General features: G+C 42.6%; 3 long non-coding RNA genes and 9 other non-coding genes across 13 annotated transcripts; 5 read left to right on the plus strand and 7 right to left on the minus strand.

Moving 5' to 3' along the window:
• Positions 1-17,788: 17,788 nt before the first annotated feature.
• On the minus strand, positions 17,789-17,862 carry TRNAI-AAU (transfer RNA isoleucine (anticodon AAU)). Its single transcript has one exon. It is a non-coding gene; the product is annotated as a tRNA-Ile (tRNA).
• Positions 17,863-18,444: 582 nt separating this feature from the next.
• On the minus strand, positions 18,445-20,965 carry LOC135269289 (uncharacterized). 2 transcript variants are annotated; one of them, XR_010337610.1, is made up of 4 exons: positions 20,744-20,965; positions 20,477-20,621; positions 19,892-20,128; positions 18,445-19,058 (listed from the first exon to the last, which is right to left on the minus strand). It is a non-coding gene; the product is annotated as an uncharacterized LOC135269289 (long non-coding RNA). The 2 variants fall into 2 exon arrangements; XR_010337609.1 differs by having other exon boundaries at positions 20,477-20,965.
• Positions 20,966-24,365: 3,400 nt separating this feature from the next.
• Positions 24,366-24,438, plus strand: TRNAA-AGC (transfer RNA alanine (anticodon AGC)). Its single transcript has one exon. It is a non-coding gene; the product is annotated as a tRNA-Ala (tRNA).
• Positions 24,439-26,841: 2,403 nt separating this feature from the next.
• Positions 26,842-26,914, plus strand: TRNAA-AGC (transfer RNA alanine (anticodon AGC)). The gene has a single exon. It is a non-coding gene; the product is annotated as a tRNA-Ala (tRNA).
• Positions 26,915-29,744: 2,830 nt separating this feature from the next.
• Positions 29,745-29,817, minus strand: TRNAM-CAU (transfer RNA methionine (anticodon CAU)). Its single transcript has one exon. It is a non-coding gene; the product is annotated as a tRNA-Met (tRNA).
• A 718-nt stretch (positions 29,818-30,535) lies between these two features.
• Positions 30,536-30,608, plus strand: TRNAM-CAU (transfer RNA methionine (anticodon CAU)). The gene has a single exon. It is a non-coding gene; the product is annotated as a tRNA-Met (tRNA).
• Positions 30,609-33,437: 2,829 nt separating this feature from the next.
• TRNAA-AGC (transfer RNA alanine (anticodon AGC)) lies at positions 33,438-33,510 on the minus strand. Its single transcript has one exon. It is a non-coding gene; the product is annotated as a tRNA-Ala (tRNA).
• Positions 33,511-35,913: 2,403 nt separating this feature from the next.
• TRNAA-AGC (transfer RNA alanine (anticodon AGC)) lies at positions 35,914-35,986 on the minus strand. Its single transcript has one exon. It is a non-coding gene; the product is annotated as a tRNA-Ala (tRNA).
• Positions 35,987-39,386: 3,400 nt separating this feature from the next.
• Positions 39,387-41,923, plus strand: LOC135269290 (uncharacterized). Its single transcript, XR_010337611.1, has 4 exons — positions 39,387-39,608; positions 39,731-39,875; positions 40,224-40,460; positions 41,294-41,923. It is a non-coding gene; the product is annotated as an uncharacterized LOC135269290 (long non-coding RNA).
• Positions 41,924-42,489: 566 nt separating this feature from the next.
• Positions 42,490-42,563, plus strand: TRNAI-AAU (transfer RNA isoleucine (anticodon AAU)). Its single transcript has one exon. It is a non-coding gene; the product is annotated as a tRNA-Ile (tRNA).
• A 4,500-nt stretch (positions 42,564-47,063) lies between these two features.
• On the minus strand, positions 47,064-60,336 carry LOC135269248 (uncharacterized). The gene is made up of 4 exons (XR_010337573.1): positions 59,990-60,336; positions 57,993-58,102; positions 54,732-54,923; positions 47,064-48,539 (listed from the first exon to the last, which is right to left on the minus strand). It is a non-coding gene; the product is annotated as an uncharacterized LOC135269248 (long non-coding RNA).
• Positions 58,272-58,344, minus strand: TRNAA-AGC (transfer RNA alanine (anticodon AGC)). The gene has a single exon. It is a non-coding gene; the product is annotated as a tRNA-Ala (tRNA).
• Positions 60,337-60,948: the final 612 nt, after the last annotated feature.

A 60,948-nucleotide genomic window follows, 5' to 3' on the forward strand; every position in this document is an offset into this window, starting at 1 on the left:
CATGAAGGCCAGCAGTCTACTGAGGCCAGAGGTGGAGAGAACCCTGCCTCCCACCTCCCCCAATCGCCAAGTCTCTGGCTTCCCCAAGAGACCTGGTTACTGCCAGGAGCTCCCACCTGGGCTGCGGTGGGGCTCCGGGTCCATGCCTTATCTCCCCACCACTCGGGAGCCTGTGGCCAGGGGTGCAGAGCCTGGCGGCCGCTGTCAATCCTCCATGTGCAAGCCCAGACCCAGAAAGTCTTAAATCCTGCCTGCTTTCGCCATTATCCCTGATTTCCCAGCAGAACAAAGCGTTACCTCACCCCACCCTGCCATCTTATTATTATGATAATGTGAATATTCCTCACCCCACCCTGCCATCTTAACTTCTTTGACATGTTAACCCCACCCACCACTGTAACTGAACTTATGGTAATTTACATTTGTAGCCCCTAGCCCCACCACTGTAACTGATCTTACCCTGTAACACCCCTGCCTCCTGCCAAAAAGATTTGCCCCAACCTGTAAAACCAACTCCTATCCCACTGCCCTTTTCTGCATTAGCCCACCTGCACCCAGGTGAATAAACAGCCATGTTGCTCACACAAAACCTGTTTGTGGGGGTCTCATCACTCAAAGCGCGCATTTTTAAAAGTCACTGGTGCCTGGGGGATAGAGGATTGTCTCCCAGTCTCCAGCAAGCACTGTGCCAGGACACCCGAGTGAGCCGCAGCCCTTCCCTAACACCGCCCCACCAAGACGGGCGGCCACAAGCCAGCTGCTCCACGGAGGGCAAGTTGGCCGGGGAGGCCCTCAGCCCGCCGGGTGGGTGTCTGGTGCTGGAACCTACAGCTATGGGAGGCGTTGCCTGCTGATCACCCGCCCACTCCGAACACGGGGACCCGCGACAGCCAGGGGGTTTGGGCACCCTGGAGAAGGGAAAGGACTGATTGAAGAGGAGCGGAGAGAGGTGCGCGGGTGAGCAGGCGGCGGCACTCACCTGCAGCTGGGTCTGGGTTGCGGCCAAGTCGCCTCTGCACCGCGCGGGATGCTATCTCCGAGGCCCACAGCGAGAGGGCAGGCCGGCGCCAGACCCCTCGTCGACCCCAGGCGCGATCTGGGTGCGTGCCTCCCTGACCTTGTCCTCTACTCTCCTCTGGGGACGTGTGCTGCTCAACCCCTGCACCACGCCCTCCTCTACCCCTCCCGCTCTCGCCGGCCTTGTGGGATCAGGAACCCAGTGGCCAAGGCCTAAGGGAGTTTCACGCCCTAGAAACTCCCTTCAGCTCCCGCCTCCTTCTCATGCCCTCTCTGACCGGACCCCGGGGTCCTTGCAGCACTTCGCAGCCCCATCCCCGCTGTGCCCATGCCCGCGTTCAGAAGCTGGGCTTCTGGGCTCACCTCAGCTGCCTGTGCCCCGGCTCCTCCTATGATCGGGGAGGCCCCACCCCCACCCTTCGAGTCTCCTGTCTCCTCGGTTTCCAGCTGCGCGACCTGAGGAGCGCCTCGGTGTACACGCACTCACACTCGGGGGCGCACGCACACACGCACATGCACTGCACACACAGGTAGACACGCGAGGGGGCGAACAGGAGCTTGGCAGACGGTGCTCCTTCCTTCCCTTCCCAAGGAAGCTGCCCACGTTAACTCTGGCAAACTGCTGCTCCTTGGCACAGGACAACTCACCCGAGTGCCTGCTGCCTTCACTACTTCATCGCAGGTGCCCATACCCCAGGGCCATGATGACACATAAGTCCAGAGGGAAGGCAGGGCACCAAGGTGAACAGCCAATGGTGAAACAGTGGAGGGGGGGAGGATTCGGCGTGACCACCCCTGGCGACATCCGGGGAGGCACGGCAGCCTCGGGACATCACCCATCGTCCACAGTTCTGTCTCCACCAGAGCCTGAGAACATGTTGCGTGACCCCCATTTCTTCCAAGATCAAAAGATGGATCCGATGTGAGGGAGAGGGTGGTTGGGCATGGGTGTGAGCTACAAATTCGCAGACTGTCCACAGCCTGCCCATGTGCTGACCTCTGCTGAGTCTACACCCAGACAGACCCCTGTCTCCCCTGCCCCATGTCTCAAGGGGAACACATTTCCTTGGAGTGAGCAGTCACCTTTCCTAGTCCCCACCTGTCTTCCCCCTGGGAGCTGATGAAACACACAGTGCAAAGAAAGATTGTCTTGGCAAAAAAAAAAAAAAAGAGAAAGAATCAAAGCAGCAAGGTGGGTCTCAGGCTGTCCGGTAGACAGATTAGAAGCTGCCAGTTCCTTTCTGCTGCTCCCAAGGTGCGCCAATAAAGAAGGAACTACAAACCTGGCTGAAGCAGACTAGTCCTTCCTTTCAGCACCCTCCTTTCCCAGGTCCCCATTCTTCTCCCCTCTTGGTGGCAGAAAGACTGTCACCTGAGAACACCTGAGTCTTTTCTCAGCAGCACAGTATACAAAATCGCTACCTGTAACAATATGATCAATGAGCTGGGCGTGGTGGCTCATTCCTGGAATTTCAGCACTTTGCGAGGCTGATGCAGGCAGATTACTTGAGTTCAGGAGTTTGTGATCAGCCTGGGCAACATGGAAAAACCGTGTCTCTTCTAAAATTACAAAAAAAATAGCTGAGAATTGTGGTGTGAGCCTATAATCCCAGCTGCTGGGATTGTGGTGTGAGCCTTATAATCCCAGTGGCTGAGGCAGGAGAATCACTTGAACCAGGAGGTGGGGGTTGCAGGGAGCCAAGATCACACCACTGCACTCCAGCCTGGGTGACAGAGTGAGAGTCTATCACAAACAACAACAAAAATACAAAGAACACCTAATGACCTCATGGATCTATCTGACTAGGGCGATTTCCAAGTAGAAAAACAGAAAATGCCAGCTGGGTTTTTCGAGATGCCTATGAGAAAAGATAAGCGAGAGAAATTAATTAAAGAAGAAGCTATTCTGGGTTTTTAGTAGAATCGAGATGGAATAACAAGGAACCAGGGTTTGCTGGGTGAGAAAGTTCTACTGTTTCTCACTGTGGTGTTTCCAGGCAAAATCTTTCAAATCTAGGGCAGTAAAATCTGGTCTCTGGGAAAGATGAACTCAAGAATGGGGCTGTACAATCCTTTGTTAAGGCCTCAGACATATTTCAGGCCATGCCCAAGAGAATTTCTGCGTGTCTTTTTTTTTTTTTGAGATAAAAGTTTCACTCTTGTTGCCCAAGATGGAGTGCAGTAGCATGATCTCAGCCCACTGCAACCTCTACCTTCTGGGTTCAAGGGATTCCACTGACTCAGCCTCACCTGTCTCAGCCTCCCAAAGTGCTGGGATGACAGGTGTGAGCCACCAGGCCCGGCCCCTCAGATCAGTTTTTAAATGTTTTCTATAGACAGGGTCTCATCACTTCATTGCAATCCTCCTGACCGGGCATCTCAAAATTTTGGAATGATGAATGGGCTGAAACCACACTGTGCCTGGCCTCCAGGGACTGATTCCTGACCACAACTGACATGCTAATAGTTTTTTCTTTTTTTCATTCTTCTCTTTTTGAGATGGATTCTCGCTCTGTGTCAGGTGAAGTGAGGCACGTGGCTTTGGAAGCAGCACAGCACCGCCTTCTAGAGCCCCATTCAAATGCAGAAAGCCCTGTTTCCCTTCTGGAGTTGGAGGTGATGGCTCCCATAGCCTTGGGCTCCTCTCCATTCAGTCCGAAGCTTTTGCAGGCACCGCCTCACAAGAAGGCTGGCTGCGGATGGGGGTTCGGGGATGCGGTGGGGCTGGAAGAGTCTCCTTTTCTCCTGCTTCAGCCTTCAGTAGCTGGAATGACAGGCGCGCACCCCAACGCCCGGCTACTTTTCCTGCTTTCAGTAGGGATGGGGTTTCACCATGTTGGTCAGGCTGGCCTCGAACTCCTGACTGCTAGTGATTCTCCCTCCTGGGTCTCCTAAAGTGTCGGGATGACAGGTGTGAGCCACCAGGATTTCACCCTTGAAGAACAAGCATGTGGGCCAGGTGTGGTGGGCTGGTTCCCGCCTGTCATCCTAGCACTTTGGGAGGCCCAGGAGGGAGCATCGTGAGGTCAGGAATACGATATCAGCCTGGCCAACATGATGAAACCCCATCTCTAGTAAACATACAAACAATTAGGCAGGCATGGTGGCAGACACCTGTGGTCACAGCAACTCAGGAGGCAGAGGCAGGCAGAAGAATTGCTTGAACCTGGGAGGTGGAGGTTGCACTGAGCAGAGATCACACCGTTACACTCCAGCCTGGGTGATGGGGGTGAGACTCTGTCTCGGGGGGAAAAGAAAAAAGAGCAGGCTCACACCCTGCCGCCTTTCACTGCAGCTGGCCCTTCCTTAGGCTCTGAATGACATGTCATTTCTGCCATAGGTTGACTCCATCGATCCCCTCTCCCCATTAGTGACTCAGTTAAGTAACTTGGACTTTGTGTCACCCCATCCCAAAGACGGACATGTGGAATCCCACTGGGAGGGAGGGGAGAAACGCATCGGATCTGGGTATCTGGTTGAAGAGGGAGACCCAGGCTTCTCAGATCAACTTCCCCTTTGACTATCAAGCTGCATTTCAATAGAAGAAAAGGTTGACTGACTGGCGCCTCCTGTTTTACTTTCCTGTAGGTGACAGGCTAGGCCTTGGGGAAAACTCTCCAGAAGGCACTATTTTTACTTAAAACAAGATCAAACCAGAAACCTTTTCACATGTGAGTCCTAAAACTGTAAACTGGAACCCTTTCATATGTGATTCCTGAAACTGTAAACCAAAACTTTTTCACATGTGAGTCCTAAAACTATGAACCTAAGAATCTTCCACGTGTAACATCTAAAGTATAAGCCTATATAGAGGCTGAACCTCCCTTCATTAAACGAGCTTGTCTGTTAGACAACTATGCCACCTTGCTCCCAGCTGAACAAATTCCTTCCTCCGGTATTCGGTATCTGAGAGATCTGTTTCCCACGGCCGCTCCTGCTACATTTTTGGTGCGTTGGCCGGGAAGCGAGTCTCAGAGAGCGGAAGGCGGAAAAAGGTCTCTTAGGTGGTTTGCCTAGCCCTGTGAAGCATCCCTGCAGAGGGGCTCCTGCTCTCTGGGGTGATGTGTCCTGAGAGAGCTTCTGGGCAGGTATTTGCATGGTGGTAAAGCCTCACCGGAGCAGAGCAAGGAGGCCCTGCAGTGTCGATCCACCCAGTGGCTGAACACCAAGGAGGAACAAACATTTGGGGAAGTCTGGACATTGAATTTGGTAAGATTGACCCTGGGAAAGTAGCCCACCCCATTTTGGGTGGAAGCATGGCCTGATCACCCATGGGTGCCAGATCAGCAATTTTGAAGGTAGCTCTCTCTGCAACCTTGGAAGATTTTGTTTATGGTTTTAAATTGGAAGGAGAGCGATTGGAAGTGTGTCTGTGTGCATGGATGTGTCTGTGTCATCGAGCAATTTGTAAGAGAAGATTGAACCCCGGGAAATTAGCCCACCCCATCTTGGGTGGAAGCATGGCCTGATCACCCATGGGTGCCAGATTGGCACTTTTGAAGGTAGCTCTCTCTCCAACCTTGGAAGCTTTTGCTTATGGTTTTGAATTGGAAAGGGAGCGATTGGATATGTGTCTGTGTGTGTAGATGTGTCCGACCGGACTGATCAGTCGTAAAACGTATTGGGCCCATTAGAAAGGTCCTCATGCATTCAGCAATTTATAGGAATTAGAGACAGCCACAGAGGCTTGAGTGAAGAAGCTTCTGGGTGATTGTAAAAGGATTGAAGTGAATGTAAATCGGAGAGTGCTCCATGCTGTGTCTTGCTAGGTGGGAACGGGAACTGCTGTGAGTGAACTAACACTCTCCTAACTGTGGGAATTACTTTGAAGTGTTAATATGGGTCACTCCCATAGCAAGCCCACCCCTATAGAAACCATGCTGGAAAATTTCCAGAAGGGATTTAGTGGTAATTATAAAGTAACTATGACAACAGAAAAATTAAGGGTTTTATGTAGGGAAGATTGGCCAGCACTTAGTGTAGGTTGGCCCCCAGAGTGGACCCTAGACAGGTCCCTTGTCTTCAAAGTAAGGCATGAGGTTATATACGGTGAGCTAGAACACCTCAATCAATTTCCATACATAGACTCGTGGTTGCAGTTAGTGTTAAACCCTCTGAAGTGGCTAAGAGAGCAGGCGGCGACTGTTTTAGTAGCCAAGGGACAGACTGCTAGAAACCACCATCCCCCTTGCTGACACAAAATGCAGAATCTCAAGGTCTGGGAAGATTCAGTGGCAGAGACAACTCCCAAGGTTTCAGTTAACCCAGCGGTAGAAGAGTTTATGTCAATAATGCCTCCTCACCAACCCCGGCAGCTCGTCTGCAACCCAAGGCCGGGGTGCAGTTGCCTTCGAGAGAGCAGAGGTACATGGGAGTGGACAAGGATGGCCACATGGTAGAAAGGCATGTTTTCACATACCTGCCGTTCGCCTCAGCTGATCTTATCAACTGGAAAAATAACAATGCATCTTATACCGAGAAACCCCAAGCTCTCATTGATCTACCGCAAACTATTATTCAGCATCATAACCCCATTTGGGCTGATTGCCACCAGCTGCTTATGCATCTTTTTAACACGGACTTTCTTGTACTTGATGAACTGCCCCTGTCCCCTTCTATGGCAAAACCTGTTTGCAAATCAAGGGCCACTATCCCATTCAACAAAGGGGACTATCTGCAGCTAAAACTGCCTCAGTTGGGGGTCATCCGGGCTCTCACTGTCCCTTGGGAAGGAGGGTGGAGACTTCCTAGCCAGAAGCAGAGGACTGATATTATAGCCCAGGCCCATGAAGGGCTTGCATGGCTTTGCACCCCAACTTATTTTTTTACTTTTTTTTTGAGATGGAGTTTTGCTCTTGTTACCCAGGCTGGAGTGTGTGCTATAGGTGGCCTGGAGCCAGAACCTGAGCGATGCCATTTTAAAAGACAAAGCTGAATCTCCAAAAATGAGTTGTAATAACTGCCCCATTCTCTTTGCAGTAACTGCTGACTTGGGTTCTGTAAATAAGACTGCTAGTCTGCTCTGGATAATGTCCACCAGGTGAAGTTGTTTCCCTTTCTCATCAGTAACCAACAGAATTGCTGTCCTTTGCTGTTACCTTTCTCATCAGTAACTGATAGAATTGCCAGCCTTTGCTTATCGGAATGCGCAGCCCAAGCTAATCTTATCTTGGCCCCTGTGAACTAAGATCTGTAATTTCCACTGGTACCCAAACCATGTGTAAACTAACGTTTATCTTGACTTTTGTTGGTACACAAACAATGTGTAAACCAACGTTTGTCCTGACTTTTGAAAATCATTTATGTAACAATTAGAATGACAATAGGACCCCAAGCCCTCGGAATGACCGGAGGCCCCCACACCCGTCCCTGCCAAGGAGATGATTTACAGAATCCACCAGCCCTCAGAATGTCTGAAGCCCATTCATCCTCCTCCCAGCTCCTCAACCCCACTCCCAAGGTGGTCTTTTGGGTATAAAAAGCCTTGACACTTTTCCCTCGGGGCGGTGGGTTAGAGAGACTTGAGTCCTCCGCCGTTGCCGGCAATAAACACCCTGCAATTTCGCATACTTTTGCCTTGGTGAATTATTTTAATCTCGCATCCCAATACTACAGGTCAACAGAGTGAAACCCCTGTCTCCACTGAGAATACAAAAGAGTTAGCGGCCCATGTTGGCTTGTGCCTGTAGTGTAGTCCCAGCTGCTGACTCACCCGGGAGGCTGAGGTAGGAGAATCGCTTGAACCCAGGAGACTGAGGTAGCACTGAGCCTGGGCGACAGAGCCAGACTGCTTCTATAAAACATTAGAATGAGGCCGGAGGCGGTGGCTCAGGCCTGTAATCCTAGAACTTTGGGAGGCCGAGGTGGGTGGATCACCTGAGGTCCGGAGTTCAAGACCAGCCTCTGGCCATCACGGAGAAACCCCATCTTAAGAAAAAAAAAAATATATATATATATATATATTAGAATGGAATACAATAGAACAGAACGGAACAGAATAAAACAGGACTGAACTATTGAATGTAGAGAGATTTTTTGGGCAGAGAGGAAGAAAAAGAAACCCACAGTGACACAAAGCTACACTTCCGGGCCAAGCAGGGTGGCTCACACCTGCCCGAGAGGTCGCGGCGGGTCGTTCAGAAGTCAGGAGTTCGAGACCGGGCTGAAGTCAGGAGTTCCAGACGGGCCTGGTCAACATAGTGAAACCCCTGCCTCCACTGAGAATACAAAAAAGTTAGCGGCCCGTGGTGGCGTGTGCTTGTAGTGTAGTCCCAGCAGCTGACTCACCTGGGAGGCTGAGGTAGGAGAATTGCTTGAACCCAGGGGATGGAGTTTGCACTTAGCCTGGGCGACAGAGCAAGACTGCTTCCCAAAAATATTAGAATGAGGCCGGACAGGGTGGCTCAGGCCTGTAATCCTAGTACTTTGGGAGGCCGAGGTGGGTGGATCTCTTTAGGTCGGGAGTTCAAGACCAGCCTCTGGCCATCACGGAGAAACCCCATCTTAAAAAAAAAAAAATTAGAATGGAATACAATGGAACAGGATGGAACAGAATAAAACAGGACTGTACTAATGAATGCATGAGTGATTTTTCGGGAAGAAAGGAAAAAAAAGAAACCCACAGTGACACAAAGCTACGCTTCTGGGCCGAGTGGGGTGGCTCAGGCGTGTAATCCTAGCACTTTGGGAGGCCGAGATGGGTGGATCACCTGAGGTTGGGAGTTCAAGACCAGCCTCTGGCCAACACGGAGAAACCGCACTTAAAAAAAAAAAAAAAATTAGAATGGAATACAATAGAACAAAACAGAACAGAATAAAACAGGACTGAACTAATGAATGTATCAGTGATTTTTAGGGAAGAAAGGAAAAAAAAGAAACCCACAGTGACACAAAGCTTCGCTTCCGGGCCGGCCGGGGGGGCTCACGCCTGCCCAAGACGTCGCGGCGGGTCATTCAGAATTCAGGAGTTGGAGAACGGCCTGAAGTCAGGAGTTCGAGACTGGCCTGGTCAACATAGTGAAACCCCTGCCTCCACTGAGAATACAAAAAAGTTACCGGCCCGTGGTGGCGCATGCCTGTAGTGTAGTCCCAGCTGCTGACTCACCCGGGAGGCTGAGGTAGGAGAATCGCTTGAAGCCAGGGGACGGAGGTTGCACCGAGCCTGGGCGACAGAGCAAGACAGCTTCTCAAAAACATTAGAATGAGGTCGGACGGGGTGGCTCAGGCCTGTAATCCTAGCATTTTGGGAGGCCGAGGTGCATGGGCCACCTGAGGTTGGGAGTTCAAGACCAGCCTCTGGCCCTCACGGTGAAACCCCATCTTAAAAAAAAAATTCCATCACAATATATTATGATGTCATAATGTATATGCATTATAACATCACAATATATTATGAGATCATAATTGCATGTATTATGAAAACTTTCTCTTGCATAATTTGTGTAATATATACTTTAATGTCATAATACTATGTATATTGACATCACAATATACTATGACGTCATAAATAGCATGCATTATTGCATCACAATGTATTATGACGTCATAATGTATATGCATTATGACATAACAATATATTATGAGAGCATAATTTGCATGTATTATGATAAATTTCTCTTACATAATTTGTATAATATATACTATAATATCATAATGGTGTGTATTATGACATCACAATATATTATGACATCATAATTAGCATGCACTATTGCACCACAATGCATTATGACGCCATAATGTATATGCATTATGACACCACAATATATTATGAGAGCATAATTTGCATGTATTATGATAAATTTCTATTACATAATTTGTATAATATGTACTAGAATATCATGAGTATGTATTATGACATCACAATATATTATGACATCATAATTAGCATACACTGTTGCATCACAATGTATTATGATGTCATAATGTTTATGCATTATAATATCACAATATATTATGAGAGCATAATTGGCATGTAATATGATAAATTACTCTTACATAATTTGTATAATATATACCATAATGTTAATAGTATGTATTATGACAACATAATATATTATGACATCATAATTAGTATGCACTATTAGATCACAATGTATTATGACGTCATAATGTATATGCATTATAACATCACAATACATTATGAGAGCATAATTTGCATGTATTATGATAAGCATCTCTTACATAATTTGTATAATATATACTATATTATATATATATATAATATTATACTATACTAGACTATATATATACTATATAATATATATATACTTATATATATATTATATACTATAATGTCCTAATAGAATGTATTATGACATCACATTATATTATGACATCATAATTAGTATGCACTATTGCATCACAATGTATTATGATGTCATAATGTTTATGCATTATAACATCACAATATATTATGTGAGCATAATTTACATGTAATATGATAAATTTCTCTTACATAATTTGTACAATATATACTATAATGATAATAGTATGTATTATGACATCACAATATATTATAACTTCGTAATTAGTATGCACTATTGCATCACAATGTATTATGACGTCATAACATATATGCATTATAACATCACAATATATTATGAGAGCATAATTTGCATGTAGTATAAGTTTCTCTTACATAATTTGTATAATACGTACTATAATGTTAATAGTATGTATTATGACATCACAATATATTATGACATCATAATTAGTATGCACTATTGTATCAGAATGTATTATAACGTTGTAAGGTATATGCATTATGACATCACAATATATTATGAGAGCATAAGTTGCATGTAGTATGATAAATTTCTCTTACATAATTTTTATAATATATACTATAATGTCATAATACTATGTACTATGACATCACAATATATTGTGACATCATAATTAGTATGCATTATTGCATCACAATGTATTATGTCATCATAATGTATATCCATATAAAATCACAAGATATTATGAGAGCATAATTTTCATGTATTATGATAAATTTCTCTTACATAATTTGTACAAAATATATTATAATATCATAATAGCATGTATTATGCCATCACAATATATAATGACATAATAATTACTATGCACTATTTCATCACAATATATGATGAGAGCATAATTTGCATGTATTATGATAAATTACTCTTACATAATTTGTATAATATATACTATAATGTCATAATATGTACTATGACATCAAAATATATTATGACATTATAAGTAGTATGCACTATTGCATCACAAAGTATTATGATGTCATAATGTATACGTATTATATCATCACCATATATTATGACATCATAATTCCTATGCACTATTGCATCACAATTTATTATGACGTTTTAATGTATATGCATTATGACATCACAATACATTATGAGAGCATAATTTGCATGTATTATGACAAATTTCTCTTACACAATTTGTATAATATATGCTATACTATCATAACAGAATGTATTATGACATCACACTATATTATGACATCATAATTACTATGCACTGTTGCATCACAATGTATTATGATGTCATAATATATATGCATTATGATATCACAATATATTATGAGATCATAATTTGCATGTATTATGATAAATTTCTCTTACGTAATTTGTATAATACATACTATAATATGATAATAGCATGCATTATGACATCACAATATATTATGGCATCATACTTAGCATGCACTATTGCATAACAATATATTATGACATCATAATGTATATGCATTATATCATCACAATACGTTGTGAGATCATAATTTGCATGTATTATGATAAATTTCTCTTACAAAATTTGTATAATATATACTATAATGTCATAATATTATGTACTATGACATCACAATATATTATGACATCATAATTAGTATGCACTATTACATTACAATGTATTATGACGTCATAATGCATATGCATTATGACATCACGAATATTATGAGAGCATGAATTGCATGTATTATGATAAATTTCTCTTAGATAATTTGTATAATATATACTATAATGTCATAATATTATGTACTATGATATCAAAATATGACATTATAAGTAGTATGCACTATTGCATCACAATGTATTATGACGTCATGATGCATATGCATTATGACATCACAATTTATTATGAGAGCATAAATTGCATGTATTATGATAAATTTCTCTTACATAATTTGTATAATATATACTATAATATTATAATAGTATGTATTATGAAATTACAATATATTGTGACATCATAATTAGTATGCACTATTGCATCACAGTGTATTATGATGTCATAATGTATATGCTTTATGACATCACAATATATTACGAGAGCATAAGTTGCATGTATTATGATAAACTTCTCTTACATAATTTGTATAATATATACTATAATATCATAACAGAATGTATTATGACATCACAATATATTATGATGTCATAATTTGTATGCAGTATTGCATGACAATGTATTCTGATGTCATAATGTTTATGCATTATTAAATCACAATATATTATGTGAGCATAATTATGATGTAACATGATATATTTCTCTTACATAATTTGCATAATATATACTATAATGTTAATACTATGTATTATGACATCAGAATATATTAAGACATCATAATTAGTATGCACTATTGCATCACAATATATTACGACATCATAATGTATATGCATTATAACATCACAATACATTATGAGAGCATAATTTCCATGTAGTATGATAATTTTCTCTTATATATTTTCTATAATATATACTATAATGTTAATAGCATGTATTATGACATCACAATATATTATGACATCATACATAGTATGCACTATTGCATCAAAATATATTATGGCATCATAATGTATATGCATTATAACATCACAATATATTATGAGAGCATAATTTGCATATATTACGATAAATTTCTTTTACATAACGCGTAATATATACTATGTCATAATGGTATGTATTATGACATCACAATATGTTATGACATCATAATTAGTATGCACTATTGCATCACAATGTATTATGATATCATAATGTATAGGCATTGTGACATCAACATATATTATGAGATCGTAATTTGCATGTATTATCATAAATTTCTCGGACATCATTTGCATAATACATACTATACTATAATAGTATGTATTATGACATCACAATATATTTTGACATCATAATTAGTATGCACTATTGCATCGCAATGTATTATGACGTCATACTGTATATGCATTATAACATCACAATATATCGTGAGATATTAATTTGCATGTATTCTGATAAATTTCTCTTACATAATTTGTATAATATATACTATAATATCATAATAGTATGTATTATGACATCACAATATATTGACATCATAATTAGTATGCACTAATGCATCACAATGTATTATGACATCATAATGTATATGCATTATAACATCACAATATATTATGAGAGCATAATTTGCATGTATTATGATAAATTTCTCTTACATAATTTGTATAATATATACTATAAAGTCATAATACTATGTACTATGACATCACAATATATTATGACATCATAATTAGTATGCACTATTGCATCACAATGTATTATGACGTCATAATGATTATGCATTTTAATATCACAATATGTTATGAGAGCATAATTTGCATGTAATATGATAAATTTCTCTTATATAATTTGTTTAATATATACTATAATGTTAATAGTATGTATTATGACATCACAATATATTATGAGAGCATAATTTGCATGTATTATGATAAATTTCTCTTAAAAATTTCTATGATATATGCTGTAATATCATAATATTATGTATTATGACATCACAATATATTATGACATCATAATTAGTATGCAGTATTGAATCACAATATATTATGACGTCATAATATATATGCATTATGACATTACAATACATTATGAGAGCATAATTTGCATGTATTATAAATTTCTATAAAATAATATCTATAATATATACTATAATGACTTAATAGTATGTATTATGACATCACAATATATTATGACATCATAATTAGTATGCACTATGACATCACACTGCATTATGAGAGCATAACTGGCATGTATTATGATCAATTTCTCTTACCTAATTTGTGCAATATATACTGGGGTATCATGAGCATGTATTATGACATCACAATATGTGATGACGTCATAATTAGTATGCACTATGACATCACAATATATTATGAGAGCATAATTTGCATGTATTATGATCAATTTCTCTTACCTAATTTGTGTAATATATACTGGAGTATCATGAGCATGTATTATGACATCACAATATATGATGACATCATAATTAGTTTGCACTATGACATCACAATGCATTATGAGTTCATAATGCATACACGTTATGACATCACAATATATTATGAGAGCATAATTTGCATGTATTATGATCAGTTTCTCTTACCTAATTTTTGTAATATCGACTGGAGTATCATGAGCATGTATTATGACATCACAATATATGATGACATCATAATTAGTATGCACGATGACATCACAATGCATTATGACGTAATAATGCATACGCATTATGACATCACAATATATTATGAGAGAATAATTTGCACGTATTATGATCAATTTCTCTTACCTAATTTGTGTAATATATACTGGAGTACCATGAGCATGTATTATGACATTACAATATATGATGACATCATAATTAGTAGGCCCTATGACATCACAATGCATTATGATGTCATAATGCATATGTATTATGACATCACAATATATTATGAGAGCATAATTTGCACATATTATAATCAATTTCTCTTACCTAAGTTGTGTAATATCTACTGGAGTATCATGAGCATGTATTATGACATCACAATATATGATGACATCATAATTAGTATGCACTATGACATCACAATGCATTATGACAACACAATATATTATGAGAGCATAATTTGCATGTATTATGATCAATTTCTCTGACCTAATTTGTGTAATATATACTGGAGTATCATGAGCATGTATTATGTCATCACAATATATGATGACATCATAATTAGTATGCACTATGACATCACAATGCATTATGACGTCATAATGCATACACGTTATGACATCACAATATATTATGAGAGCATAATTTGCATGTATTATGATCAGTTTCTCTTACCTAAATTTTGTAATATCGACTGGAGTATGATGAGCATGTATTATGACATCACAATATATGATGACATCATAATTAGTATGCACTATGACCTCACAATATATTATGAGAGAATTATTTGCACGTATTATGATCAATTTCTCTTACCTAATTTATGTAATATATACTGGAGTTTCATGAGCATGTATTATGACATCACAATATATGATGACATCATAATTAGTAGGCCCCATGACGTCACAATGCATTATGACGTCATCGTGCATACGTATTATGACATCACAATATATTATGAGAGCATAATTTGCATGTGTGATGATCAATTTCTCTTACATTATTTGTGTAATATCTACTGGAGTATCATGAGCATGTATTATGACATCACCATACATGATGACATCATAATTAGTATGCACTATGACATCACAATGTGTTATGATGTCATAATTTATACGCATTATGACATCACAATATATTATGAGAACATAATTTGCATGTATTATGCTCAATTTCTCTTACCTAATTTGTGTAATATATACTGGAGTATCATGAGCATGTATTATGACATCACAATATATGATGACATCATAATTAGTATGCACTAAGACATCACAATGTATTATGAAGTCATAATGCATACACATTATGACATCACAATATATTATGAGAGCATAATCTGCATGTATAATGATCAATTTCTCTTACCTAATTTGTGTAATATCTACTGGAGTATCATAAGCATGTATTATGACATCACAATATATGATGACATCATAATTAATATGCACTATGACATCACAATGTATTATGAGAGCATAATTTGCATGTATTATGATCAATTTCTTTTACCTAAATTGTGTAATATCTACTGGAGTATCATGAGCATGTATTATGACATCACAATATATGGAGAGTGTTACTGAAATGAGTAAGGCAATTCACTAAATGATTTTTTTTTTTAATTTCCCAGATGGGGATAAAATACCTAACAGCATATACTGTTTGCTATCCACGCAACAATGACTTCAATTTATCACAGTGTTTTCCATTCTTCTTTTCTAATATAGAAAGGAGCTCATTCAGCACTTGACCTTCTTTTCACAACCATCTTCTGCAGAGTAAGTGGATCCTAACCTCAGAGTCAAGAGTTAAATCTGGTTTTCCCAAATCTCTTGCCAGTGCTTGATTTGGGCAAGGTCAGGTAACACTTTGCTCGTGATTTTGAGACCAGGTGTTACTGCAGAAGAAGCAGCCGGAGTATCAGGTCCATATGTTGAGGATAGACCCAGTGAGTTAATCAGTTCTGTAGCTTTCCTTCCCTGTGTATTTATCATCAGGTACAAGCATAAATACCACTCATTTTAAAGGGCATATCACTCTCTTTCTTCTGTGTATGTGCATCTATTTACAGCTAAGGACTTCATAAATTATAGTTTTGTAAACATTAGTCTAAATCATTCTGATGACTTGAAATTTGAAAATGTCAGAACCAATCACATTGATGTAGTAGAAAACACGGGTTTGAGGTGCACTGGCTCACCGTTTTATTTACTATCAGCCAGTGGAGTAGAAATTCCCATCAAGGAAGAGGGTTCATTCCTGTCTGTCGGCCTCAGCAAAGTTAAACATTTCAGATCTTTCCTGACTTTGGATCTATTGGGCATGCTCTGTCCTCCACCACTATCCCATCCTAGGGGCATATAGAGCCACTCAGAGCCTCAGAGATACACTCAGCAAAATGGAATCAATCACCAGATAGTGTAGCCTGTTGCTCATCTGACTAAAATGCACTATGTTGGGATAGCCTGGGTTCTACAGACCCGTGAAGTCCATTTGGAGCACAAGACACTCTTCCCATCATGCCTGCACACATATCCCTCAGTCTTCATTGATTCATGCAGACTTTTAAATGTGTTTAGCAATAAGCATCCTACCCCCAAGGAGCTTAGAATCTCATGGAGAAGAGGGCCAGGCAGCAGACGTTCACAACATGGTAAATGCCACAAAACAAATGTGTACCTGGATCCCTGTGAGTGCTAGGAGCAACGAAACCCAAGCTCAGAAAACTAGGAGAGGTGTCAGGGAGGGCAATTTCCGGAAGATGGTTTTGTGTCTAACTAAGCAGTGAGACAAGCAAAGAGGAGGTGAAAGGCTCAGCGTTCTATGGGACATTTCCTTACCTCCAGTATCTCTAGAGTTAAGTGTGGGAAGCTAAAAGAGAGGAAATAGAAATGCAAAATGGGAGTTGTTGAGAGGCTTTACTTACCCTGCATAAGCCAAGGACAGGTCTGCGGGAAGCAAGCAGATGCAGAGTTAGGAAAGCCCATATCAGAAGTTAGTCACGGCAGAGAAAGATTTGTACACTTTGGAAAGCGTAACAGAATGAAAAGCCCAGGTCCTCATTTCTGTGTTTTCGCGTTCTTCCGGGATTTCAATTTCCTTCCGGAATCTCCGCTCTCTTCATCGTCTGCTCTTGCAGAAACACTAAACCCGCAAACACAAAATTACGGTTAACCGCACTACGTCCTAGCAAGATTACCGGGCAAATACACATTTCCTTTTTTGTTCGCTCGGGACTTTGCATACCACTGCGCACAGTTGTAAGGGTAAAATGAGCATAAGAACTCCACATGGCCCGTACGGGGATCGAACCCGCGACCTTGGCGTTATTAGCACCACGCTCTAACCGACTGAGCTAACCGGCCACTGTCTAGTGCTTCGTTCCTAGGCTCATTAGAGGTTCAAGGACGCAAGTTATTCCAATTACCAAAGGAACTTTTCTCAACTTCTTGGAGCTGGAAAGAACCCACCATCTTGGCTGACTTCTTTACGATCCTCCGGAAATTTCTTCGAACACTGAAATTTCACTTAAAATTAAACTCTGCGGAAGGAAACCAAACGGCACCCGCTTCAGTGCTTCAGGACGCGGGCTTTTGGTGACCACCTTTTTCAGTGCAACGCCCCCACCTGCCGCCGGTACTGAGGTCTGTCTCTATCACTCCTTTCTACGTTGCTCCGGTAATTTCTGAGCAACCCTTCAAGAAACTGACGGAAAACGAAAACATTACCGCCGGTTCCTCTCCGTCGGCTGTCGAGGCCAATAGAAGTCCCCACCCAGGCTCCTCTGCTCACTTTAGCACAGTTCCCACTGTGTTCGCCCATTGTCCCCAAAGTGAGTATCTGATCCCTACCCCACCCCATTTTTAGCAAATTCAGGAAAACGCTCTCGTATTTCTACTTGAAAAAGACACTTGAGAGAAACACGTTCCATTGCAATCTTTGTGCTCGCATTTTATTCCTTCTCGATGAAGCAGGTATACGTCGATTGGTATTTCATGCACAGCAAGTCAACTTTGAAGCCCGACTCAAGACCATTAGATTAAGAAACATTCTCCGGGAGCTCTGCTGATCGCTGGGCCTTCCGGGGTTGCTGCATTCTGTCCCCAAGACAACCGTTTCTCTGCGTGTCTCCGCCTGGCTGGCCACTTCTCCGGTAGAGAAACAGCTGTTCCTCGGGTTTCATTTCTGGAAGTGCTTTGGGTCCTGGGGAATGGGGCCGCTTCCTGCAGCGTCGACAAAGTGGCTGAATACGCAGGGACACCCGCAGTTCCCAGGGACGAACAAATAGCTCAATAGATATGTTTCGAATAATTGAACGAAGGAAGTCTCCACCAGCCGCCTAGCTGTATTACAGACGGTTCACCTCTCTGTCTAGACGATTTTGCTAATGTCCTGTTCCTTCTCCCGGCTTTTGAACTAGATTCTCACTTCCCTCCAATCCATCTTTCGCGCGCTGGCGTGTTTCCGCCGCACTTCTGAAATTCTGTCCGTTGCCGCCTCCGTTAAAAACCGACTCTGGTTAATCTTTCCCTCGGTGTGGCTCCCTCTTCCGCACCTGGCACTGCGGGAAATGCGCTTCCTTGAGGCAGCTGGAGGCCTCCCGGTCCCCTCCCTCCTTCCCTCCCCTCCCCTCCCCTCCCCCCCTCCCCCCTCCCCCTCCCCCCTCCCTCCCCCTCCCCCTCCCCCTCCCCCCTCCCCCCCTCCCTCCCCCTCCTCCCCCTTCCCCTCCCCCTCCTCCTCCCTCCTCCCTCTCCCTCCTCCTTCCCCTCCCCCTCCTCCCCCTCCTCCTCCCCCTCCCCCTCCTCCCCCTCCTCCTCCCCCTCCCCTCCCCCCTTCTCCCCCTCCCCCTCCCCCGCCTCCTCCTCCTCTTCCTCCTCCTGAGAGCTCAGTTGTGGACGCAGCCTTGAGTGGAGGCGGAAAGGACAGAAGGCTGCGGGATAATCCAGGAAACACACACCTTGTGTCTGGTGGAAAAACCAGCGCCCGAAAAGGGGAGCGAAAGGACAGGGAGAAACACACAGTCCGGAAATGTGGGAGATTGTTGCGGCCTTAAACACAGAGCACTGACCGAGGTGCCCACAGCGGACCGGGCAGGTTCCACCCCCGGCCTGTGCGCCGGACCGAGGTGAGGACAGGCAGTCCGGCCTCCGCGCGCCAACCTTGCGTTTCTCAAAACCACCCTGGCCCGCCACGCCCGCATCCTGTGCCTATAGAAGCCCCTGAGACCCTCGCGGGCACAGACCCGAGCGGCTGGACGGGAAGAGGACCGCACGGGCGGGAGAACACGGAACACCCCGCTCCCTTCAGTCACCCTGGAGGCCTCGCACAGGCGGTTTCAGTGATCCGTGAAGACACTCTGAGCCCTTTACATCCCGGACAATGACAAGAGAGTACCTGGGCGACTTTTACTAGCTGGGATTTCGGGAGATGCGGTTTTCGGCACGGCAGGCGCCACGCCTGAGGAACAGGTGGACCGCAGGGATAGGAGCTGTCCCCGCGCCCCACACGCCCCTGCTCAGACCCGGGCTCCTTGATTTTCCTGCCTGGATGGCCCAGCCTCCCGCGGCCGGGCTCTGAGCTCGAAGTTCCAGTGGTTATACCGTTAAGTGGATCTCCTGGGCAGTCCTGTTGCTGACGAAAGAGGACAAATTGAGAAATGAACAAATAGAGAAGTCGCACAAGCCCTGTGACTCCCAGCACAGGACCAGTCTACAAACCATCGTGCCACACAAGCTCGACTTGTTTTCACACCGGCTTATTCAGACCCGCTGATCCGCGGAAGACCAGAGCCAAACTGATCCAGCGACTCTAGACAGACCTTCATGTTCCGGCAGCTAAGTGCCGCTGATGAAACCGAGGGTTCTCCTAGTTTAGAAATTCTGTCCAGCCCCTGCTGAGAAGGACCTTACTAACTTTCCCCCTCAGCCATCCCATGAAAAACTCCAGTCCCCGAACCGTCTGAGTCCTGCTCTCACTCACCCTTGTTTTAGGCAGTACTGGGACTCGGCAGAGGTGGGGCTCTTGCTCAGCAAGTTTAATTAATCCAGGGTAGTAGAATCCATCTGTTTTCTTGGTTGTCTTTTTTGAGGGAGTGGGTCTTCTAAGTGTTGATTCTGGTCCCTGCCTATGGGTATTTATAAATAAATAGATAATTGCACTCCATCATTATGTGGAGTTAAAAAGTGTTCAATTTAACTACCTAATTGTCTCTAAAATAACCACTAGATGCAACTGTCTGGAACTTACCTAATTAGTTCCACATTCTGGAACGAAGGGATGTAATAGGTAATAACAGGTCTCAGTCCCAGTCCCTAATGGAGAAATAATCACACAGACACCAGAAGAAAGACGAGTAAAGTGAAAGCCAATAGGTGGAAAAATAATTCACTTTATGCTCAGATTTTTGGAGCGAAGCAAGAAAATTAATCAAGGAAACAAAGAAGAAATTCAAGACGTAGTAGTGTTGGATTTGCATTTTCGTCATAGGACACTATTTCTATTCTGCAGGACTTGCTTGGTCTCCATCTGACCTCCTCAGAGTACGCTGCTCTTCCCCCAATCACTCCTGCAATCACTCTAGGATATTTGTGGTCCGAAAGTAAGAGGGAGAGGTTAAACTTAAAACTTCTAAGTAGACCTGCACGGTGCCTTTACTCAGGGCGGGGTAGCTGAACAAACTCAGCTCTGAGTCCTTTAAGCAGAGGTATTAATTACTGACATTCTATTTAATCAGATTCTGACCATGATGTGCCACTTTTCCTTTTGGGTCTGAGGTGACACCAGCCATTTTCACAGTTTATTCCACTAGGAGGTCCTGGGAGAAAAGTGATAAAGCTAGATTGAAGAATGGTTAGTTTGATAAGAGAAATATAAAGGCAAATATATTTTTCACTCAGTTCACCCTGGTTCTAAGAGTGGGTCTATATAAAGAAATGGAACATGCTTCTGCTAATTAACATTCAGGCAGAAAACGTCATTAATTCCACTACAAACCCATGTCCCTTCTTCCACATGACAAATTGATGAGAGTATTCTTTCTTCTGTAGGTAAAATGAAGTCTGGGATATAGATTGCAGTATTAGCAGTGCCATAGTGCAGAATTTCTCTTAATTAACACATTTGACTTCAATACGTAAGAAAATATAATTGGAACATAAAGCCAATAAACTAATCAGGTTATAAACAATATGAACATAGAAACAAAAACTGTATGGTTTTTGGCATGCAGTCTTTGATTTGGGGAATGCATTCTTTTCTACTGTTATCAGGAAGGAGGAACAGAAACAGTTCATAGTCACGTGGAAGAGACAAAAGTATGCATTTATGCTCTTGTTCCCAAGGTGTGTCAAGTCCCGCAATTTTTCATAATCTAGTCCAAAGAGAACTGAACTGTCTGCACCATCAGCAAAACACTGGTACACTGTATTGATAGTATCATTTAAATCTTGAGTGAGCAAGAAGTGTCAACTAAATTGTAGATTTTGTTAAGCCCTGCATGCTTCGGAGGGTGGGAGAGAAACACAAAAACCATTCATCCACCTGGTCCATGAAGGAGAGTTTTTAGGATCTGTGAAATTCGGAGACATTTCCTCCAAAGTAGAGAAGACATTGTTGCATCTCGAAGCTCCCATCACTTAGAAGGGAGCAGTAAGCTCACCATGATTCTTTGAGCTGTGAAAGCTGCACGTTCCACACTTGCAGACCCTTCTCTGACACGTTTACCAACAGATATTGAATTAAAATATTAACTAATTGAATCCAGCATTATCTGTAAAGCATAATGCACCGTGAATTAGGGAAGATTGCCTCAGGAATAAAAAATTAGTTAAGCATTGAAAAGTCAATACAATGTAATATACTACATTTACAAAATGAAAAATACACGTGATAATCTCACTAGATGCAGAAGAAATATTGAACCAAATTTGCCATTCATTCATGTTTTTAAAAAAATATCTCAGTAAACTAGGAATAGAAGCACAATTCCTCAGATGAGTAATGGGCATTTAAGAAATTTCTACACCTAAAAACACAGTTAATAGTGAAAGAATAAATATGTACCTTTTAATATTGAAAAAAAGTGCAAAATGCCTGTTCTTACTACTTCTACATTTTACTGAAAGTCCTAGTTAGTGCAAAAAAGCAAGAAAGGCATGAATGAATGAATACATAGCATAACCACTTTAGAACAGGAAAAGTACGTTCATTTGCAAACGACATACTGGGTCCACAGAAAATCCTAACGACCTACAAAAATAAGCATTATGAGTAAATTTAGCTACGTCACCAGTTACAATATACAAAAATTATTGTATTTCTGTGTACCAACATCAACAAAAATGGAAAATTAAGTGACCATTTTCAATAGGATTGAAACATGAAATATTTAGAGATAAACTTGTCAATGTGCAAAGACCTGTTCATAAAAATCTACCACAGATTGCTGAGGAAAACTCAGGAAACCTAAATAATTGGTGTTATTTGCTGTATTTACAGATTGAAATTTAATATTATTATCATTTCTTTCTCTGAGTTGATCTATAGATTGACTACAATTGCAATAAATATCCCAGCAGGAGTTTTTTTGTTGTTGTTGTTTCTTTTTTTTTCACAGAAATCGACAAGCTTATTCTAAAGGACCTAGAGTAACCAAAATAATTAGGAAAAGAAAAACAAAGTCAGAGGACTTACACCAAATGTTGTCAAGACTTTTATAAAGCTAACGTAATCAAAATAATGTGGCGGTGTCTCAAGGATGCGTACATAGATTAATGGAACAGAATAGATAGTCCAGAAATAGACCAACGTATGTGGTCAACTAATTTATGGCAAAAAGTAAAATGTTACTTAATGAGTTTTTTAAACAAGTGGTCTCAGGCAACTGAGTATGGAAAAAATGATTTCCTACCCTTGCCTCACATCCTATACAAAAATTAAATCAAAATGACTTGTATACATAAAGCTTAACCTCAAAGATATCCAAGTTGTGGAAGAAAAGAAGAAAATAAGTCTGCACATGTTTGATGTTAGGCAAAGCTTTTTCAGAAGGGACCGGAAAAGCGTGAGTCATTACAAAAAAAGATACACTGGGTTTCATAAAATATTAAAATGTTTGTTGTTTGAAAGACAATATTAAGGAAATGAAAAGACAAGACATAGACTTGAAAAGAAAATTAATATATTTTATATGCACACATTTTCCTTATACGTGCACATATAACAAAGGACTGGTATTGAGAATAGAAAACACATTTTAGAACTCAGTGATACACACACTCAGTAAAGATAAGGGCAAAAAGCTTGAGCAGGCATTTCACAAAATAAGATGCTTATGTGGCCAATAGGCACATTAAAAGATGTTCAGCAACATTGATCAGTACAAAAATGCAAATTAAATCGATCAAGAATTAATAGGCAACAGCAGATCTCATTCCCCCAGGTGGAGTAACACAGACATTAACGATAAGTCATTTGAAGGATCAATCGATAAAAAGATACTCGAGTTTATCTCCAGGTTTGTGTTATTAAGAAGTGACGCATTCAACAGAGCATTGGAGGTAACTGCTAATTAGGGACCATACTTCTTTCTCTTTGAGCTATTGGAAGAGTGCAATCAGATTAGAACTAGAGCTTTCCTAATGAGATCTTTTCCCTCTTTCTCTTTGTTAGGATGCTGACTCAGATTGAAAAAGCAGAGGATGGTCACTGCCTTCCAGGTCTGAGGCTGTCTCCCAGAAGCTTCACTCCCGGCTTCACCTTGGTAGGGAAGTTTGCAGAGGTGTTTGAAAAACCTGGAAACTTGAGTGGGACATGGAACGAGATTTGTGTCCCGGTTATAAAAATAGGCAGAAAAGACAAACGTGGCGTGGGGGAATTAGCTCAAGTGGTAGAGCGCTTGCTTAGCATGCAAGAGGTAGCAGGATCGACGCCTGCATTCTCCAGCTTCTTTTAATCCCTAGGCTATACCAACGGTATCTGGTAAACACTTTCAGCGGAGTTATCGCTGTTTACTTAACTCAATGTTGTCCCCTTCTGTACATTTTTTTTAAAGGAAATGATATATAGTTTTACATGCAACAGCAAAAAAGGAAAAGATTAGTGAAAAATGAGTTTTGCCAATACAGGTTTTGGGCCTTCAGCTCGAAGTTAATTAAATGTATTTTTGTGGGAGAACCAAACTTTAGCCTTTTGGGTACAAAATACGAGAAGCAGCCTGGAAATAGCGTCCGGAGGCAAAAGCAGGAGACTTGAATGTGCCAACCTTCAGCTTTTATTCACACTGACAGCACATGGTCAGGTAGGGGATGAAAGCCTGTCTTCTGTCAGACTATCTGAGCATCGGCCAGGTATTAAGAAGAGAGGCAAGCAGGAGAGAGGTAAGGAACGAATATGAGTGAAGGTGGGAGTTAGCACATTAACTCTGGTGGTCAGATGCACTCTCACTAACAAAGGTGACACTCAATCTTTCTATCCAGGTCTCTGAAAGCTCATCCTGACAAAAAGGTGCTCAAAATAAATTGAGACCTAGGTCTTCCTTTAATTTCCAAGGTGAACCAAATTGTATATTAAAAAAAAAAAAGTATTTTTGAAATTACAACACTATCCCCCATTTAAAGAAACTACATGAGGTTCTGTATTAACAACACATAGGTTGACTTTATCTCAGCTGGCCAAAGCAGAGCTCAAAATGCTGAAGAGAGTGGTCACTGTATATGTGACTTCAGGAAGCTCTTGTAGGTCCCTGGGATGTGCCCCTCTTTCCATCCTTCTTTCTTTCCCATCACTCAGATCTCTCTCTCTGACACCATTTGACTTCTCAGCATTGCCCTTTGTTAATCATAATAGAAAAATAATGTTACTGGTTACATGTTTTTCTCTTTTATTTTCTTATTCATAAATGAACCGAAAAAATGAATGTTGTAAACAATAAAACATGTTGTTGAATTTTTGTCCCATATGAGCAGCCTCTTCCATCCTCAGGATGTGCACTCCTAATAAATTGGGACCATGAAGGAGGGACCTGAAGCTGCCCCAAACCACCTGCAGTTCCGTGAAGGCCATGCCTGCGCCTACCAGTCTGTCTGAAGGTCATGCCCCTCCACGCTCCCACAGCCACCTTTCCTTTTCAGGCAAAAACGTTTCTATGGATTTCTTAGACCCTAGCTTCTAATCCTCTGTTCAGTCTTTAGTGATCTGAAGCCAGTCTCTCCTTCGAGGCTTCTAGTTTATCTGTGTAGCCTTTCTCCATTCAGCAAATTTTCATCAGGCAAAGTCCTACTTGATGCTAGTTGTAGTCAGAGAAAAATGACTACGTTCCTGTCTTAAATGAGAATTCTTCATAGGTGGAAAACAGATTTGGAATCCACTGGGGCTCCAGACGGTGGAGCTAATGTAGCCCTCCCTGGGCTACAGGAAGAGTCCTCGTCTGTGGGCCTGGGAATTGAAGAACTAGACAGGCATAAGAAGGACAAGTGTGGTGCCCAGTGGAGCAAGAGAAAGGTGGGGGAAGGTAACAGGGAAGGGGGATGGCAAGAGAGGCACGTGAAGAGCAGACCCTGTGTAGCCTGCATGTGTTGTTCCTTTCGACTGAGAGATCCTCGAGCTCTGTGGCGATAAATTTCCATAATTTTCCGTGTAACAAACTGAAGATGATAAACTCTTTCTAGGCATTTCACCTGCATTAATATGAGTCTGTGTAGAGCATCTAACACAGGGCCTGGGCGACAGCAATTGCACAGTGTTTTACTCGTTACTGTCGTGGCAGCTTCTACATGGATCATTGGCCTCATCCACTGTGCCTGGTGCTCAAGAACTGCTTCAGGAATGAATCCACAGATTGAGACTGAATTGTCAGGCTTTCTGTTTCTCAGCTCCTCCAAGGTTCTCCATCATTTTCCGAGTCCTACAGGAGGAAAGTGCTGTTGAAGATGCCACTCATACGGAGTGGAGCTCTGGGGCTCTGGCGCTCTGGGGCTGGGAGAAGCTGCCCCGCCACTTCCGGGCTGCCCTGCCTGCAAGGAGCAGGTGGCGATCGCAGCTCTAGAGCAGGCTGGAATGGCTGTGCCCGCAAGCCAGGCAGGTCCGGGTGCCACTTCTCCATCTGGAATGTGCGCTCTACTTCGAGAGAGGAACGAGGCGAAATTGGGAAGTGGGGAGAGAGAGGTCTCCCTCGTGACCTTCTTTGGAAATCCCTGTTCTTCACACTCTAAGCTCATAGAGCTTTGCTCCTGGCGATATTTAAGAAGCTCCGCCCTCAATCGTGTCCTGCCAAAGGTTTGGCGACCCAAATTCCCGATAGGCTCCTAATAATCAGGAAAACAGGTGGGACGCGCTGGGCTCACGGCGGGGAATTAGCTCAAGTGGTAGAGCGCTCGCTTAGCATGCGAGAGGTAGCGGGATCGATGCCCGCATTCTCCAGCTTCTCGTCTGGTTTACGTCTCTTGGTCAGTAGGTTTCATTCTTTCTCTTATTGGGGAGATGATCAAAGGAACTCCCTGGAGGCCGTTCCTTACCGCTCCCCAGATCAGAGTCTTATTGCCCTGCTTACAGCCTCCCTTCTTTTCCACTCCTGCCTCAGGTTTGGCACTTTTAAGGTACTCAGGTCTCAAGGCAAATTTCCCGTCTTTAGACAAGTACAGCTCAAAGTGATGCCCACACGATCTCTCGGTTCCTACTACGTCCTCACAAATAACCTCTCCTCCGCAGGTATGTCTTTAAGTTATTGGTTTGTTTTTCTCTCCCCTAGATTGGGAGCTTCCTGAGTAACGAAACTCCGTCTGTGTAGACTGTGTTCAACTCACCTCATCCCCATGTGTAGAGTTAAGGTTCTGTAAAGTACGCTTACTGCCTGGAACGGACGAGGTGGGTAGTATGAGGAAACAGGGAACTCAAACACAAAGCAATACTTTAAACATTATCCTGCCGCATTTCCAGAATCTTAAGAATAGCGTTCACTAATGTATGTTGGGTTTTCTTTGTGCTTTCTCCATACTTCTTCTTTTTTGTTTTTTAACATTTGATTGACTTTTTTTTTTTTTTTCAAATGACCAAAAGGATTTTACTATTTTCTAGTTAATTCCTGTGTTTCCTTCACCATTCTATTTTCTTTCGGCCTGCTGTTGCTTCTTGGCATGTTGCCACCACGCCCTGCTAATTTTTTGTATTTTTAGTAGAGAGGAGGTTTCAACATGTTGGTCAAGCTGGTCTCCAACTTCTGACCTCGTCATCTGCCCAAAATTTTTAAAATTAAAAGTGCCCTCACATATAAATAAATCATTTCCTCCATATACATGGGTTTTGCACTTGTACATGTCTAGAGACCCTAGGAATGGTGGTGCGGTGGTGTGGACATGGAGCCTGGAACGGCCAGCCCCGAAACCTCCTCCTGGACATCAACGGCCAGTAGTAATCATAATTTCCTTAAAATACAAGAGCCGCAGAACATTCTGGGATATCTGTGCTAATTAATCTGGCAGTTCCCACAGTGGCTTCCCCAGATGTAACGTGCTCTCTTCCATGAAATTAGTAACTACAAACTGTAATGGGAACGAGGCAATCGATTGTCTCCACACGCTTGCCCAAAGCGTTCTCTTCTCTGAAACGTTTGGTAGTTATTTGGGTCCTTGACCTTTGCGGCCTTAAAACTAAGGGACATGGCTTTTGTGAATCTGAAAGACTTGCGACAATTTTCTCATTTCCTCCAGGCCGTGCATCGCTTTGAGTTTGCTGAAGAAACAGCCCTTTCCCAGGGCCCCCTCTTGTCCTGAGGATCGTCCTCAGAATGTGGGGCTTGGGCTCAGTTTGAAGAGCGTGTGAGAGAGAGCCACGATGCACGGATTGTCCCACAATGCAGTCCTGCTCTGTGAATCCCTTCCTCTGACTGGCTTGGGTTTAGGCTCTGAGAAAGGATGGGGTGGGATTGCTTTTCAGTACTTTCTGCTGAGACATTTTTGTACATTCATTTCTATCTCCAGGAGCCTCTAAAACGAAAGAGAAAAAACTATCTCGGGTTCTGTGTGTGGCACATGAGTCGGGAGGATTTCGGAGACTTGTTCAGCTCTGGCACTACAGATGAAACACAGACTCAGGACCGGTGAGGATGGGATCCCTGGCACGCGGAGGTAACACCTCGCTAAGGACAGACCGCCCACCACTCCCCTTCTTCCTCTCTTTCTGGATTCATTTTCTATAGATTCCCCTGGGTATCTGAACCTTCCTTCGGCTGACGGGCGCTTTGTAATTTCTTCTACAAGCCCGGATCTGTTCGCAGACCTCAGCCCCAAATTCTCTCGTTCCTGCTTCTAGCTTCTCTTCTTGGTTTCTGTAGGTTCGTGTCATCCGCTTTCCTTGTTTCCCAGGTTGAACCCCCAGTTCCAAGTAGCGGAGGGGTCTTCGTGTCATAAAAGTAACTTCCGTGGGCTGGCTCCTGTAACGGGTAGTGGCAGCCCGCGGTCCCACCCGCCGTGGAGCACTGTGCATCGCGGAGAAGAACGTGACCACCGCGGCCAGGCCAGCGCGGATGCTCCCCGTCTTTGAGCACCTGCTCGAAGTTCCCTCCCCTCGTCGCTCCTGGTTTTCCCTCGTCGCCTACACACAGTCTGTTGGATGTCGGTAAAGGTATTGCCAGTCCCTGCCATGGGAACCATTTGGGGGGAAGCAGATCCGATTTATTACACCTCTAAGATGTCCAGTGATTCATTCCCTGTCATCCGCGTACCATGAAAATACAAACAGGTACAAATAAGACGGTCAATGTATTCGGCACCTGCATCCAGGCGTACAGCTCTGAGGTGATCAGCTGGGAACCGACGGTTGCCCACCTAGAGGGAAGAAAGGAGCGAAGCCGGAGAATGCGCACGCGGACCCTGCAGGCCGCCGCCTCCCAAGTGAGCGGGTTACAATTCCTATCACCTCGCCCTCCACCCCCGCTATTGGCTATTTGGGGTCTGTGGGGTTTTTTCTTCGGGGCTAGAAGCCTTGCGTTCCACCTGATTTTTCAGGACCACTGAGCGGAGGCAGCACAGGACTGCAGGCGGAGTCTCTAGACTCATCCGGAAACAGCCACTGCGCGGAGTCAGGGCGCGTGTCAAACCGGCACCCATAGACGGTTACTGTGGGAAAGCTCTGGCCCCGACACAATTCCACTTGCTTGATATTTCAGAAAAGAAGGAGTTGTGCCCCAGCTCTAAAGAGAGTGCGGGTTACAGCTGTAACCAGTACCAGGAAAGTAAGCTTTACTTGCAAAAGCTGCCCTCTCTGAGGCTCGAACTCAGGACCTTCAGATTATGAGACTGACGCGCTGCCCACTGCGCTAAGAGGGCGACGAAGAGTAGCATCTGGCCTGATTCTACAGGAATTTCCCAATTTCTTTCCCCAGACGGGCTATTTTGGAACTTCCGTTTTCTTCGCCCAGGGTCGCTGGTTCTCCAGGATTATTTCCAGCAAGCCCACGTAGGTTTCTTTTTAGCCCATCGGAAGAACCTCACGCTGGGAAGCCATCGTGTCCTGAACAATGGCTGACCACATTTTCTATTGCTCTGGATCTTCGTCCCCTCGGGTACATTAGGCAATGCTTACTGTCCATAGTTTCCTTAGTTGGAATAGAGGGCTCTCACTAAATAGCAATTGAATGAATCAAAAGCTCCAAAACATATCTGCAGTTTACACTTATCCGTCTTAATTTAAATTTGCATTTCCACTTATGTCACCTGATACATTCCCCTCAAAATATCACCAACCAATATTATGATGAGTCCTCACGTTGTCTTCACCTCTATGTTCCAAAAACCCTATTATAGATTTTGTTCGCATAATTCCAGTTAGTCAAATTTAATGTTTTTGACACAAATGTATACATCATTATCCCCATCTTACTGATGAAACGGAGGCTCAGCAGAACTAAATCCACAGCTTTCAAGAGGCAAAACCCGACATTGAAAGCAGATTTTGTTTTCAAAAAGCAGATATTGAAAGCAGATTTTGTCTGGGGAAAGAAATTGGGAAATTCCTGTAGAATCAGGCCAGATGCTACTCTTCGTCGCCCTCTTAGCGCAGTGGGCAGCGCGTCAGTCTCATAATCTGAAGGTCCTGAGTTCGAGCCTCAGAGAGGGCAGCTTTTGCAAGTAAAGCTTACTTTCCTGGTACTGGTTACAGCTGTAACCCGCACTCTCTTTAGAGCTGGGGCACAACTCCTTCTTTTCTGAAATATCAAGCAAGTGGAATTGTGTCGGGGCCAGAGCTTTCCCACAGTAACCGTCTATGGGTGCCGGTTTGACACGCGCCCTGACTCCGCGCAGTGGCTGTTTCCGGATGAGTCTAGAGACTCCGCCTGCAGTCCTGTGCTGCCTCCGCTCAGTGGTCCTGAAAAATCAGGTGGAACGCAAGGCTTCTAGCCCCGAAGAAAAAACCCCACAGACCCCAAATAGCCAATAGCGGGGGTGGAGGGCGAGGTGATAGGAATTGTAACCCGCTCACTTGGGAGGCGGCGGCCTGCAGGGTCCGCGTGCGCATTCTCCGGCTTCGCTCCTTTCTTCCCTCTAGGTGGGCAACCGTCGGTTCCCAGCTGATCACCTCAGAGCTGTACGCCTGGATGCAGGTGCCGAATACATTGACCGTCTTATTTGTACCTGTTTGTATTTTCATGGTACGCGGATGACAGGGAATGAATCACTGGACATCTTAGAGGTGTAATAAATCGGATCTGCTTCCCCCCAAATGGTTCCCATGGCAGGGACTGGCAATACCTTTACCGACATCCAACAGACTGTGTGTAGGCGACGAGGGAAAACCAGGAGCGACGAGGGGAGGGAACTTCGAGCAGGTGCTCAAAGACGGGGAGCATCCGCGCTGGCCTGGCCGCGGTGGTCACGTTCTTCTCCGCGATGCACAGTGCTCCACGGCGGGTGGGACCGCGGGCTGCCACTACCCGTTACAGGAGCCAGCCCACGGAAGTTACTTTTATGACACGAAGACCCCTCCGCTACTTGGAACTGGGGGTTCAACCTGGGAAACAAGGAAAGCGGATGACACGAACCTACAGAAACCAAGAAGAGAAGCTAGAAGCAGGAACGAGAGAATTTGGGGCTGAGGTCTGCGAACAGATCCGGGCTTGTAGAAGAAATTACAAAGCGCCCGTCAGCCGAAGGAAGGTTCAGATACCCAGGGGAATCTATAGAAAATGAATCCAGAAAGAGAGGAAGAAGGGGAGTGGTGGGCGGTCTGTCCTTAGCGAGGTGTTACCTCCGCGTGCCAGGGATCCCATCCTCACCGGTCCTGAGTCTGTGTTTCATCTGTAGTGCCAGAGCTGAACAAGTCTCCGAAATCCTCCCGACTCATGTGCCACACACAGAACCCGAGATAGTTTTTTCTCTTTCGTTTTAGAGGCTCCTGGAGATAGAAATGAATGTACAAAAATGTCTCAGCAGAAAGTACTGAAAAGCAATCCCACCCCATCCTTTCTCAGAGCCTAAACCCAAGCCAGTCAGAGGAAGGGATTCACAGAGCAGGACTGCATTGTGGGACAATCCGTGCATCGTGGCTCTCTCTCACACGCTCTTCAAACTGAGCCCAAGCCCCACATTCTGAGGACGATCCTCAGGACAAGAGGGGGCCCTGGGAAAGGGCTGTTTCTTCAGCAAACTCAAAGCGATGCACGGCCTGGAGGAAATGAGAAAATTGTCGCAAGTCTTTCAGATTCACAAAAGCCATGTCCCTTAGTTTTAAGGCCGCAAAGGTCAAGGACCCAAATAACTACCAAACGTTTCAGAGAAGAGAACGCTTTGGGCAAGCGTGTGGAGACAATCGATTGCCTCGTTCCCATTACAGTTTGTAGTTACTAATTTCATGGAAGAGAGCACGTTACATCTGGGGAAGCCACTGTGGGAACTGCCAGATTAATTAGCACAGATATCCCAGAATGTTCTGCGGCTCTTGTATTTTAAGGAAATTATGATTACTACTGGCCGTTGATGTCCAGGAGGAGGTTTCGGGGCTGGCCGTTCCAGGCTCCATGTCCACACCACCGCACCACCATTCCTAGGGTCTCTAGACATGTACAAGTGCAAAACCCATGTATATGGAGGAAATGATTTATTTATATGTGAGGGCACTTTTAATTTTAAAAATTTTGGGCAGATGACGAGGTCAGAAGTTGGAGACCAGCTTGACCAACATGTTGAAACCTCCTCTCTACTAAAAATACAAAAAATTAGCAGGGCGTGGTGGCAACATGCCAAGAAGCAACAGCAGGCCGAAAGAAAATAGAATGGTGAAGGAAACACAGGAATTAACTAGAAAATAGTAAAATCCTTTTGGTCATTTGAAAAAAAAAAAAAAGTCAATCAAATGTTAAAAAACAAAAAAGAAGAAGTATGGAGAAAGCACAAAGAAAACCCAACATACATTAGTGAACGCTATTCTTAAGATTCTGGAAATGCGGCAGGATAATGTTTAAAGTATTGCTTTGTGTTTGAGTTCCCTGTTTCCTCATACTACCCACCTCGTCCGTTCCAGGCAGTAAGCGTACTTTACAGAACCTTAACTCTACACATGGGGATGAGGTGAGTTGAACACAGTCTACACAGACGGAGTTTCGTTACTCAGGAAGCTCCCAATCTAGGGGAGAGAAAAACAAACCAATAACTTAAAGACATACCTGCGGAGGAGAGGTTATTTGTGAGGACGTAGTAGGAACCGAGAGATCGTGTGGGCATCACTTTGAGCTGTACTTGTCTAAAGACGGGAAATTTGCCTTGAGACCTGAGTACCTTAAAAGTGCCAAACCTGAGGCAGGAGTGGAAAAGAAGGGAGGCTGTAAGCAGGGCAATAAGACTCTGATCTGGGGAGCGGTAAGGAACGGCCTCCAGGGAGTTCCTTTGATCATCTCCCCAATAAGAGAAAGAATGAAACCTACTGACCAAGAGACGTAAACCAGACGAGAAGCTGGAGAATGCGGGCATCGATCCCGCTACCTCTCGCATGCTAAGCGAGCGCTCTACCACTTGAGCTAATTCCCCGCCGTGAGCCCAGCGCGTCCCACCTGTTTTCCTGATTATTAGGAGCCTATCGGGAATTTGGGTCGCCAAACCTTTGGCAGGACACGATTGAGGGCGGAGCTTCTTAAATATCGCCAGGAGCAAAGCTCTATGAGCTTAGAGTGTGAAGAACAGGGATTTCCAAAGAAGGTCACGAGGGAGACCTCTCTCTCCCCACTTCCCAATTTCGCCTCGTTCCTCTCTCGAAGTAGAGCGCACATTCCAGATGGAGAAGTGGCACCCGGACCTGCCTGGCTTGCGGGCACAGCCATTCCAGCCTGCTCTAGAGCTGCGATCGCCACCTGCTCCTTGCAGGCAGGGCAGCCCGGAAGTGGCGGGGCAGCTTCTCCCAGCCCCAGAGCGCCAGAGCCCCAGAGCTCCACTCCGTATGAGTGGCATCTTCAACAGCACTTTCCTCCTGTAGGACTCGGAAAATGATGGAGAACCTTGGAGGAGCTGAGAAACAGAAAGCCTGACAATTCAGTCTCAATCTGTGGATTCATTCCTGAAGCAGTTCTTGAGCACCAGGCACAGTGGATGAGGCCAATGATCCATGTAGAAGCTGCCACGACAGTAACGAGTAAAACACTGTGCAATTGCTGTCGCCCAGGCCCTGTGTTAGATGCTCTACACAGACTCATATTAATGCAGGTGAAATGCCTAGAAAGAGTTTATCATCTTCAGTTTGTTACACGGAAAATTATGGAAATTTATCGCCACAGAGCTCGAGGATCTCTCAGTCGAAAGGAACAACACATGCAGGCTACACAGGGTCTGCTCTTCACGTGCCTCTCTTGCCATCCCCCTTCCCTGTTACCTTCCCCCACCTTTCTCTTGCTCCACTGGGCACCACACTTGTCCTTCTTATGCCTGTCTAGTTCTTCAATTCCCAGGCCCACAGACGAGGACTCTTCCTGTAGCCCAGGGAGGGCTACATTAGCTCCACCGTCTGGAGCCCCAGTGGATTCCAAATCTGTTTTCCACCTATGAAGAATTCTCATTTAAGACAGGAACGTAGTCATTTTTCTCTGACTACAACTAGCATCAAGTAGGACTTTGCCTGATGAAAATTTGCTGAATGGAGAAAGGCTACACAGATAAACTAGAAGCCTCGAAGGAGAGACTGGCTTCAGATCACTAAAGACTGAACAGAGGATTAGAAGCTAGGGTCTAAGAAATCCATAGAAACGTTTTTGCCTGAAAAGGAAAGGTGGCTGTGGGAGCGTGGAGGGGCATGACCTTCAGACAGACTGGTAGGCGCAGGCATGGCCTTCACGGAACTGCAGGTGGTTTGGGGCAGCTTCAGGTCCCTCCTTCATGGTCCCAATTTATTAGGAGTGCACATCCTGAGGATGGAAGAGGCTGCTCATATGGGACAAAAATTCAACAACATGTTTTATTGTTTACAACATTCATTTTTTCGGTTCATTTATGAATAAGAAAATAAAAGAGAAAAACATGTAACCAGTAACATTATTTTTCTATTATGATTAACAAAGGGCAATGCTGAGAAGTCAAATGGTGTCAGAGAGAGAGATCTGAGTGATGGGAAAGAAAGAAGGATGGAAAGAGGGGCACATCCCAGGGACCTACAAGAGCTTCCTGAAGTCACATATACAGTGACCACTCTCTTCAGCATTTTGAGCTCTGCTTTGGCCAGCTGAGATAAAGTCAACCTATGTGTTGTTAATACAGAACCTCATGTAGTTTCTTTAAATGGGGGATAGTGTTGTAATTTCAAAAATACTTTTTTTTTTTTAATATACAATTTGGTTCACCTTGGAAATTAAAGGAAGACCTAGGTCTCAATTTATTTTGAGCACCTTTTTGTCAGGATGAGCTTTCAGAGACCTGGATAGAAAGATTGAGTGTCACCTTTGTTAGTGAGAGTGCATCTGACCACCAGAGTTAATGTGCTAACTCCCACCTTCACTCATATTCGTTCCTTACCTCTCTCCTGCTTGCCTCTCTTCTTAATACCTGGCCGATGCTCAGATAGTCTGACAGAAGACAGGCTTTCATCCCCTACCTGACCATGTGCTGTCAGTGTGAATAAAAGCTGAAGGTTGGCACATTCAAGTCTCCTGCTTTTGCCTCCGGACGCTATTTCCAGGCTGCTTCTCGTATTTTGTACCCAAAAGGCTAAAGTTTGGTTCTCCCACAAAAATACATTTAATTAACTTCGAGCTGAAGGCCCAAAACCTGTATTGGCAAAACTCATTTTTCACTAATCTTTTCCTTTTTTGCTGTTGCATGTAAAACTATATATCATTTCCTTTAAAAAAAATGTACAGAAGGGGACAACATTGAGTTAAGTAAACAGCGATAACTCCGCTGAAAGTGTTTACCAGATACCGTTGGTATAGCCTAGGGATTAAAAGAAGCTGGAGAATGCAGGCGTCGATCCTGCTACCTCTTGCATGCTAAGCAAGCGCTCTACCACTTGAGCTAATTCCCCCACGCCACGTTTGTCTTTTCTGCCTATTTTTATAACCGGGACACAAATCTCGTTCCATGTCCCACTCAAGTTTCCAGGTTTTTCAAACACCTCTGCAAACTTCCCTACCAAGGTGAAGCCGGGAGTGAAGCTTCTGGGAGACAGCCTCAGACCTGGAAGGCAGTGACCATCCTCTGCTTTTTCAATCTGAGTCAGCATCCTAACAAAGAGAAAGAGGGAAAAGATCTCATTAGGAAAGCTCTAGTTCTAATCTGATTGCACTCTTCCAATAGCTCAAAGAGAAAGAAGTATGGTCCCTAATTAGCAGTTACCTCCAATGCTCTGTTGAATGCGTCACTTCTTAATAACACAAACCTGGAGATAAACTCGAGTATCTTTTTATCGATTGATCCTTCAAATGACTTATCGTTAATGTCTGTGTTACTCCACCTGGGGGAATGAGATCTGCTGTTGCCTATTAATTCTTGATCGATTTAATTTGCATTTTTGTACTGATCAATGTTGCTGAACATCTTTTAATGTGCCTATTGGCCACATAAGCATCTTATTTTGTGAAATGCCTGCTCAAGCTTTTTGCCCTTATCTTTACTGAGTGTGTGTATCACTGAGTTCTAAAATGTGTTTTCTATTCTCAATACCAGTCCTTTGTTATATGTGCACGTATAAGGAAAATGTGTGCATATAAAATATATTAATTTTCTTTTCAAGTCTATGTCTTGTCTTTTCATTTCCTTAATATTGTCTTTCAAACAACAAACATTTTAATATTTTATGAAACCCAGTGTATCTTTTTTTGTAATGACTCACGCTTTTCCGGTCCCTTCTGAAAAAGCTTTGCCTAACATCAAACATGTGCAGACTTATTTTCTTCTTTTCTTCCACAACTTGGATATCTTTGAGGTTAAGCTTTATGTATACAAGTCATTTTGATTTAATTTTTGTATAGGATGTGAGGCAAGGGTAGGAAATCATTTTTTCCATACTCAGTTGCCTGAGACCACTTGTTTAAAAAACTCATTAAGTAACATTTTACTTTTTGCCATAAATTAGTTGACCACATACGTTGGTCTATTTCTGGACTATCTATTCTGTTCCATTAATCTATGTACGCATCCTTGAGACACCGCCACATTATTTTGATTACGTTAGCTTTATAAAAGTCTTGACAACATTTGGTGTAAGTCCTCTGACTTTGTTTTTCTTTTCCTAATTATTTTGGTTACTCTAGGTCCTTTAGAATAAGCTTGTCGATTTCTGTGAAAAAAAAAGAAACAACAACAACAAAAAAACTCCTGCTGGGATATTTATTGCAATTGTAGTCAATCTATAGATCAACTCAGAGAAAGAAATGATAATAATATTAAATTTCAATCTGTAAATACAGCAAATAACACCAATTATTTAGGTTTCCTGAGTTTTCCTCAGCAATCTGTGGTAGATTTTTATGAACAGGTCTTTGCACATTGACAAGTTTATCTCTAAATATTTCATGTTTCAATCCTATTGAAAATGGTCACTTAATTTTCCATTTTTGTTGATGTTGGTACACAGAAATACAATAATTTTTGTATATTGTAACTGGTGACGTAGCTAAATTTACTCATAATGCTTATTTTTGTAGGTCGTTAGGATTTTCTGTGGACCCAGTATGTCGTTTGCAAATGAACGTACTTTTCCTGTTCTAAAGTGGTTATGCTATGTATTCATTCATTCATGCCTTTCTTGCTTTTTTGCACTAACTAGGACTTTCAGTAAAATGTAGAAGTAGTAAGAACAGGCATTTTGCACTTTTTTTCAATATTAAAAGGTACATATTTATTCTTTCACTATTAACTGTGTTTTTAGGTGTAGAAATTTCTTAAATGCCCATTACTCATCTGAGGAATTGTGCTTCTATTCCTAGTTTACTGAGATATTTTTTTAAAAACATGAATGAATGGCAAATTTGGTTCAATATTTCTTCTGCATCTAGTGAGATTATCACGTGTATTTTTCATTTTGTAAATGTAGTATATTACATTGTATTGACTTTTCAATGCTTAACTAATTTTTTATTCCTGAGGCAATCTTCCCTAATTCACGGTGCATTATGCTTTACAGATAATGCTGGATTCAATTAGTTAATATTTTAATTCAATATCTGTTGGTAAACGTGTCAGAGAAGGGTCTGCAAGTGTGGAACGTGCAGCTTTCACAGCTCAAAGAATCATGGTGAGCTTACTGCTCCCTTCTAAGTGATGGGAGCTTCGAGATGCAACAATGTCTTCTCTACTTTGGAGGAAATGTCTCCGAATTTCACAGATCCTAAAAACTCTCCTTCATGGACCAGGTGGATGAATGGTTTTTGTGTTTCTCTCCCACCCTCCGAAGCATGCAGGGCTTAACAAAATCTACAATTTAGTTGACACTTCTTGCTCACTCAAGATTTAAATGATACTATCAATACAGTGTACCAGTGTTTTGCTGATGGTGCAGACAGTTCAGTTCTCTTTGGACTAGATTATGAAAAATTGCGGGACTTGACACACCTTGGGAACAAGAGCATAAATGCATACTTTTGTCTCTTCCACGTGACTATGAACTGTTTCTGTTCCTCCTTCCTGATAACAGTAGAAAAGAATGCATTCCCCAAATCAAAGACTGCATGCCAAAAACCATACAGTTTTTGTTTCTATGTTCATATTGTTTATAACCTGATTAGTTTATTGGCTTTATGTTCCAATTATATTTTCTTACGTATTGAAGTCAAATGTGTTAATTAAGAGAAATTCTGCACTATGGCACTGCTAATACTGCAATCTATATCCCAGACTTCATTTTACCTACAGAAGAAAGAATACTCTCATCAATTTGTCATGTGGAAGAAGGGACATGGGTTTGTAGTGGAATTAATGACGTTTTCTGCCTGAATGTTAATTAGCAGAAGCATGTTCCATTTCTTTATATAGACCCACTCTTAGAACCAGGGTGAACTGAGTGAAAAATATATTTGCCTTTATATTTCTCTTATCAAACTAACCATTCTTCAATCTAGCTTTATCACTTTTCTCCCAGGACCTCCTAGTGGAATAAACTGTGAAAATGGCTGGTGTCACCTCAGACCCAAAAGGAAAAGTGGCACATCATGGTCAGAATCTGATTAAATAGAATGTCAGTAATTAATACCTCTGCTTAAAGGACTCAGAGCTGAGTTTGTTCAGCTACCCCGCCCTGAGTAAAGGCACCGTGCAGGTCTACTTAGAAGTTTTAAGTTTAACCTCTCCCTCTTACTTTCGGACCACAAATATCCTAGAGTGATTGCAGGAGTGATTGGGGGAAGAGCAGCGTACTCTGAGGAGGTCAGATGGAGACCAAGCAAGTCCTGCAGAATAGAAATAGTGTCCTATGACGAAAATGCAAATCCAACACTACTACGTCTTGAATTTCTTCTTTGTTTCCTTGATTAATTTTCTTGCTTCGCTCCAAAAATCTGAGCATAAAGTGAATTATTTTTCCACCTATTGGCTTTCACTTTACTCGTCTTTCTTCTGGTGTCTGTGTGATTATTTCTCCATTAGGGACTGGGACTGAGACCTGTTATTACCTATTACATCCCTTCGTTCCAGAATGTGGAACTAATTAGGTAAGTTCCAGACAGTTGCATCTAGTGGTTATTTTAGAGACAATTAGGTAGTTAAATTGAACACTTTTTAACTCCACATAATGATGGAGTGCAATTATCTATTTATTTATAAATACCCATAGGCAGGGACCAGAATCAACACTTAGAAGACCCACTCCCTCAAAAAAGACAACCAAGAAAACAGATGGATTCTACTACCCTGGATTAATTAAACTTGCTGAGCAAGAGCCCCACCTCTGCCGAGTCCCAGTACTGCCTAAAACAAGGGTGAGTGAGAGCAGGACTCAGACGGTTCGGGGACTGGAGTTTTTCATGGGATGGCTGAGGGGGAAAGTTAGTAAGGTCCTTCTCAGCAGGGGCTGGACAGAATTTCTAAACTAGGAGAACCCTCGGTTTCATCAGCGGCACTTAGCTGCCGGAACATGAAGGTCTGTCTAGAGTCGCTGGATCAGTTTGGCTCTGGTCTTCCGCGGATCAGCGGGTCTGAATAAGCCGGTGTGAAAACAAGTCGAGCTTGTGTGGCACGATGGTTTGTAGACTGGTCCTGTGCTGGGAGTCACAGGGCTTGTGCGACTTCTCTATTTGTTCATTTCTCAATTTGTCCTCTTTCGTCAGCAACAGGACTGCCCAGGAGATCCACTTAACGGTATAACCACTGGAACTTCGAGCTCAGAGCCCGGCCGCGGGAGGCTGGGCCATCCAGGCAGGAAAATCAAGGAGCCCGGGTCTGAGCAGGGGCGTGTGGGGCGCGGGGACAGCTCCTATCCCTGCGGTCCACCTGTTCCTCAGGCGTGGCGCCTGCCGTGCCGAAAACCGCATCTCCCGAAATCCCAGCTAGTAAAAGTCGCCCAGGTACTCTCTTGTCATTGTCCGGGATGTAAAGGGCTCAGAGTGTCTTCACGGATCACTGAAACCGCCTGTGCGAGGCCTCCAGGGTGACTGAAGGGAGCGGGGTGTTCCGTGTTCTCCCGCCCGTGCGGTCCTCTTCCCGTCCAGCCGCTCGGGTCTGTGCCCGCGAGGGTCTCAGGGGCTTCTATAGGCACAGGATGCGGGCGTGGCGGGCCAGGGTGGTTTTGAGAAACGCAAGGTTGGCGCGCGGAGGCCGGACTGCCTGTCCTCACCTCGGTCCGGCGCACAGGCCGGGGGTGGAACCTGCCCGGTCCGCTGTGGGCACCTCGGTCAGTGCTCTGTGTTTAAGGCCGCAACAATCTCCCACATTTCCGGACTGTGTGTTTCTCCCTGTCCTTTCGCTCCCCTTTTCGGGCGCTGGTTTTTCCACCAGACACAAGGTGTGTGTTTCCTGGATTATCCCGCAGCCTTCTGTCCTTTCCGCCTCCACTCAAGGCTGCGTCCACAACTGAGCTCTCAGGAGGAGGAAGAGGAGGAGGAGGCGGGGGAGGGGGAGGGGGAGAAGGGGGGAGGGGAGGGGGAGGAGGAGGGGGAGGAGGGGGAGGGGGAGGAGGAGGGGGAGGAGGGGGAGGGGAAGGAGGAGGGAGAGGGAGGAGGGAGGAGGAGGGGGAGGGGAAGGGGGAGGAGGGGGAGGGAGGGGGGAGGGGGGAGGGGGAGGGGGAGGGGGAGGGAGGGGGGGAGGGGGAGGGGGGAGGGGGGGAGGGGAGGGGAGGGGAGGGAAGGAGGGAGGGGACCGGGAGGCCTCCAGCTGCCTCAAGGAAGCGCATTTCCCGCAGTGCCAGGTGCGGAAGAGGGAGCCACACCGAGGGAAAGATTAACCAGAGTCGGTTTTTAACGGAGGCGGCAACGGACAGAATTTCAGAAGTGCGGCGGAAACACGCCAGCGCGCGAAAGATGGATTGGAGGGAAGTGAGAATCTAGTTCAAAAGCCGGGAGAAGGAACAGGACATTAGCAAAATCGTCTAGACAGAGAGGTGAACCGTCTGTAATACAGCTAGGCGGCTGGTGGAGACTTCCTTCGTTCAATTATTCGAAACATATCTATTGAGCTATTTGTTCGTCCCTGGGAACTGCGGGTGTCCCTGCGTATTCAGCCACTTTGTCGACGCTGCAGGAAGCGGCCCCATTCCCCAGGACCCAAAGCACTTCCAGAAATGAAACCCGAGGAACAGCTGTTTCTCTACCGGAGAAGTGGCCAGCCAGGCGGAGACACGCAGAGAAACGGTTGTCTTGGGGACAGAATGCAGCAACCCCGGAAGGCCCAGCGATCAGCAGAGCTCCCGGAGAATGTTTCTTAATCTAATGGTCTTGAGTCGGGCTTCAAAGTTGACTTGCTGTGCATGAAATACCAATCGACGTATACCTGCTTCATCGAGAAGGAATAAAATGCGAGCACAAAGATTGCAATGGAACGTGTTTCTCTCAAGTGTCTTTTTCAAGTAGAAATACGAGAGCGTTTTCCTGAATTTGCTAAAAATGGGGTGGGGTAGGGATCAGATACTCACTTTGGGGACAATGGGCGAACACAGTGGGAACTGTGCTAAAGTGAGCAGAGGAGCCTGGGTGGGGACTTCTATTGGCCTCGACAGCCGACGGAGAGGAACCGGCGGTAATGTTTTCGTTTTCCGTCAGTTTCTTGAAGGGTTGCTCAGAAATTACCGGAGCAACGTAGAAAGGAGTGATAGAGACAGACCTCAGTACCGGCGGCAGGTGGGGGCGTTGCACTGAAAAAGGTGGTCACCAAAAGCCCGCGTCCTGAAGCACTGAAGCGGGTGCCGTTTGGTTTCCTTCCGCAGAGTTTAATTTTAAGTGAAATTTCAGTGTTCGAAGAAATTTCCGGAGGATCGTAAAGAAGTCAGCCAAGATGGTGGGTTCTTTCCAGCTCCAAGAAGTTGAGAAAAGTTCCTTTGGTAATTGGAATAACTTGCGTCCTTGAACCTCTAATGAGCCTAGGAACGAAGCACTAGACAGTGGCCGGTTAGCTCAGTCGGTTAGAGCGTGGTGCTAATAACGCCAAGGTCGCGGGTTCGATCCCCGTACGGGCCATGTGGAGTTCTTATGCTCATTTTACCCTTACAACTGTGCGCAGTGGTATGCAAAGTCCCGAGCGAACAAAAAAGGAAATGTGTATTTGCCCGGTAATCTTGCTAGGACGTAGTGCGGTTAACCGTAATTTTGTGTTTGCGGGTTTAGTGTTTCTGCAAGAGCAGACGATGAAGAGAGCGGAGATTCCGGAAGGAAATTGAAATCCCGGAAGAACGCGAAAACACAGAAATGAGGACCTGGGCTTTTCATTCTGTTACGCTTTCCAAAGTGTACAAATCTTTCTCTGCCGTGACTAACTTCTGATATGGGCTTTCCTAACTCTGCATCTGCTTGCTTCCCGCAGACCTGTCCTTGGCTTATGCAGGGTAAGTAAAGCCTCTCAACAACTCCCATTTTGCATTTCTATTTCCTCTCTTTTAGCTTCCCACACTTAACTCTAGAGATACTGGAGGTAAGGAAATGTCCCATAGAACGCTGAGCCTTTCACCTCCTCTTTGCTTGTCTCACTGCTTAGTTAGACACAAAACCATCTTCCGGAAATTGCCCTCCCTGACACCTCTCCTAGTTTTCTGAGCTTGGGTTTCGTTGCTCCTAGCACTCACAGGGATCCAGGTACACATTTGTTTTGTGGCATTTACCATGTTGTGAACGTCTGCTGCCTGGCCCTCTTCTCCATGAGATTCTAAGCTCCTTGGGGGTAGGATGCTTATTGCTAAACACATTTAAAAGTCTGCATGAATCAATGAAGACTGAGGGATATGTGTGCAGGCATGATGGGAAGAGTGTCTTGTGCTCCAAATGGACTTCACGGGTCTGTAGAACCCAGGCTATCCCAACATAGTGCATTTTAGTCAGATGAGCAACAGGCTACACTATCTGGTGATTGATTCCATTTTGCTGAGTGTATCTCTGAGGCTCTGAGTGGCTCTATATGCCCCTAGGATGGGATAGTGGTGGAGGACAGAGCATGCCCAATAGATCCAAAGTCAGGAAAGATCTGAAATGTTTAACTTTGCTGAGGCCGACAGACAGGAATGAACCCTCTTCCTTGATGGGAATTTCTACTCCACTGGCTGATAGTAAATAAAACGGTGAGCCAGTGCACCTCAAACCCGTGTTTTCTACTACATCAATGTGATTGGTTCTGACATTTTCAAATTTCAAGTCATCAGAATGATTTAGACTAATGTTTACAAAACTATAATTTATGAAGTCCTTAGCTGTAAATAGATGCACATACACAGAAGAAAGAGAGTGATATGCCCTTTAAAATGAGTGGTATTTATGCTTGTACCTGATGATAAATACACAGGGAAGGAAAGCTACAGAACTGATTAACTCACTGGGTCTATCCTCAACATATGGACCTGATACTCCGGCTGCTTCTTCTGCAGTAACACCTGGTCTCAAAATCACGAGCAAAGTGTTACCTGACCTTGCCCAAATCAAGCACTGGCAAGAGATTTGGGAAAACCAGATTTTATTTTATTTTATTTTATTTTATTTTTTATTGCATTTTAGGTTTTGGGGTACATGTGAAAAACATGCAAGGTTGTTGCATAGGTGCATACGTGGCAGTATGATTTGCTGCCTCCCTCCCCTTCACCTATATCTGGCATTTCTCCCCATGCTATCCCTCCCCAACTCCCCACCCCCCCGCTATCCCCCCTTCCCCCCAACAGGCCCCCATGTATAGTGCTCCCCTCCCTGTGTCCATGTGTTCTCCTTGTTCAACACCCGCCTATGAGTGAGAACATGTGGTGTTTGATTTTGTGTTCTTGTGTCAGTTTGCTGAGAATGATGGGGAAAACCAGATTTAACTCTTGACTCTGAGGTTAGGATCCACTTACTCTGCAGAAGATGGTTGTGAAAAGAAGGTCAAGTGCTGAATGAGCTCCTTTCTATATTAGAAAAGAAGAATGGAAAACACTGTGATAAATTGAAGTCATTGTTGCGTGGATAGCAAACAGTATATGCAGTTAGGTATTTTATCCCCATCTGGGAAATTAAAAAAAAAATCATTTAGTGAATTGCCTTACTCATTTCAGTAACACATTTGAGGCCATAGTCTTTTGGATCCACTGATTGTAGAAATAACTTGAATTACAGCTCCGATTGAGTTGCAGTGATGAGTAAGGATGACATTAACATTACATAATGATGTATAGTCATCTTTCAGTATCTATAGATATCAAAATCCTCAGATGCTCAAGTCCCTTCAATTAAATGGCATCATATTTGCATATATCTTATGCACATCCTCCTATATACGTGAAATTGTCTCTAGATTACCTAGAATACCTAATACAATGTAAGGCTATGCAGATAGTTGTTATATTGTATTCTTTAGGGAATAATGACAAAAGAAAGTCTGTACCTGTTCAATACAAATGCATTTTTCCTAGTATTTTTGATCTATGGTTGGTTGAATTCATGGACATGGACCTCGCAGATGCTGTAAGCTGACTGTAATGACTATTACTAAGAAGAAATATATAAAAAGAACATTGACTTCTCAAAAGATGTGCTCCTATGCTTTCTTCTTAAAGTTTTATAGTTTCAACTCTTACATTGAAGTTGTTGATCGATTCTGAATTAATTTTTGTATAAAGTGTGAGGAAGGGGTCCAACTTCATTCTTTTGTATGTGGATTTCCAGTTGTTTCAGCATCATTTGTTGATGATTACTGTCTTCCAACTGAATTGTCTTGGAAATTCAGAATTAAGAGGCTGTAAATGTCAACATTTGTTTCTGGACTATCAATTCTATTTCATTGACTCATTTGTGTATTCTGACGCCAGTACCATATTGTCTTGATGACTGTTTTTTAGTATACATTTTAAATTTGGAAATTGCTTCCTCCAATTTTGTTCTTCTTTTTCAGAATTATTTTGGCTACTCTGAATTTCTTGCACTTCCACAGTAATATTAGGATCAGCTTATCGACATCTAAAATAAAGAAAGAAATGCCAGCTGGTGTTTTGATAACAATTACATTAAAGTATAGATAAATTTGGGGAGTATTGACCGTGGCACATGTTTCCAAATGTTTAGGTCTTCTTCATTTCTTTCAACAATTATGTGTGGTTGTAACAGTATAAGTTCTGTGCATTTTTTCCTAACCATATTCCCAAGTATTTTACTGTTTTGAATAATGAAAAACAAAATTGTCTTCTTAGTTATATTTTCAAATGATACACTGTTAGTTAAAGAAATACAATTGATATTGTATATTGATCTTGAATCTGGCAACCTTGCTGAACTCATTTATTAGATCTAATCTTTTTTAGTGGATCTATTAGGATTTTCTACTATACAATCATGTTACCTGAAAAAAAAAGTGTTTTATTTCTTCCCTCTCAATCAAGATGTCTTCTATTTCACTTTATTGCCCAACTGCTCTGACTAGAACCATTGGCACAGTGTTGAATAGAAATGCTACTTCTCTGTGTGAATTTAGTCAAAAACAATGGGAAAAGGCTTTTCTTCATCCTGAGAAAAGCATGTTCTCTTCTTTTCTGTTTTTCCTAAGGGCATTAAGCAATGACTCTGGTCCATTCAAAGTGTAGATGTGAAGCCAAAAAATTTACAGATTGTTTCTCTCCACCGTGGACCTTCCAGTCTGCTCAGATTCTCTGCATGACCATCTTGACCTCTTGAGCTCTCATCTTTGTACTGAGACCCTGATACATGCTCAAATGATGAAGCCCCTCCACAGCAGTGCTTCCTGCTTTGTCCAAAGCAGAACATTCAATTGTTCAAGCCATTTAGGGCTCTTTCCTCACCCAGAGACCGTGTAAAACCTTAGAGGGAAGGCTAATCTTTTCAGGTTGAGAACCCTAGTGGGTTCTAACCTCAACCCGTGAATTCACTAGACAACCCCTAATGAGTACCTATGATAGGATGCAAGCTCAGTGTGAGAGGCCAGCATTCCATAGGGAGAAGGCAACCAGAGCAGTAGCTAATGCTTACCGAGCAGTTCCTATCGCCCAGATCCATCTCTAAGTGCTGTGATCCATCCAGAAAATCCCACAGTCCTCATTTTCCAAATGAGGAAACATATGAAGGATTTGCTACCCCAGTCCTCCTGTACCATCATTTTTCTCACTAAGCCAACTTGCCTTATGTGCAAAAACTCTCATAATCCCCAGTCGGCCTTGCTCGGTAAGAATTACCCTTACTATTAGAAAAATTGAGTACAAGGGTCCCAGCAAGATGATCGGAGGAAGGGGAGGCTAAATGATACCTTCAAGGTGACAGCTTCCCTCACTCTTCCCCTGGAAGCTGAACTTGCCATTTCCACACACTCCCAATGTCTTTGCTGTTTAACGATTCCTTCATAGTAGATATTGTCACCCAGTTTACTATGCATTTTTAAAATATTTCTTGTCTGTTTCTCCTCATTTCTCCCCAAATAAGATGTAGTTTCATGAGGGTAAAAATTTTTGCGTTTTGTTTGTTCTTGGATCACTGCACCCAGAACAGCCACTGAACAAAATATGTGCTCAAAAAAGTTTTTATTGGATTAATAGAAGATTGATAATTTTACACTCCTTCACTGCATAACTGCATCAGGGCAAACTTCAGAGCACCAAGTTACAAGAGAAATTTCCCATGCTTCCTCGGTCAGATGGAGAGAAAGATAATTATATAATATACCTGTGGTTTCTGAGATAATCTAAATTTCTTCACCATTGATTTCATCAAATCACTGAGAACTAATTCCACCATTCTCTGTAATTACTGATCCCATGATTCTCTGTGATTACTGAAAATGATTGTTTTTTTTATTTGTTTCTTACTATGTTTCCTTTCTAATTCTTTTATTGTTATTATTATTATTTCATATGTTACTAACTAAGGTAATGTTACAGTGCTTGGAGGAATGAAAACTACCTTTTGCCCTCTCTGAGGCTCAAACTCAGAACCTTCAGAGTATGAGACTGATGTGCTGCTGGCTGCTCTCAGGGGGCGACTCCTGCCCAAGTGTTGACTTGCAAATAAACAAATCTCAACCCCTAGGCACAGCTGCTTTATCAAGCCCTAGCTTTCAGAGAACGCAATGAATGCTACTCTGAAATCACTCCACATCCACCAGTGATGCGCCTGAAGAATTCCACACTCAGCACAGGTGGAGTTCTTGCCTTTCCAGTATTCACCCAATGATAGGACTGTCTTCATTCAATCCAGCGTTAATTGCCAGGTATTTACTCAATCCAGTATTAATTCCATCCAATGGCAGGAGTATCTGGGCTGTGGGACCAGGAACCATTGAACCTGTCTTGATGCTCTTTTCCCTCTTGTGGCCCAGTGACAATGATCGGACTTCTCCCGCCCTGAGAGAGCTTAGTCACTCTTACACCTACCATAGTCTCCTTTGTTGAAAAGAAACTAAGAAGATGCTCAGGTCATGATAGGTCACTGACTGATCCACTGAATAATGAATGAAGAAATAGTCTTCAAATGTGTTTCCTGTTCCTACTACTCTTTTTTACCATATACGTCCACTTTCATTTACATGACTAGAGACATTCCCCTACAAAAAACACAAACTGAAAGAATAATAGTCTTTCTGTGTTTTTCAGTCTTCCATGCCATCAACTATACTAAGAGTTTTACTGAGTTTACTTCTCATAGTCCAATTGAATTTTGGTCACAAAACTGGGTTTTGTACTAATCTGCACTTTCCAAATGTATGGAGACTCTTTAAAGCTAAGTGATCTGAAGAAAATGGCTTAACTGCTCTGAGCTTCAGTGTCATTTATAACACTTGGGGAAGCTGAAAAACTATATTGACCACCTTACATAAAAATTGATAAATATTCAGTTTAATTTCTAGCATATAGTGCCAAAAAAGTTCTTGTATATGGAATATTGCTCACCTTTAAGGAAAATGCTTTCAAGGTCTAAGGAGAGATATTAATGCATTTCTGTTGCCACTGACTGTTTTGCTCATTTAGTTGTAGCAGCATGTTTCTGTGAAAATAAAAATGAAATAACGTTTAAAAAAGTAAAATAGGATCGGGTGCAGTGGCTGATGCCTGTAATCCCAGCACTTTGGGAGGCCGATGCAGGCGGATCAAAAGATCAGGGAATCGAGACCATCCTGGCCAACATGGTGAAACCTCGTCTACTAAAAACATACAAAAATTAGCTGGGCGTGGTGGTGCGTGCCTGTAGTCCCAGCTACTCAGCAGGCAGAGGCAGGAGAATCCCTTGAACCTGGGAGGCAGAGGTTGCAGTGACCTGAGATCGCACCACTCCAGCCTGGTGACAGGGCCAGACTCCATCTCAAAAAAAAAAGAAAAAGAAAAAGAAAAAGAAAAAAAGATGGTGGAGAATCACAATACAGATGCATAGTAAGGAATGATTTTCTAGGCAAAAATGGATTTGTACAAAAGAATGTAGTAAAGGATTTGTGCCTTTTTTGTATTCCTTTTGAAGCTGATTTAGCTTATATTCCAAGTTGTCAATTGTTGTCAACCTTCTCTCAACAAGATTGTTTCTCTGTACCATGAGCATTCTGGTCAGATTCTTCGTTTAACCATCTTGACCTTCTGAGCACTCATCTTTGTACTGAGACCCTGACATATGCCCAAATGATGCCCTTCCATTGGAGGGCTTCCTGCTTTGCCCCAAAACACTCCGTTTTCTCTGTTGCTCAGATTAGATTGGTATTTTTGTTCTGTTTTCAAGTTCATTGACTTTATTCTGAGTGTCTCAATTTTGTTACTGAAATAACCCATTGAAGCTTTTTTCTCCTAATAGTTTTGATGAATACATTTTTCAATGTTTAAGTGTAAAATCAGTGTTTATAGCTTCCAGATATTTGCTAAGACTTCCCAACTTTCTGTTCACTTCAAGAGTGTTGTCCCCTCATTCATGGAGCATTGTTATAATACCTGTTTTAAGGTACGTGTGTGATGATTCTAGCATCTGTGTCTTCTCAGTATGGTTACTTGAGGATTCTCTTTGCCAATGACTTCAGATTGTCCTGGTTCTTCATATGCTGAATATTTTGGGGATGTACTTTGCATTATGTGATGAGACACTGTGTCTTGTTGAAATCTTAAGGATACTGAGATTATTATTGTTTTTGCAGGCACATGATTGCCTTGTGTTCAAGTTCCAATAACCAGCCAGCCTTGTGTGTTGTAGTTTCAAAGTCAATTCTATTTTCAAAGCCTTAACACTGCTATTCAGAGATCTCTGGAGTGTGTGCATCCCAGTGGCCAGTAAGGACTGGAAAGTGGGCTATCACTGAGTTCAGTTCTCAGATTCTTTTTAGGTAAGTTGTCTTCGATCAAAGCCACTTATTCACAGTTCACAGGCACACCCAGGAGTTCACAAATGACCTTATGGGTTTGCTTTCCAAGTGTCTTTTCTGGTTACTCGGCAACTCCTGGTTTTGGTCTCCTGATCAGAAAGCTGGGGATATATTTACCTGAGTGACTCTGCCCTGCACTTGCCATAATTGCGCTGCATTTAGGACCAAGCTGCAGGAGGAAACAGGGAGAATAAGTGCACTGGGACATGTCCCTTGGTTTCACAGCTCCTCAAAGAAACAGAAAACTAATTACACATTGATAGAGCTATACTATACTGCATACCGTTAAAGTCTTGGCCAACCCTGTATTGTTGCTGCTTTGCATAATGAACCAAAGAAGTGTCCAGGTTACTACTAAGATCAGTGTCTAATATATGTATTTTTTCACTGTAACCTGGAGACCTAAGGTCCAAGTAGTAACATCTGGAGAATGTGGGCATCAATCCCACTACCTCTCATAAACTAAGTGGGCACTCTACCACTTGAGCTGACTCCCCATCTCACAGCATCTTTTTCGTCCTTAGTGGACAGTCTAGAACACAGGTGGCTTGAAGGCCTTCAGCGTGAAGGCAGGGCTCCACTAAGAGCAGCTACTCTCATTGATGGCCCAGGGCAAGAGCAAAGTGGCTACTGATTCTCTGCAAGGAAGGTGGAGTAAAGGGAACAAAGAGAAAGTCATAGAGGGAAAACTCTGGTGCTGCTCAAATATCAGGTTTCCCATATTCCGGGACAGAAAAAGTCAGGTCCCAGAGAAGGACCCTGCCCAGCTAATGTGTCACAGATATCCAGGATGCTTAAATGATTTTTTGTTTTTAAAGAAAAGGGATGGCATTATCACTTGTTTCTTGTAGCTGAGGCTGTAGGATGGTGCAGATTTCTGGAAGGCAAAAAGCTCCTGCTTTTTTTGCACCAAGGGACTTTTAAGAATGAGGCCAGCGTGCTGAGCAGGACACTAGGAAATCCCTGGAAAATGCTTCTTTACTCACATCTGAGATATGTGTTGTCGTCTTGCTAAGGTGTGTCATGTAGAAATTACATATCCAACTACACGACAGAACAATACAAAAATAAGGCAGATAAGAGGCATAAAGAATAAGAGATCAAGATCATATCAGAATGAAAGGATTAAAAAAATACATTCAGCAATGCAGAGGAAGAGTGAACACAGGGTGGAGAAAACCCAGGGTAGACATAGGCTGGGATGTTTGTAGGAATTCCTGCGTGGAGAAATATGCCGGTTCATGTTACATGAGTGAGCTGGTGTGAGGAAAACAGATGATGAGACTATGTACTTGGTTAAAGCAAGAGCTCATGATGGTTTCATTTAGAAATAAGTCTACTTTTCTTATCGTGTTTTCCTCTTTCAAGTTATGTGATCCGAGGACAGTGGTTTAACAATATTCTGAGCTTTACTGTCATCTATAACACTAGGGCAATAATACCTGGGGAAGCTGCAAAACTATATCCATTAACTTACTTAAAATTAATAAACAGTCAGTATAATTTCTAGCACATAGTGCTGAACGTGGAGTATTGTTCACCTTTGAGGAAAATGTTCTCACGGTCTAAGGAGAGAAATTAGTGCAGTTTTGTTGCCATTGGTTGATTTGCTCGTTTATTTTGTGGTGATAAAAATGAAATAAAGTTTAAAAAGTAAAATAGATGGTGGAGAAGCACAATAGAGATGCGTAGTAAAGCATGATTTTCTAGGCAAAATGGATTTGTACAAAAAAATCTAGTAGAAAAGGATTTATGCCTGATTCTTGTTGTACTATTTTTCAGTCTTATTTAGCCTGTATTCGAATTCCCCAATTGTTGTCATCCTTCTCCCAACAAGATTGTTCCTTTGCACCATGAACATTCTGGCCAGATTCCCTGCTTAACCATCTTGACCTCCTGAGCACTCATCTTTGTACTGAGACCTTCATATATGCCCCCATGGTGCCCTTCCAAAGCAGGGCTTCCTGCTTTGACCAAGGAGCACTAAGTTATTTCAAGCCATTTGAGGCTCTTTCCTCACCCAGTGTCTATGTGAAATTTTAGAGGGAAACTTGTTCTTTCCAGGAAGAGAAACCTGGTGGGTTCTAACCTCAACCTGTAAATTCATCAGGCAAACTGCTAGTGAGCACCTATAATATGACGCTAGCTCAGTGTGACAGGCCAGCATTCTATAGGGAGAAGGCAGCCAGAGCAGTAGCTAATGCTTACTGAGCAGTTCCTATCTCCCAGATCCATCGCTAGGTGCTGTGATCCTCCCAGAGAACCCCACAGTCCTCATTTTGCATGTAAAGAAAGAAGATTAGAAGAAAGGAAAGCTAAATGATATTTTCAAGATGACAACTTCCCTGATTCTTCTCCTGAAAACTGAATGTGCCACCTTCACACTGCCAAGTCCTTTACTGCCTAATGATTTCCTCCCAGTAGATATCATCACATAACTTCTTGTTCATTTTTCTTGTTTGCTTCCCGTCTGTTTCTCCTCAATCCTCCCAACCATGATGTAATATCATAAAGGTGAGAATATCTGTTTTATTCACTTAAATTGCTGTACCCAAAACAGTCTTTCTTTTTTTTTTTTTTGAAATGAAGTCTTGCTCTGTCGCCCAGGCTGGAGTGCAGTGGTGCAATCTCGGCTCAATGCAACCTCCACCTCCCAGGTTTGAGTGATTCTTTTGCCTCAGCATCCTGAGTAGCTGAGACTACAGGCACCTACCATCACGCCTGGCTATTTTTTTTTATTTTTAGTTGAGACGGGGTTTCATCATATTGGCCAGGCTGATCTTGAACTCCTGACCTTGTGATCTGCCCACCTTGGCCTCCCAAAGTGCTGTGATTACAGGCGTCAGCCACTGTGCCTGCCTCCCAAACAGTCTTTTAACAAGATATGTGCTTGAGAAATATTTGTTAGCTGATTAAAAGAATGAAACACTTCACCCACCCCACTTCGTAATTATGGTTGGATGACCTTCAGAGCAGGCTACTGGAAGAAAACTTTCCCCTGCTTCCCCTGTCAGCTAGAGCAGTAGACACATGACATAGCTTGTAGTTTCTTGTGTAATTTATATCTATTCATCACCACTTGTATTCAAACCACTGAGAAGCCAAAAGAAGGAAACAGAAAAAGAAAGAAAGAAAAAGAAAAAGAAAGAAAGAAAGAAGAAAGCAAGCAAGCAAGCTCATTTTTAAATTTTAAGCTAATATTTGGTCTTGAAATCGTTACCTCATAGCATTTGTGTTCCATTATTTATTGCATCTATTTCATTTGCCTTAACGGAAATATTTGCAAAGGCTGTACCTTGCCTGATGTTCGAACTCAGGACCTTCAGAATATGAGATTGACAGGCGGCCTGCTGCTCTTAGAGAGCAACTGTTCCCAAGAGCTGACATCCAGATTATCAAATCTCATTTCCCAGACACTGCCACTTTATCAATTCCTAGCTTTCAAAGAGCACAATCAATGCTACTTAGAAACTACTCCTTATCAGCCAACACTGCACTGGAAGAACTCCCCACCCAGACAGGTGGAGTCCACCTGTTTGCAGTATTAACATAATGTTAGGACCTTCTGGCTTGAGGGACCAGAAACTATTGAACCTGTCTTGCTGCTTTTTTTCCCTCTTGTGGCCCAATGATCTAGCTTTTCCCTTCTTCAGGATCTAGTCACTCTTTTCTGTAGTCTCCTTTGTTGATAAGAAAATGAGGAGATCCTCAATTCTTAATAGTTCCTAGAGTGACTAACTGAATGAATGAAGGAAGAAATAGCCTTCAAAAGTGCCTCCTGTTCATATGACTGTTACTGTCTATCTCCACTTGTATCTATGTCAGTGGAGACATTCACTACAAAAAACATAAACTGAACTTGTAATAATATCCTCCCTATTTTTCCCCAATTTTTTTGTGCCACAAATTATACTAGGAGACTTAGGGAGTTTACTTCATGTAGTCTGATTGAATTTTGTCAACAAAACTATGTATGCACTTTTTAGAAGTAATAGAGGCTCAGATAAGTTAAGTCTTCTTTCTAAAATGCCAAAGCTGCTAAGTGAGAAAGCCCAAATTGAGAAGCAAATATTTTCAGATTTTAAATGTGATTTTTTTCCCTCTGCTCCAGCTGACAGTTATTCTGGCCCTTCTTCGCACTTAAGCCCATTCATTCACACACCAATATCTAATTTCAGACCTCCTCTTTACTTAACTTTTGAGCTTAACTTTTTTTTTTTTTTTTTTTTTTTGAAACGAAGTCATGCTCTGTCACCCAGGCTGGAGTGCAGTAGTGCAATCTCGGCTCACAGCAAACTCCACCTTCCGGGTTCAAGTGATTCTCCTGCCTCAGCCTCTCTAGAAGCTGGGACTACAAATGCCTGCCACCATGCCCCACTAATTTTTGTATTTTTAGTAGAGATGGAGTTTCACCATGTTGGCCAGGCTGGTCTCAAACTTCTGACCTCAGGTGATCCACCTGCCTTGGCCTCTCAAAGTGATGGGATTACAGGTGTGATCCATGGCACCTGGCCTGGGCTTAACTTTTATGTTTTGTTTTATGTCATTTTATTGTAAGACAGGGTCTCACTTTGTTGCCCAGACACTGGCGCAATCTTTGTTCACTACAACCTCCACTTCCCAGGTTTAAGCGATCCTCCCACCTCAGCCTCCTGAGTAGCTGGGACTAGAGATGCATACCATATACCCAGACAATTTTTGTAATTTTTTTTGTAGAGACAGGGTTTCACCATGTTACCAAGGCTGGTCTCAAACCCCTACTATTAAGGGATCTAACCACTTCGGCCTCTCAAAGTGCTGCGACTACAGAAGTGAACCACCACGTCTGGTCTTGGGCTTACCTTTCAAGTAAACTTTGACTCATTGTCCACCTTCAAACACTACATTCAACGATTTGCCAGATAATGAACATTATTCTTGCACGACTCTTGAATCTATCAATTACTTTCCACTCACAGTACATATTCACTAGGGAGATGCTTTGTGCCAGACACTGTAGTAGGATCAGGTAATTCAGAGGAAGTACAGACACCCTAGACCGCAAAAGAAGGCAAGATAAATATGGACGAGGGAAGATCCACCTCCAGATTCACCGTTTTCTGTCTTTCTGTCATTTCCAACTAAGTAACTCCTTCAAACATGTTTCAAAATAACTAAATAACTCTTTCAAACTCTTTCAATAATAGCACTCTTCTATATGCTGGACCACTCTTAATCTCCTGGTTATAACATGATTTTACTTTCTTTTAATTTCTGTCTTTGCTTTCTGCCTAAATTTTTATTTTGTGTTATGAAGTTGATTAGATCCATTGGTGGCTGGGGTTGTCAATTCTCCAATATGTTTGCTGATTTGTTGTGTACTAGGTCTACCAATAACTGAGAGAGGAGTGTTAATGCCTGCAACTATAATGGGATTTTTCTGTTTTTACCTGGCTTATCCAATTTTTCATATGACTTTTGAAGCTCTGTGTTCTTATATGCATTTGGGAGAGTATTCCTTGGAAAATGGACAATCGTAATCCTGTAGCAGCCCTCATTATTCCTGGAAAGTGTCTCTGCTTTCAAATCCACTTTGTCTGATTTTGATATATACACCACAGCTTTCTCTGGTTAATGCTTGCATGAGGCATCTTTTCCCTCTATTTTCTTTCAATTTGAAAGATTCTTATATATAAGTATATTGCAGGTGACTGTCTTATAATCCACATATTTATTTTTAATACATTCTGACGATCTCATTAGTAATTAATGGGTTTAAATCATTTACATGTATGTTATAGATACGTTTTTAGATAGATCTGTTTAATAATTTAAAACCTTTGTTCCCTTTGTTTTAATTCTCCTATGTTCCTCCTGCTGTCTTGTTTTGGTTTATTTAAATCTGGTTAGTAAGTGGCCTAGGGATTACCATATACCTATGTAACTTTTCACAGTATACTTGGAATCAATATTTTAGCATTCAAGTTGAATATAGAAACTTCATCAAGAGTTAGGCCCTTTACCCTCACCCTTTGATGTTATGTGTATAGTACATCTAGGTACAATGACAACTGCATCAGAAAAAGTTACAATTCTTGCTTTCAATCATCAAACATACCTTTAGGAACTCAAGAGAAGAATAATAGTCTGTTACGTCTACCCAGACATTTTCTATTTCTGCTTTTGTTCCTTCATTGATGATGTTCCAAGTTTCCTTCTGGTATCACTTTTCTCATCTCAAATCTTTGCTAATTCTTTTCCAGCAGTCTTGCTAGGAATGAGAATGTATTCATTTACCTTCCAATGAGAATGCATTTATTTGCCTTTATGTCTGAAAGATACTTTGCTCCACATAGAATTCTGGGTTGACAGGTCTTTTTCCTTTGGTACTTACTGAATATTATGACATTTTTTTCTGGCCCCTATGATTCCTGATGAGAAATCTACAGTCATTCGTATGGTAGTTTCTCTTTCGTTTTCCTTTGGCTGCTTTCAACATTGTTTTGTATTTTCTTAGTTTTCAGCAGTTTGATTATGATACGTCTTGCTATGGGTTTCTTTGGGTTTATCCTCTTTGAGGTTTGCTGAATTTTAATAATCTGGTTTATATCTTTTAACAAATTTGATTCATTTTCAGCCATTAGTTCTTCAAAGTTTTCTCTCACAAAGACCTCTTTGTCCTCTTCTTTCCAGATTACAATAATGTGAATGTTAGATTCGTTATTTTTTGTTTGTCCCCAAGGCTTGGATTATCTAGAGAAATGCTCCTTTTTCTCTATAGTTCAGATTATGTAGATATTCTTGACTGTTTTCAAGTTCATTAACTTTTTGTTTTTTGTTTTTTTTTCTGGTCATCTGCATTCTGTTATTAAGATCATCCAATTGAGCTTTTTATTTCCCCTAACACTTTTGATTAATACTTTTTTTAACTCTTAAGTTTAAAATTGGTGTTTACATATTCCAGATATTTGCTGAGACTTTCCACCTTTTCTTTCACTTCAAGAATGTTATTCCCTAATTGTAGGAACATTGTTATAACAGCTGCTTTAACACATGTGTCAGATGATTTTGACATTGTGTCCTTTCAGTATTGTTATTTGAGGATTCTCTTTGTCAAGTGAATTACAATCTCCCTGTTGTTTCTTTTCTTTTCTTTTTTTTTTTTTTTTTTTTTTTGAGACAGAGTCTTGCTCTGTTGCCAGGCGCCAGGCTGGAGTACAATGGCACAATCTCGGCTCACTGCAACCTCCACTTACTGGGTTCAAGCAATTCTCCTGCCTCAGCCTCCCGAGGAGCTGGGACCACAGGCAGGCACCACCATGCTCAGCTAATTTTTGTATTTTTTAGTAGGGATGGGGTTTCACCATGGTCTCGATCTCTCTTTTTTTTTTTTTTTTTTTTTTTTTTTTTTTGAGACGGAGTTTCGCTCTTGATACCCAGGCTGGAGCGCAATGGCGCGATCTCGGCTCACCGCAATCTCCGCCTCCTGGGTTCAGGCAGTTCTCCTGCCTCAGCCTCCTGAGTAGCTGGGATTACAGGCACGCGCCACCGTGCCCAGCTAATTTTTTGTATTAGTAGAGACGGGGTTTCACCATGTTGACCAGGATGGTCTCGATCTCTTGACCTCGTGATCCGCCCACCTCAGCCTCCCAAAGGTTTATTAATGCTGAATATTTCGGGGTTGTAACCTGGACTTCTTTGTATTGTGTGATGAGACACTGTGTCTTGTTGAAATCTTAAGGACAGTATTGCTCCTTTTGTTTTTGCAGACACACAATTGCCTTGTATTCAAGTTCCAAGTACCAGCCAGCCTTCCATGTATTGTTGTTACAAAGATAACTCTACTTGCAAAGCCTTTACAGGGCTATTCAGAGGACTCCGGAGTGTGCATGACCCAGTGGTCAGTGAGCACTGGAAAGTGGGCCATTGGTCAGTTCAGTCCTCAGAGTCTTTTTAGGTAAATTATTCGGGTTAGAGTCACTTATTCACAGCTGGCAGGTGCATCCACAAGTTCACAAACAACTTTATGGGTTTGCTTTCTATAGTATCTGTCCAGGCACATTCTAGTTACTTGACACATCCTGGTTTCAGTCCCCTGACCAGAAAGCCGGGGCTGTACTTACCCAGGTGGCTCTTCCCTGTACTTTTCATGAATGTCTCGCATTTAGGACCAAGCTGCAGGCAGAAACAGGGAGAAAAGAGCAATTGTATGTGTCCCTTGGTTTCACAGCTCCTTGAAGAAACAGAATATAATTACACAGTAGATCTATGCTATACTGAATGCCAGTAGAGAGCTGTCACCAGCTCTGTATTGTTGCTGTCCCTACATCTTGAGCCAAAGCAGCATTCTGTGCTCAGACACGGACTCGGGTTTGGAGACCTGAGGTCCAAATAATAAAGTCTGGAGAATGTGGGCATCGATCCCACTACCTCTTGCATGCTAAGCAAGCGCTCTACCACTTGAGCTAATTCCCCTTGTTGGAGAAGCTTTGTCCTTAGTGGGTGGCATAGAACACAGGTGATTTCAGGGCCTGCAGCGTGAAAGCAGGGTTCCTCTAAGGGCAGATCTTCTCATTGATGGCCCAGGGCAAGAGCCCTGTGGCTGTGCATTCTCTGCCAGGAAGCAGGAGAAAAGGGAACCAGGAGAAATTCACAAAGGGAAAACTTGCACTGCCAAAATGTCAAGTTTAGGGTATTCTGGGACAGAAAAAGGCACATCCCAGCAAAGGAAGCCTGCCTAGACCTGCCTGGCTAACGTGTCACAGATTAAAATAATAATAATAATAATTAAATAATTAAAAAGGAATAAATGATTTAATGTGTGTGTGTGTGTTTATAAAAGTGAGATGGCATTATCCCTTCTTCCTTGTAGCTGAGATTCTCTGAGTTGTGAGATGGTGCAGATTTCTGGAAAGCAAAAAGTTCCTGCTGTTTTCACAACTAGGCCCTTTCAGGAATGAGGCCAGCGTGGTGACCACTACACTAGGAAACGCCTGGAGAGTGCTTCCTTTACTAACATCTGAGATGTGGGTTGCCTCCTTGCTAAGGTGTCCCATGTACCAGTTGTATGTCCAACTATATGTCAGAACAACAACAACAAAATTACAGAGTAATGCCATAAAGAAAAAGAGACAAGATCACATCAGAGTGTAAGAATATGTAAAATATCAAAGTAAGAATCAAAACTGAGCTATGCAGAGAAGCAGTGGACACAGGGTGGAGAAAACCAGGCTATGTGTGTGTGTGAAATACACATGGAGGAAGCAGTGAATGAAAATCCTGGCCACTTGGAGATAAGTTGGGAGAGTATTATGAAAACTTAAGTGTATTTGAAAAAATCCCAGGCAAAAGGCTTAAATAATTAAAGCAACATATTAGAGAAAGGTGTTTAGTTTTGACTGTCAGAGTTTGAACATGAGAAAACAGTAACTGGAGAGAAAGGGAAAGAAGTCATAAAGACATTAAAGGATTGAGATTTATCCACGTTTATTGTGTCAGCTCCTGAGGTGGACAGCAGGAGTCTTTCTCCAGCGCCAGTGTCCATCACGCTTCATAGTGCAGCATGCATCCTCCATAAACACTGTAGCATGGATGAAGACAGAGATGAGCAAAAAGGAATAAAATAATTCTGGAGATGTTCTGCAGGAAGGATCTATAGTATTTGTCAAGACATTGGGTGGAGAGATTTGACGGAGATGAGACAAAGACACTGGGAAGTCTGGAGCCTACTGTGGTAGACACAAGAGATTCTGAATTTGTATCTGATGAATGAATCCACTCATTGATCTGTACTTGTTACGTAGATGAATGTTACATCAATGCCCTGATGTGGAGAAAACAGATGGGGAGACTATGTGCTAGGGTAAAGCAAGAGCTCGTGTTTTTGTTTTTTAATTTAAGAAATCTGCTTTTCATATGTGGTTTTCCTATTTAAAGCTACATGATTTGAGGAAAATGGTTTAACTCCTCTGACCTTCAGTGTCATCTACAAAATTTGGATAATGATACTGAGGGAAGCTGAAAAGCCGTATCAACCAACTTATATAAAAAATAGTAGACATCCAGTTCAACTTCTAATGCATGGTGCTGAAAAAGTCCTTGTATGTGGAATATTGTTCACCTTTAAGGAACCTGCTCTCCAGAGCCGACGAGAAACTTCTTTAGTGCAGTTTTAGTTTAGTTTTTCTAGTGCGGTGGTGTTTTTTTTAGTCACTGCTGTTTTGCTCATTTAGTTGGCACCAACAAGTCTCTGTGAACATAAAAACAAAATAAAAATAAAGATTGTGGAGAAATGGAATACAAACACAAAGTAAGGTGAGATTTGTACAATAGAATGTAGTAAAGGATTTGTGCCTGCTTCTATTTGCATTCTCTTTGAATCATTTTTAGCCTTTATTCTAAGTCCTCAATTATTGTCATTCTTCTCCCAACAAGATTGTTTCTCTCCACCACGGATATTCTGGTCAGATTCTCTGCTTAACCATCTTGACTTCCTGAGCACACTCTTTGTACTGAGACCCTGATTTATACTCAAATGATGCTCTTCCATAGCAGGGCTTCCTGCTTTGCCTAGAGAGCATCCAGTTTTTCAAGCCATTTAGGGCTCTTTCCTCACCCAGTATCTATGTGAAACCTTAGAGGGAAGCCTATTCTTTGCAGGAAGAGAACTCTGCTGGGTTCTAACCTCAATCTTTAAATCCACTAGGGTAACTGGGTTAGCTCAGATTAGCACATGGGGTTAGCTGAGTTAGTCTAGACCTTGCTCTCTGAGAACTGGACGGTGCTGCTACTTCCCACAGAGGCTGAACAAAAAGAGGCATCTGCAGGCAGGAGATAGTGCTATGGTAGTTGCTGGATTATTTCTTCTGACCATTAGCTATCCCTCTGACCTGTTGGGAGAAGGGTGACAAAAACTGGAGACTTGAAAAACAGATAAAAAGAAAAAAAAGATTCAAAAGAATTTTAAAAGAATCATGCACAAATTCTTAATTAGACTCTTTTATCCGAATCCATACTTTCTAATAATACTTTACTATGTATCTGTATTCTATTCCTCCATAATCTACTTTATTTTATTTT

The sequence above is a fragment of the Aotus nancymaae genome, unplaced genomic scaffold (genome assembly GCF_030222135.1).
Source record: "Aotus nancymaae isolate 86718 unplaced genomic scaffold, 86718_ANA_hifiasm-v0.15.2.pri h1tg000051l, whole genome shotgun sequence".
NCBI lineage: Eukaryota > Metazoa > Chordata > Mammalia > Primates > Aotidae > Aotus > Aotus nancymaae.